At 47.6% G+C, this 72,089-nt stretch overlaps 2 long non-coding RNA genes across 2 annotated transcripts in view; both read right to left on the minus strand.

Moving 5' to 3' along the window:
• Nucleotides 1-17,028: 17,028 nt before the first annotated feature.
• Nucleotides 17,029-23,122, minus strand: LOC112397619 (uncharacterized). Its single transcript, XR_003002831.1, has 3 exons — nucleotides 22,985-23,122; nucleotides 20,517-20,624; nucleotides 17,029-17,250 (listed from the first exon to the last, which is right to left on the minus strand). It is a non-coding gene; the product is annotated as an uncharacterized LOC112397619 (long non-coding RNA).
• Nucleotides 23,123-66,684: 43,562 nt separating this feature from the next.
• LOC112397609 (uncharacterized) overlaps nucleotides 66,685-72,089 on the minus strand; it is a 121,928-nt gene continuing 116,523 nt past the window's right edge. The window contains exons 5-6 of the long non-coding RNA XR_003002830.1: nucleotides 72,044-72,089; nucleotides 66,685-67,712 (exon numbers count right to left, since the gene is read on the minus strand). The exon at nucleotides 72,044-72,089 is cut by the window's right edge and continues 51 nt beyond it. This is a non-coding gene — a long non-coding RNA (uncharacterized LOC112397609). The remainder of the gene's footprint in view (nucleotides 67,713-72,043) is intronic.

Here is a 72,089-nt window from a genome sequence, read left to right on the forward strand (position 1 = left end):
CACTACACAGCGATTTGCTTCGTGTTACAGCCCTAACTCGTGGCCCAGAGCTCAGCATCCAATAGGTACCCAAATATTTATTGAATAAATCAATGAATAAAAGAACTCCCCACCCAACGATCTTTCCACGGTGTGGCAACACCCCCGTGGATCTGAACACAGAACAGCTTAAAAGTGGGAGAGGGGAGAACAGAACCAATGGCTCTCATTGGATAAAAAAGCAGAGGAACAGAGCTTTAAAATGTTTTTTAAAAGTATGCAAGAGAGCTGGGAATGCGTCAAAACCAAATTTCTGTCCTCTTTACAATTTGTGCCAGTAGCAAGCCCTGAACCTGGCAGGTACAGCCCGTGTAGTTCAAGGTGTCAGCATCTGACCATTGCATCTGGACACACACATATGCTTCCGTTTGGGGTAAGGCTACACTCCTATCTGAGGCTTATTTTGTAATGTTTGATCCACCGCAATATAATTGAAATAGAAAAGCATCTCGTTTTAGAACCGCAAGCCCATACTGAAGCACATCCTTTACACAGAAGGCCTGTGTGAGCAAGGGCCCCAGCTGTTTGCAACTGCATTCCCAGCACCGCTCGAAGCCCCAGACACATGTCCACCCCCGGAGGTCCGGGCAAGGACTCTGGGAGGCGTAACCCCATGCACATGACCATTCACTGACAGCCGTGATTAATTAGCGTTGAAGTGGGAGCAGTAAACTCTCTCTGTTTGAGGCTCGTTTCTTCATTCATTTTCCATGTCCCCCAGTTAGGCAATGCTCATGGGTGGGAAGTGCTTTTGCTTTAAGGAATCAGTTAAAAATCAAATGGCTCATTTTGCACGCTGTGAGGAAAAGCGGTCCTCCCCACCCTAAAAGTTGCCTCATCCATCCCATCACCGCCTGCCTGCTGGAATCACAAGACATGGTGCCAACTGGCAAGCATGGGGGTGCGTTTTTAACTCACGGGGGAGTGGAGCGAGGAAAACATTTCTGTAAGGCTATTTAAAAGGTATTTGCAAGGGAAACAATTAAAAAAATGTGTGGCCGTTCTCTTGCTGTTGAAGAAATGCTATATCCAGCATCCAACTCCAGTGGGCCGATTCTCTCCTGCAGGATTTATGGGACCAATACTGTCCAGCAGACAGAAATCTACATGGAAACATGTTTCACGATAACAGAACTATAATAGGAAAAATACCCCAAATGCCCAGACAGTTTTATAGCGCTCTGGTCATGGGATTCCACTTCCTCTTTGGAGCCCTCGGGATGATAAATACGTCTGTGTACATCACCGCCAGGAGCTGCCTGCTGACCAGCTGTCAGGATGGCCCAGGCTGGGCCTTCAATCTCCTAAAATTAGCTGGGAATACCACGTCTCCACAGGCACACGTGTGTCACATCTCTAGATGGATACTTAGGTTTCTACTCAGAAATGCCTACTTCTTGTTCAGTGAATCTGCAGTTCACGAGAAGCCCCCCCATCTATACCCGCTGACAGGCCACAGGGTGAGTTCGGTCTTAAAGCACTGTCGTGGGAAGGCTTCATTCTGATTGTTCTTTGGGGTGGAGACCCTTTATAAACTCAGAGGCGGGGGGGGGTCTAGATGGACATCAATATTCTGACGTGTTGCCGTCTCTGACTTCTCCTCTTCATGTTCTTATGTTTCAGGAACCAGCATGGGGCTTGCTATGCACACAAATCAGTGCCAGACGGCTGCTTGTCACAAAGAGGTTCTCTGCGGTTCACAGCGGGGGCTGGGGAAGTACACGTCAAGCTATGTCTTCACTCTGAGCTGATTCACACGTGGGCCGTACCCGCTTCAGGACTGGTGTATCTGTATCACTCCCCACACAAGGCCTCCAGGACAACCAGCCAGTCGCAGCACCATTCCTCTTGAGGCTAAATACAACCTCAGAATCTTTCTCAACCCAGTGCCCCAGACAGCAACCACCAATCCATTAAATGAGCTCAGCATTGAAAACTACTTGCCACTCCGTGGTCTATATATTTAGACTCTTAAACAAAACAGAACAAATTACTTCCTAAGACAACTGGCTTTTGGGGGGAAGAACTTTGTGTGATCCATTATTTAAAAAGAACCCATTAGTCACTTCTGATGCATTCCCGCCACGTCTGTTTGTTCCCGCTGTACTTAACTGGAGCTGTTAGTGTTACTTATGCCGTCGTATGAAAGAGTGTCTGCATTTCCTGCCAGGCGAGTCCCTTGAATTCGAGGGTACCAGGCTCCCTCCGTTACTCCCGACGTATGATGGGAATATTACTGATGCTGAATAGATGCTCAGTGACTTGAAATGAAAGCATTTAGATGATTTACCCAACCATAGCCCTGTGTTTCTGGAAGGGAAGGAAGCTAAACGCTTTTGGGATTCCAGGAAGCACTCATGTCAGGGGACGAAACCAGGGATGGCAAAGTGCAAGGGTAGGGGCTAGGGCTTGCAAGCGCTCTAACTGCAATCAGAACCGAGAACCAGTGCCTCAAAGTGCAGCTGCTAATTCAAGGTTTATCCAAACCCAGGGGATGCTTTGGTCAGCAAAACTGGACCCAAAAACATCTCCTGAGAACAAGCCGTCTCATAAGATTTCCGTTACCTGCTGCTTCCAGGCGGACTGAAAATACCTCCGGGCCGCCTTTCCAGCGGTGGTTTTGGCACTTCTTCTTCCAGACGGAGCCCACAAGGGCAGGAGTGCACAGAACTCAAATGTCCTGGGAGGAGAGTTGATTAAATGTTTTCAAACCTCAAAAAAGGAAAAAAAGAGAAAAAATCAGTTCAGGTAGAGTTCAAGTTTCGGGGTCAAGCTTCAGGGACCCCTGGGACTCTTTTGTAGGGAGGCCATTAACTTACTTCTTGAAATGGTACCCTGGAGGGCTTACCGGGGCAGCAGTCAGCGCGCAGCACCGCCCTCCTTTGTTTTGTGTGGTCCGCCCGTCACAGAGTGACCCAGAATCACGCTGCCCTCCTTCTGCTGCAGGAAGACGCGAGCCAAGTCACAGAGAGGGTCGCCTTCATCCCGAGGCAGAGGCCGACTTTCTCTTCCACTCCCCTCTGCTTTCCTCTTGAAATCAGAGCTTCAGATGGCTGACCCTGGCACGGATCTGCTTTTCCTGTGGAGATAGGATCGTTTCAAGCTGCTTTTCCACATGAAAACCTTTAGAGGCCCTTGATGACACTACCACCGCCCGCCCAACGCTGACAGATGAAGCTGGAAGAAACAATCCAGTGTGTGTTTGAAAACCAAGACGTTCCAAGGTTTCTACCTCTTTTTGAGCCCTTTCCAGCTGCTGTCCAGTGCGGCCGGCTCCTGCCATGGATGCGATTTTCCTGAATAGGAAATCAGGCTTCATTGCCCCTTGAGTGCCAGAATAATGCATGCAGAGGCGGCTGGGGACATGCGAAGTGCCATCCCACCAGGGCCCCTCCCTTTGGCCCCCGCCCCTTCTCTTTGCTTTTCGCTTCTCTTCTGCAAAGGGGCTACGGATTTTGATTACTTCTTCCAAAAGGCTAACAACTGTAGCGCCTAAGATGATGACATGATAGCAACTGAAAAAGACCAGGAGGGCGACACCCAAGCCAGTGCCCGGGTCCTGATGGGGAGGACGTCTTCCAGGCAGAGCTGGGGGAGAGGGGGCCCGACAGAGATGCTCCGAGGCCTCTTCACACCCCGGCGTCTTGCTCACTCACGATCCATTCACCAGAGGCTCCTGGAATTACGTGCACTTTGTGAGAAATAGAGAGAGGAGTGTAGGTTTCTCCCCTGCCCCGCCCAGTAGAACCCCTGTCCTGAATAAAGGAAAATAATAATAGTAAAGAGCTTGTGTCCCCGTCAGAAAATATATCTGCATCTTGCTTTACAAGGACTAACTTAACCAAACAGGAAAGCAGATGTCAAATCTTACAAACAGAGGTCTGGTTTCTTGTCCCAGGAGCTCTGCGTGAGCTCAGAAAGGGAGAGAGGGCTCTGTCCTTAAGCTGGGGTGAACAGATGGATAGCTTAGGAAGGCACATCTCATTCAGTTCTACATTTTGAATATATGTGTGTATATATATATATATATATATATACACACACACACATACATAAAACATATATACACGAAACACACACACATATGCATGTGTATGTGTGTATCATTTTTTTCTACCTGAATTCCTTAAAATAGAATTCTTGAAAGAAGGAGAAAGGGCTGTATAGCAGATGACTTTAAAAATGTTCTATTTGAGTAAACTCCTTGCTGTAACACCGTGTGGTGAGGCAGTGGCGGAACGGAACTCAGGCGTCCACGAATTCCCACCCCCTCTCTCACATTCCGGCCACGGTAGAGCTTTGCTTGCCGTGTCAGGTTAATTTAGCCTTTGCGGCTGCAAACTAAAGCTTCATTCTGAAAAGAGGGAGCCAGTGGATGAGGTGGCGAGAAGGAATAGGAGTTTTAGCGACATCGGCATTGACTTGGCCACGTCCACGGCTGCCACGCCAGACCACGCCGGGAAGGCGCCCACGTCCATGGCTCTTTCCGTGGCTGGTGCATGCAGTGCAGCTGCCGTGCTCCAGGCAGGACCTGTCGTGTTGTCACATGAAGGCGACAGGATTGTACTCGGAGCAGCCCAGGACCTGTTGAACAGGAGCCCCACAGAGACAGAAGACGAAGCTCCAGAACACCCAAGAAGTTGCCAAGGAGATTATCCGTGATGTGAGGCCTCTTTTATCGTTGACGTCCTAGAGCACCTAGGAATCGCTGAGGTTAAAGGGGGGCATTTTTCACAGAGAGGAGCCAATGGAGGTGTAAGTATATCCCCAAACTCCCCACAGAGCCCATTAAATGGCTGTGTGGCCACCGGGCCCTCCGGTGGCCTCCTATCTCCTGGGTCAGTTCGGAGAGCCGCATCTTTTAAAGGAAAACTACCACCTTTTAGAACAGGGTTGGCAAGCTTTTCTGTATAGAATGAGACTGTAAATATTTTCAGCTTCGCAGTCAGTGTCACGGCTACTTGACTCTGTGCTTGAGAAAGTAGCCGTGGACAACACGTGGCTAGTGGTGCGTGTGTGCGTGTATGTGCACGTGTGTGTGTGCGTGGGGGGGGGGACCAGTAAAACGTTCTAGTTGGAAACAGGCTGTGGGCTGGCTTTGGCCCACCAGCCGGGGTTTGTCGGCCCCTGTGTTAGAGGATCCAACTTCTCTTCGTTCCTTTCACTTGTGGTGTTTAATCAGAAGTCGCTGTGATGACAAAGAGCAGCTCCCGAGGATGCCTCGGCAGCCCCTGGACGGAGGGACGTCCCTCCGTGTAGGAACATTCTCGGCAGGTGTGCCCGTTCCACCAGGCAGCCCACCAAGACGCTCCGACGCCTCCCACCCAGCTTGACGGCTGAGGGCTGCCTGACCTCTGAGATGGGGGCAAAGTCTAAATGTTTCTCCTCTGAAGCCCTGCTACCTGATGCAGCAGCCTCCAGGGACAGTTTAATTTTACCGGCTCAGAGTCAGATATGTCCCCCCTTTAGATACAAAGCCGCCTTCTCCCCTGTTCAGCTGGGCTAGAGGACCCCGTTATGTATCCAGAACTACCCAGCCCGCGACGGCTCCAGGGACCCAGTCCTGCCCTACCAGGACCCAGAGCCATGGTCCCCGCCAGGCGCAGAGGTGCTGGGAGGTCAGCGAGAGGTCACCACGCTGCTCTCTCTGGTTCAAGCGCGCACACACTGTCTGATTGTGCTGGTCCGACTGGTTAGACTCACACGGGCTCATTCAGCCAAACAGGTGAAACTGATTTATGCCAGGCTCCCAGGGCTGGGGGCTGCGCGGCAGAACGGGCTTTGTGTGGGAAGACTGGGATCCTTCTGGTTTGAAATTTGTGAGAAATTCAATTTAAGCGCGCACCCTTTTCACCTCTGAGGCAAGCCTGAGGCCACCTGAATCAAAACCAGATGGACTGTCAGGCCAAAAGACAACAAAGAGGGGTGGGATATCCTGCCTGCAGAGGACCCCGGAGCAAGGCTGCAACACAGCCGGCTTGTTTCTAGACCTCGGGCGGGATGCTCCCCAGATCTGCAGCGCGGCCCTGGCCCTTTGTCTGCCCACAACGCCCAGGGCATCGCCTCGTCGTAGCCCGGTTACTTGAGCTGGTTTAAGTGCGACCCTGAGCTCCCCGGGCCTCAGCCCCTTCCTTTGCACTGCACCCCTAGCAGGGCTGATTTGTTTTGGCCAGGCTGGCAGGTGCCCTCCCAGCGCTGAGATCTGAGCTCCCACAGGGGTGTCAGTGGTGACCTGAAGTCTTGGGTGGCCGCCTTCATGCTCTCGCTTTCCCCGTCAGCTGATACATGTACCACCCACATGCTGGAAGTTTCCGGCGAGCTCCAAGATTCCTGTAGGAGGGGGCGCTGACCTCCTCTGCCCCCGGCTCCCACCAGCCGGCGGGCCCTGCAGAGGAGCCAGGGCCCTCTCGGAAAGCTCGGGCCCTGCCTCTTCATAAACAGTGAGGGAGTGAGCATTTACACATGTGGCCTGTGAAACACGAGCCTCCAACTGACAACTGAAATCGGCCGTAAACTAACGCTGCCTGAGTCCAGAAGCTTCTTCTAAATCGCCTTTGAAAAGAGGCGAGGGATCAGCGGGTTATTTTCCAGAGACTGGGTCTGTCTGGGGACTCCAATCACGCGGCCGTCACCAGAGTGGACCTTTCCCTCGTCCCCGCCTTCTGAATTCCCGTGCATCGTACCGGAGGCCAGCAGATCCCTGAGTGGCCTCGGCAGCCGTCAGGCAGCGTCTCCACTGCCACCAGGGTGCCCAGGGCTGTGCTGGCCTTGGTGTCCATCTCTCTCTCCAGGCACGAGACATCCAATCAGATTGTGGAAGAAGGCCCCCCTGCCCCCAGGGGACTTACGTCTATTCCCATCATGCTGCCCAAGCCGGACGCTGGTCCCAGCTGTGAAGACAGCACAAAGCCCTGCGGGCTGCAAGGGAGTCCAGGCCTCCCTTGGCCCAGACATCCTACCGTGGGCCTGCCCACCTGCCATCCGGGGGGGCGTCCAGAACACTTGATCAGCCCCCCAGGCCAGGTTTTGGGGTGGTGCTTCACCCGAGCGGGAGTTGGACGACGCTGGAGTCTTGTGGAATCTTTCCCTTGCACACATTTAAAACCATTTCAGGAATTAGGCTACAGCATCCTCACTACATCCCCGACCGGCGGGAGGGGGACACAGGGGACTGGGGGGGGCACGTGGTAAATCCTGTTGAGTTGCTTACGCAAGAGAAATCCAGGCACAGCTAGTATCGCAGACGGCAGAGCTCCCCGGCGCTGAGAGCGTGGACGCCGGGGGCAGACACACGTGCACACGCACGCACGCACGCTGGCCGCCTTGACAGCCTGCGGCATCGGTCAGGAAGGGAGGAGGTGCCCGCTGCTCAGACCGAGGGCTTCTCCCTCTTCCTCCCTCCTTCTCCCATTACACCTCGAACCCGGGGCTGTGGGGGCCCGTTGAGGGTGGAGCAAGTGCCCTGAGAGGCCACCTTTGTGCAAGAGCGGCTGGATTTAAAATCAAAGCAAAGGGGGGAGGGGGGCAGTGCTGGCAGGGCGGCCGGGCTGGTCCCCGAGGGAGTGTGGCTGATGTCCGCAGCTTCCGACGGGCCCAGAGGCTGCCTCACCAGCCTGCGGGGTCCCCGAGGCCTCTGCGGGCTCTGGGGAGAAAACGGACGAGAGGCAACAGCGCTGGTGCCACCAGGCCCGACGGTGCAGCGGGAGCCGGTGTGGCCTGGTCAGCACAGAAGTCCATGACCTGGGAAGTGGGGAGGCTGGTCAACCCGAAGGGCCCCCGAGCTCAAAGGTGAGCGTCTCACCACTGGAGTCGGCCCGCCTGGGTTCTTGTGACTTGTCCTCTTCGGTCTTGGGGTACAGAAAGGGTGAAAATGTGGGGGAAGGGAATCGCAGGTAAGACATAGCCAGTGGTTCTTAACCTCAGCCGCTCTTCTCAACACTTGGGGAAAACACTGAAGAATGCGGGATCCAGACCGCATCGGAATCCCTCCTCCTGGGCCAGGCATCAGGCGATTTTTAAGGCGTCCAGCCCACAATGATCCCATTGTGTCACCGGGTGGAGGCCCGCTGGATGGACGGCTCAGGGGTTGGTGGGTCCTGATGGCCGTTTGCAGGCAGGAAGGGACCAGGTCAAATCTCAGCACTGGGATGAAGGAGAGACTTGATTCCAGTGAGTCTCAGAGCTTATTCAGAAAATCCGACAGGGGAACCAGAGCAGACCTACTGAGAGTGTGTGTGTGTGTGTAAATGTTCTCCAAACACTGTGTAACACATATGCACACATGCATACGCACATGTGTGTGTACACGGTGTTTGGGGATATTTAGTTCTTTCATTGTATACATACGTATGTGCACGTGGGAGTGTACAGTTTACTTTTATTGTGTATAGACACAGTATAGTGAGCACACACACACACACACACACACACACACGTTTGTTTGGGGGACATTTAGTTCTCTTTATTGACTAAAATTCGAATGTTCCTGTTTAAAATTGGGGAGCCGTCCCCCCCGAGCTACCAGCGATCCTGCAGCAAGCAGCAAGGACAAAATGGTCACTCAGAGATGCTATTTTTTCCTTTCGAAAGAAGGAAAAGAAAGGGAGGGAGAGAGGAAGAATCCCCTTCTGGAAATTTAAACCAAGACATATCTGGAAAGCTACAATGTGAAAACGCAGCTCCAGCGTTGGGGGTGCGCCTTTGAAGTCACCTGTCCAGAAAGCCTTTAGGAAACCAGCTTGGGGTCACACTCTCAGCCAGCAGGATCTGGGGCCATCAGGATCCACCAGGACCGAGCAGGGACGGGCCCCTGGCTGCCCCTCGAGGCTGAAGTGATGGGGGGTGGGGAGGCGGGCCTGTCCCCGACTTGACGGCTGAGGAACCAGCTGTGTCCTGCCATTATTTGAGGCTTACACATCAGGTGTTGCTGGGAGGGGTAACATCTGTCAGAAAGGTCCTCTGTTCATTTTTTTTTTAATCTATACTTTGCAAGATCACAGTTGCCAAAACTCGGTCTGCGGTGGCTGAGTCAGAGGAAGAGCCGGCAGTTTGCAGACCTCACCTGTGTTCTCATCACGAAGCGTTTACATCGCACTTGATACTTGCAGCGTATTTCACGTTGTATTAATTTTCTCCAAGGATGACTATTTTAAAAGATTTCACTGGGTAAAACTGCAGAGGTGACTTAACAAAACAGCCTCATGTAAACTGTCCACATTCTGGACGACAACCCATAAATACGTTTGCTTCTTTGTCACAGATGATGAAACTGAGGTGCAGGAAAATTAAAGCTTTCAGGGGTGCCCTGCAGGTGACTTTCTGAGGTGGACCTTGGGAACTTGGGCCCCTGGGTTTGTATTCTGTGGCTTCTGTTTTATCCATAGGACCACTCCTCCTCAATTTCCCAGGTCCAGCCAGGGTCTTTTTTCTTTTGCAACCTCTTATTTCACACTCTTATCAATGCAGAGCACAGCTGCATTTTCTGAACTACATTGGTTTTTGAAATTTCATTGATGAGAAGGAAAATTCTCATTTTGATAGCACTCCAGGCTCTGAACATGCAGTGTGTAATAAATCGTACAGATTCTGTAATTTTTAAACGTTTTTTGCTGTTGTCTTTTTCAGTGAAATTATTATTGCCCCTAATGTGGGTATCAACCACCTCAAATCCTTTCTGAAAATAGGAAGGGCGTGTGTGTGTGTGTGTGTGTTCAGTGTTCAGACTAATTCACTTGTGTTCCTAATTTCTCTACAAGCGGTGGGGAGAGAGTCACCTTCGTGTTCTGCAAGATGAAACTGAAACCAAGATTGATTAATCGGTTACCACGTCCACAAAGGGTCTTAGGGAATCTGAGTAGCCGTTAGCGGTCGGGGTGCTGGGGAAGGTGGCATCTAGTCGCTAGTGAACCAGGCAGGTGACCGTGGACGACTTAGTGAACCTAAAGCTGCATTATTCTCACCAGCAAAAGTGAAGCAGCATGTAGCATGCCCAGGGTTCTGTTATTATGAATCTCATAAGGGATCCTGGCTGAAAAATGTTCTGTAAACTGCAAATAACTACATACTTCTGTATGTAATTATACATTACTGTACATGGACACCTGTGTGTGTATTATATCATATACATACATCCATGCATAAGTAACGCATTAATACTAAAATCGATTGAAGTAATTTCATTTCAAAAGGGCGATGCGTTTTCTAAACCGGGTAGAAGCCAGCTTTTGCTCTATATCCCTTGACACAGGATAACTGACTTTTACAATAATTTTATAACGAGATTCTCATTTAATTAAGAACTATTTATAAAAACAAACCTAAAATACCTCCAGCAAAAGGTCATTGTAAGGGAAAGGCTTACTTTATTAACTTGAATGGACTTCGGATTAACACTAGTCCTTCGAAGATGTGAGGGATGAGATCACATTGCTGGAAAATATATTACTTTCTCTTTCAAGGAATAATATACTTTTCTCCCCCTTTTCCCTTAGCTAAAGGAGTAAATATTGGAGAACTTCTCTCTCCTTTAGAAGCCAGGATATTTAAGAAACTCTTCAAGAGAAACTCAGCAATCTGAGGGGCCTGAGTGCAGGTCCCCAGGTCCCCGTAAGGCCCGGCCTGGCGGGCGTGTGCCCCTCAAATGTGGCCTGAAATGGTCCCAACCACTGCTTTTCTCCAGCCTCACTCGAAGTCATGAGTGAGCTGCTGTCCTTTTGAAAGCCGTTTCTACTCTCTAGGAAACTACCCCAAGAAAATAATCAGAAATGCAGACGAGACTTGCAGGGACAGTTACTCCGGTGTTGTTTAGAACAGCAACACTAGGGAGCTTTTAAATATATTTTGTTTATGCTCATGTGCCATCATCGACGTGATATTTGCCAAGAATGTTTATTCGTATTGGAAAATATTTCACGCTATGATGTTAGATCAAAGGGGTACAACATAAAATCAGTAATGCAATGATTCTGATTTTATAAATGTGTTTTGCATGGAAAAAAGATGAAAAGAAATTATATCCAAATAATTACCATGGCTATCTCCCAGTGATGGGTATGAGGAAATTCAATCTCCTCTTAGACTTTGCTGTATTTTATACATTTTCTACAATAATCATATATTACAATTTTTTAAGTTTATTTATTTTTATCAAGAAAGTCTTTTCCAAGGATGCGGGTTCTGTTCTGAGTAATAAATTTGTGTAGAATAACCATTTACTTTTTCAGCTTCTGGTTACCTCTGTATTACCCTTCTTTTGAGAAGATGATCTGGTCCCGGTTGTAACTTCGGCCAGACTTCACCTGCGTCTGCGAGCACCCAGCGGCCTGATGTCCAGCTATAGCCAGTGGACTCCACTTCTCAAGGCGGGCAAGTGAAGGGATTTAAAAAGATAAATTCACTTGCTCACTGGTTCAACAGATACTCACGAACTTGCTGCTCTGCCAGGCAGATTTTTAGGCATTTTATCTTCAGGGGGTCAGTGTGAGGGGCCTGGAAGGAGACATCTAGGGCCACAGTTTGAAGCTCCTTTGCTTTTGGAGGCTGTGTCCAGCTAAATGTTTCTAAGATGTGTCAGGTCTTCTCTGGACAGATTAGCAAAACTCTCTGAAAGATGACTTTGAGTTATTAAAATTTAAAAGTATTTAATAAGCACGTTCTGTGTGTCAAACACTAGGCTAAGAGCCTTGGATAAGGAAGAGAAGTGGATGAGAGCCCCACCTTCCCGCAAGAGGCCTGGACTGCCCGACAGGACCGACGTGCACCCATTTTTTAAATTTATTTTTTAATTGAAGTACAGCTGATTTACAATGTTGTGTTAATTTCTGCTGTACAGCAAAGTGACTCAGTTATACACATATATACATTTTTTTAATCTTTTTTTTCCATTATGTTTTATCCCAGGGTATTGAATATAGTTCCCTGTGCTATACAGTAGGACCTTGTTGTTTATCCGTCCTATATGTAACAGTTGGCATCTACTAACCCCAAACTCCCCGTCCATCCCCCCCTCCCCGCACCTGGCGACCGTATGATCCAGCAATCCCGCTCCTGGGTATATATAACCGTGCATCTTTACTGTGCGTTGTGTACACGTGCTGAGGCAAAGTCATTTGCTTCCCTCCCTGGATGCTTCACATTTTGCGATTATGAATTTCCACTCTATCAGTTACTTGATATTCACGTACCCACTATCCAATTCCTTTGGTAAATTTTAAATGCACCATGACAAATAAAAACAATGGCTCCCCCTCCTAGCTGTAAGTCTCGCGAGGTCTACATGGACAGCAGGCCTTCCTAATCTAGTCTTCCTGCTGCTGTAAATAAAGCTGCGTTCGTTCAGTGCATGTTATTATTGTGAATGTAGATTAGTAATTCCTAGATTACGTAGGAATTAAGGTATTTGTCTCAAATATGCAAAAATACCCACAAGTTTCCCTAACACTCCCTCTTCTTGATACTCCCTGAGGCCCTGTCACTGTTTCTGGGCTCTAGAATCCGTGCCCTTTATAAGATTAGGGGTGGTGACCATCAGTAACAAAACCTTCTCCCCAACTTACTGCAAGGGACAAAAGCCTCTAGAATATTAGTATTCAGTAAGCTGGCAAGCTAACAACAAAATCTATGGGCTGAATATTTACAAATACTGCATTTATCCACAAAATCTAAAAATTAAGAATTTCTATGTATACTAAACACTTATCATAACAGAGCTTCTCAAGCTGTAACGTGCACACAAGTCCCCTGGGATGTGGTCAAAATGCAGATCCTGAATCAGCAGGTCTGGGCCGGGACCTGGGAGTCTGCATTTTAACAAGACCCCAGGTGATGGTGGCGCTGCCGGTCCATGGACCGCACTTTGAGTAGCAAGGATCTTTACATGGGTCTCATGGAGAGGAATATGAGAATTGGAGGGAAATTCTGAGCTATCAGAAAGAAAGAACCTTCTTTTACCACAAGATAATAGGCTTCGGGAAATGCCCTGAGGTTGAGGGCCTTGGGACATTGTCCCTGGAAGGCCCTGTGTGGTAGGGTCACTGCACATCCAGGGCCTCGGGTGGAGCTTCAGGGAAGGGAGGGCTCCGCCGCCCCCCCACCCCCGCCACCCGCAGGTGGGCACGGAAGCAGCCTGTCTTCAGATACAGGCCGAGTAAGACCGCAAGTGTGGGAATGCTTCGCAAAGTATAATATGTGTCAGGAGATATTATCACACAGCTCACGGGGTCGTGAGGCACAGTCTTAGTGGGTGTGGAAAATAAAGAAACTCAACTCCTGTTCCAGAAAGCACTGGGTGGCACTGAAGATCTTTCCTGAAAGTTTCTCGAGGGGAAGGCTTGGACCTCGGGCTGGGGACGTGTGCTCGCGCTGACTCTCCCTCTTTGTGTCACCTCATTTCGCCCTTTGCTCAGCCTCTGCCTGCATCGTCCACCCCACCCACGCCCCCCAATCTTGTCCCAGCAGGAGGGGAGTTTGCCAAAGGGGCTGGAATGACCTGTTTAACTCCCACTCACTCACGCTCTCTCTACTGCGTCCCCCCAACCTCACCCAGAGGCTCTCACTTGCTACCATCTTGAAGCACATGGAGTTGCAAATTTGCTCATCTCATCTTGAGCCTCAAAAGGTTAAAACAGGCTGCCTTCCCCCAATCTGTTTTACATTTTCCATCCGTCTCTCTATCCAACTGTCCTTCTATCCACCCATCATCCATCTATGTATCTATGTACACACGTGTATGTATGTGTGTATCATCTCCATTTACATCTTTCATGAAGTTGTAATTTCTCAGTCCTGTTGCTGCATGAGGTTCGTGATGTTATTCTATTTTATATGTACATGTGCTTTTGTTTGTATGGTGGTCTGATCTTGGACGGTTGGCAGTAATTTGCTGCTTCACTTGTCGGCGTTTGCTGACCCGGCCATGCTCTTGTTGACCTACTATCAGATCCAACAGTGTTTGCTCAGGAGTGGGAACTGTTTGGTTTTCTTATTTGTTTAAGTCTCTGATGGGAACTAATCGAAGGATGGACTGACTTTGCTCTTGACAGCTCCCTGGTCATATACGTTCCAGTGCGATCTGATGTGGCGTATTTGGGGGAACTGGGGAGAAGTAACTGGCCTTCCAAGTCCAGCTTGCAATCAGCACACTCTCAATTAGAATCAGAAACGACAGGAAACTCCTGAGCGAACGCTCTCAGCAGCTGACCCCGAGGCGCACACTTCCGGGCGCTGCTCCTCGTTTAGCATTTATTCAACAGCTAGTATTGACCACCCGCTCTGAGCAAGGATCTTGGTTACAGTGGAGACCTAGACACGGTATTGACCCTGAAGGTGCTCACGGCCTGTGTGTACGCATGTGCTGGCCACGTGTGCATCTAAGTGGACACATCTGTCCCAGTGTATGCATGTGTCTGGGTGTAAATCATCTAAGAGTGTGTGCGTGTGTGTGTGTGTGAACAGGGAGAGTAGGCACGGGGAGGACAGATAAAAAGACTTCTTCAAAATCAGTCTGGGTGTATCATCTAAGAGTGTGTGTGTGTGTGTGTGTGTGTGTGTGTGTGTGAGTGTGTGTGTGTGAGAGTGTGTGTGAGTGTGTGTGAGTGTGTGGGTGAGTGTGTGTATGAACAGGGAGAGTAGGCACGGGGAGGACAGATAAAAAGACTTCTTCAAAATCAGTCTGTCAAGGAATAGTAGAGGTAAGTAGAGGTAAGCACAGTAGAGGTAAGTCTCAGACAACTGAGGGCTGAGACTATTTTGGCCCGAATGTAGCTTGGAGTGCGGGGCATGGGGCTCCTAAGAATCCAGGTTGGGGAGGTGAGCAGAGACCAAATCACACCCCCGTGTCCAAGTGTGAGACAGAAACAACACACCGTATTTCCCCCACTCACCCTCTGCTAGAATCAGAATCCCTGGAATATTCCTCTGTACTTTGTCCACTGGTAAAACCTGAAAATCCTTGACCCTGGTCTCCACCCTATTTCTTCATGCCCCAGAGAGTCATCGTGCAATACATAAACAGACCTGACTGCAGCTGGTGTAGGAGAGAAGGGGGAAGCTTGGCCTCTCTCTCTCCTGAAGCCACAGCTCTCTGTGAAGATGGAGCGTTCCTACCTCTTACTTAGAAAACATTCACGCACAGGGAGGTGCATTGACAAGCATTTTAATAAACACCCCGCCTGGACTTCCCTGGTGGCGCAGTGGTTAGGAATCTGCCTGCCAGTGCAGGGGACACGGGTTCGAACCCTGGTCCAGGAAGATCCCACATGCTGCGGAGCTAAGCCCATGCACCACAGCTACTGAGCCTGCGCTCTAGAACCCACCTGCCACAACTACTAAGCCCGTGTGCCACAACTACAGAAGCCCGCGCACCTAGAGCCCATGCTCCGCAACAAGAGAAACCACTGCAATGAGAAGCCCGCGCCCCGCAACGAAGAGTAGCCCCCACTCGCCGCAACTAGAGAAAGCCCGCGCGCAGCAACGCAGACCCAAAGCAGCCAAAAAAAAAAAAAAAAAAAAAAGATGACTCTTTAAAAATGAAAAAAAAAGAACACCCCACCCCTCTCTCCTGTGTTAAGGCAGGAGCATGAAGGCCTGCTTCCTGCAGCCAATGGTTTAGATTCCAGACTCAGGCGAGTTGATGTGAAAGGTCTGATGGGCCTGCCTGGATGGATATCCAAATAAGCAATTTCTTACAAACATGGAACCCAGTGATGGCGAGACCCACAAGGTGATGAAAGAAGCCCAAGATAGCATCAGAAATGACCTAATAGAGGGGGAGCTGGGGCAGAGGTGATTGGCATCCCAGCTTTTGCTAAATTTAACGTGACTAGCCAAGTAAGAGAAGTCATTATTGAGAAAACGTGGAAGTCCAGCCAAGAGTTTGGGTGATGGAAAATTAACTATAGTTGAGACATAAAATTTTACAATGTATGGATTGTAGAATGATTGGATGTCTTTCGTATTTTAAGAATGCAGCTCAATGGACCATCTCTTAGCATTATCCTGAAAGCTTACACTTTTGATTAAAACCTTCAAATCTATCTTAGAGATCCAGGAAAGAGTGTGCATACCTTAAACCCAAACATTCTACCACCTGCACAACAGGCATTCCCACGTTTCCTTCTATCTTTAATTTCATTAAAGGGGTTGTGGCCAAGCTAGAATTCTTGTATGCGAATTTTGTGTAGAAAATTCAAAGAAGTTAGAGATTTTAAAAGATTCTTTAAGAGTTTACACATAGGGTTATTTTCAGGGAATACAATTTCAGACCCAAACTTAGCTACTGTGTTTGGGAAAACGACTGATGCAATGCCTTGGGTACTGCCTACCTGGAGGGGCTGGAGGCTGGCTTGGGACAGACCCCAGCACAGCCCAGGGGGACAGTCCTGTGACCCATCACGTGCTCACTGGGAGGAGCACGGAGACCAAGGAGGGGGGAGGTGAGCTGCAGGCAGGCAGACGTGAGTCCTGGCCATTCTCCTCTCCAGATGTCGCTCTGTTCCTTTCCACCTTGTCTGTTTCACTTACATCCACTTTCCAAACTCAGCCAGAATCTCAAGTGCTCATGTAATTGCACTGGGCTGGATGATGAGAGAGCCCTGAGGTTTGGAATTACTCACGCCAAGACCTGTCACACCAGAGAGCATTGTGTACCATGAACAAGAAGCCCAGAGGAATACAAAAGTAATAAAATAAGTGTGCTTATGCGGTGTGTAGCAAATACAAATTTCCACGATATGCTAAATAATAAAAATGTTTCTCAAGAAATATCTACCCTAATGGAAAGGAATCACATGGCCTTAAATCGGCTGAGTTCAATTCATTCAGCATTTATTGAGATCCACTTATATCTGAGGCACTGTGAAAACCAATGGGAATGAAAAGTTGAACCACATATGATCACACTGGCGACGATTCTGTCCAGCTGCCCCCTTGCCCCACAACTTGTTCAATAAATCTAAGGAAAGAGCAAACATCAACTGACTACCTGCTCTGAGCCAGGCACTGTGCTAGACTCTGAGGCTATCAAGTTGGTTAAACACACAGTTCTTATCCTTAGGAACTCATAGGCCGGTGGCCATTGCCTTTTTTCTGCTGCTTTTGTAAAGAACAGAAAGTCTTACCATCTGAAGTCATCATCAGTATAGCAATAAAACTCTGAAAGATGCTAAAACTTGGCCCGGATCGAGAGGAGAAAACCATGCAGAAAAGATGGAGTTTCTAGCAAAGAGACACAAAGAGACAAGAAAAAGGAAAAACTCTCAGTCACTTCCTTAGCATTGAACTCTTAAGTCACGACATATATATTCTGGTTCAGCACACTTTCACCTTCTGTGGCTGTTTTATTCCCATGTATTTGAAATAGGGCTGTAAGACGTAGCAAGTAAAAATACAGGAAATGCAGTTAATTTTCAGATAAGATTGAATTTCTTTATGTGAAGTTCAAAATTAACTGAGTGTTCTGGATTGTATGGGTAAACTCATTAGAAATTAGCTCTGTATTTACAGAGATTTGTGTACCCAGCTCTGGCGGGGAGCGCCCCTTGTGAAGCACATGCAAGCTCTCTGCTTGAAGTGCTCTCTGGATACGCGAACTGACTTAGCTTCTCTGTTCAAAGCTCGTTTTGTTTTTATCAATCTTTGATTTAAGCCAACATCTTTGCCTGTTTCTTTGAAGAATTTTATTAGCTTTTTAGAGTTTTTGCCTGCTTAGGTGTCTCTCACTCCTTATAAGTTTTTTTTTTTAGATGTTGTGGGTAGGAGTTTGTTAATTTATTCATTTAGGTTTGCCGTGTTGGGTCTTCGTTTCTGTGCGAGGGCTTTCTCCAGTTGCGGCGAGCGGGGGCCGCTCTTCATCGCAGTGCACGGGCTTCTCACTATTGCGGCCTTTCTTGTTGCGGAGCACAGGCTCCAGACGCGCAGGCTCAGTAGTTGTGGCTCACGGGCCTAGTTGCTCCGCGGCATGTGGGATCCTCCCAGACCAGGGCTTGAACCCTTGTCCCCTGCATTAGCAGGCAGATTCTCAACCACTGCGCCACCAGGGAAGCCCTCCTTATAAGTTTTTATCCGGTCTCTATCAGAGTAATAATTCCATTCTTGGTCTTACTTCCTAGAAACTACTGGACCATGCATTCCATATCAAGGTGCCAGTTGGGCGATTAGTGAATTTTAATCAGGCAATGCAGTGCATAGTAAACCCTGGAAAGTTCTCATCATTGACCCAACAAGGAGAAGAATAGCAGAGTTTGTCCTGCTGTGTATGTGAAACCAGTCAGAGCAATATTCTTGGTATAGGACATTTGGTTTGAAATACACAAGCTCCTTGGTCAAATTCAATTAGTCCAATTCATGTATTCATTCACAGATACCTGAAAGGGAAGGTGACAGAAAGACTTGGGGAGCCGGTCATCCATAGCTGTGCATCCAACACAGTGGTGGCTCACCTTATGTGGTTACTTGAATTTAAATTTAAATGAATACAAGCCCCACATGGCACTAGCCACATCGCAGAACTCAGTAGCCACAAGTAGCTAGTGGAGCCTGTACGAAGCAGTGCAGGTTACAGAACATTTCCGACAGTGTCAAGTTCTATTAGACAGAGCAGATCTAGGGGAAAACAGATATGGAACAGTTAACTTCACAACTTGTTGTTTATAGTAATTGTAATTATGTTGTGACATGAAGTAGAAGTTCAAGGAGGTATATGGTCACGTAACCTTCTGAGGAAGGGACATTTGGGTGGAAGCTAGCACACACGGGGTCGAGGGGCAAAGGGGACTGTCTGGGTGAGGGGCCAGGTGTGCAACACTCCTGAGGAGGAGGGGCAAGCAGCACTTAAGAGAAAGACACACGGCACGAAGGAGGCGGGAGGCCAAGGGGAAGCTGGAGGTGCAGGCAGGAGCCTGGAGGCCAGGCGAGGACTCAGGCCCTACTCCGAGTCCCCAGCAGGGAGGCTGGTCCTCCTTTGAAAAACCACTGAACCGCCTGTTCACCCGTAAGTCTAGCCCACAGAGTGGCCGGTTCACAGACGTAGGGGCAGAGGCCACACCGGCAGCAACACTGACATGTCTCCATGTAAGTCAGAAAATTCCAGTAACATTGTCTGAAGTCGACACCTTATCGCAATAAAGTGTCAACGAGTTAACTCCATGAAGAATGCCGAAGGAAAAAAGTGATCTGAAAGTCATGAAAACTTTTTCAAACTGAAAATGTGAAGAGCTCAGAAAAGTCATCCAAGTCTAAAATTTAAAAGAAAAAGAATTAAGGAGTGTGCTTGTGTGTGTGTGCGTGTGCGTGTGTGTGTAAAACAATTCAGAGAATGAATTAAATCTGAGAATGGCTAACACTCCCTGAAAACGTTCTCCGAGGCGGCGGCCCAGCACATCACCTGCATCCTGTCGCCCCACCCGTACCGCAGCCCTAGAAGGGAGTCCTTGTCTCCGTGACAACGAGGAAGCTGAGTAATAACTTAGCCATTTAAAAACTCCATTAAAGGGGCTTCCCTGGTGGCGCAGTGGTTGAGAGTCCGCCTGCCGATGCAGGGGACATGGGTTCGTGCCCCGGTCCGGGAGGATCCCACATGCCGCGGAGCGGCTGGGCCCGTGAGCCGTGGCCGCTGAGCCTGCACGTCCGGAGCCTGTGCTCCGCGACGGGAGAGGCCACAACAGTGAGAGGCCCGCGTACTGCAAAAAAAAAAAAAATTCATTAAAAAATTAACAGAAACTATACCCAAGGACGACTGCCCTAAGTCTTCCGTTGCTGTGGAAACCAGCAGTGTTCCCTCCCAGGCATCCGAGGCCGCGGTTTCTCCCTGTGTGTCCTGGGTGTTCAAAGGGCAAGACTCAGGAGTCCAGAGAATTTGAAATCAAGAGCTAAGCCGCACCAACACACAACAGCCATCGTCACAGCACGGGGCGTGGGGGTCAGGACCAGCCTCCCCAAGCTCAGGGGACACAGGCCCCAGAGGGCCTCGTCTTTGCCTCAGCCCCAGCTGGGCTGCTCTCCTCAGGGGCCAGCAGCCACTGCCCTCAGGGCGCCTCCTAAAGGGCTGGGGATCCTTGCACAGGAAATGACCATCCTCCCCACACCCTGAGTTAGCAATAGAGGAATCAGGAGTGCAGAAAGGTGGGCAATTCAGTTGGTTTCTAGCCTAATTCCTTCTCCAGGAGAGTACTTTAAACACCATCCCAAGAATTCCTTGGCGGTCCAGTGGTTAGGACTCCGTGTTCTCACTCCTGAGGGCCCAGGTTCAATCCCTGGTCGGGGAGCTAAGATCCTATAAGCCACAGCACGGCCAAAAACAAAACAAAAACACCACCATCCACAACCTCTAATATTAGTTTTTACAAGCCTCAGACATGGTAAGCTAGTTTGGGGAGAAAAAAACATAGAGCAGGAAAAGCATAAGAATAATACACATTTAATTCCGATATTTAGAATGCATTTGGGGGACCTAAGTTTTGAAGTGAAATAATGAACAGACTAACCTGAAATGTTTTCCTACATTTCAGAAGAGACTGGTGAGTCTGACCGCTGCCTGCAGACCTTGTGCTGTAGCCGAACCAGAGGACACATCAGGAACCTCGGGGTCCAAACTGGAAGAGACAGGAAAAATCTCAGTTCATGTCAACTATTGTGGTAATCACTACTTTTTCTTCTAAAAACCCTAAATTTTAAAAAATATTTGATGATTTTTCAGTCAGGCCAGAATATAAGACATTTAATGTCATCTGTCTCCACAAGTATTTCTATAACAAGGGAAGCAATCAATAATAGCTTAAATTAATGATCCTACAATCCCACTTCTTGGGCTTATATCCAGAGGAAACCATAATTCGAAAAGATACATGCACCTCGCAATGTTCACTGCATCACTATTTACAACAGCCAAGATGGAAACAACCTAAATGTCCATTGACAGATGAACGGATAAAGAAGACGTGGCACATATATATACTACTACTAGTCAGCCGTAGCAAATAATGAAATAGTGCCATTTGCAGCGACACGGATGGACCGGGAGATGATCGTACTGAGTGAAGTGAGTCAGACAGAAAAAGACAAATATCACATGACATTGCTTATATGCGGAATCGAAAAAAATGATACAAATGAACTAACTTACAAGACAGAAATAGACCCACAGACATACAGAACAAACTTACGGTTACCGAAGGGGAAAGGTGGGGGAGGGATAAATTAGGAGGTTAGGATTAGCAGGTACAAACTACTGTATATAAAACAGATACACAGGGCTTCCCTGGTGGCGCAGTGGTCGAGAGTCCGCCTGCCGATGCGGGGGACGCGGGTTCGTGCCCCGGTCTGGGAGGACCCCACGTGCCGCGGAGCGGCTGGGCCCGTGAGCCATGGCCGCTGGGCCTGCGCGTCCAGAGCCTGTGCTCCACAAGCGGGAGAGGCCACAGCAGTGAGAGGCCCACGTACCACAAAAAAAAAAAAAAAACAGATACACAACAAGGACCTACTGTACAGCACAGGGAACTCTATTCAATATTCTGTAATAACCTATAAGGGAAAAGAAATCTAAAAGAGAATAGACATATATGTAATGTATAACTGAACCACTTTGCTGTGCACCTGAAACTAACACAACATTGTAAATCAACTATATTTCAGTGACATTAGCACATTATATATATGCATATATATGTACAGTAAGTTATATATATGTGTGTATATATATTTTATATGTGCTCCAAAATGCTAGCAGTGATGGGGATTATGGTGTTGATATTGGCTATTGTGAATGATCTCGCATTTCATCTATGTGCTACTGCTATACTTAGAAAAAACAGTTTTAAAATGAGGTCTCTTTATAAAGACAAAAAAATAGCGTAATTTATTAAGCACTAACTCTGTCAGGCACTGTCCTGAGAATTTTACGTGTATGAATGCATGTCCTCTCCATACCAACTCTACGGAATAAGCATTACTGTTATCCACTGTGCCAGTTACTAAGTGATTGTAAATATCAACTATGCAACGATCAGGGACCTTGGAGACATCACGCTAAATGAAAGACCTTAGTCAAAACAGACCACCCATTGTATGATTTCACTTATATGAAATATAAACTTTCAGAATAGGCAAGTCTGTAGGGACAGAAAGTAGATTAGTGGTGGCCAGGGACTGTGGTTGCCAGTCGTTGGCTGCGTGTAGCCTGGGGAACACAGCCGTGGCATGACAGCCATGGTGGCTCCACAGGGACCGTGGCTTGAGGCTGTCAGTCAGCCGTACTCCGCACAGCAGCTTTGCTGGAAGGAGCCCTAAGGGATCCACCACCGTGGCTGCCACACGGAGGCCTGCCCGGCGGGGAACCGGTCCTTCTATGGTACCTGTGGGCGGTACCTGAGAGGAGATTTACAAAAGGGAGGTAGTGGGGTGAATGACACCCCACCATGGCAGGCACTTATTGGGCCAAGATTGAAACTTGTCATCCTTTCTCCTGGACCCGTCCTAAGTTCCTCTCGCTCTCGGCTGTCCCGTTGGCTGTGGGCCGTGGTGCCCTGCAGATGGAATTAGCATGGCCTGCCTCCAGGACCCCAGAGAAGACATCCGGACTCCTCTATGGGGGTTTAACACAAATCCACACAGCATCCAGCCCCACGGGCACCGCTGACACTGCAGGGTCTGCCATATTGTATGGCTCCAGGGGCAGGGCTGAGGCAGCAGGACCCACCGCAGAGCTTTGCCCTGCTCTATCCTCCGTGTCATCCAACACACAGGCCTGAGCACCTCCCAGGCATGTAAAGTGGCCTGCAGAGGTCAAAGAGGCAGTCTGGGCAACGTGTGCTAGGGATACGAGACACAGCACTTTATGTGTTACTCTGGAGGGGACATCTGGTCACCCCCTGGACCCCTAAAAACTTAACTCAATGGCAGCACCCTGAATTTTTGTATGGCTTGTCCCCCACCTTCTGACGCATACGTATCTTACCAAAGCCTCCAACAGGCTCACCGCTGCTCGCCTGACTTGTCCAGTCAGCAGGATGCCATCAATTTAATGAATTCATATGATGCTTTGCTGGATGGCCAGTGGTCCGTATTTCCTTGGACTGACACAGAGGGCAGGAAAGCTAACAGAGTCCTGGGACAGAATTATAAACAAATGTTATTGTCTGTTCTACACGAATACAAACTGGTTTTGTTCCTTTTTTCTGATGGGAATGCAAAAGAGCGCATCCACCAAACAATAACCACGTCTGGCCTCCAGCTCCAAATGCGCAAATGGAGCTCCTACTTGGTTGACCTTGGGTCGTCTACACGGATGCAGAAAAGGTAGGAAACTTGTGCAAGTTCACACAGAAAATTGTGCGGCCAGAAAGGGACACGGAATCCTACACTAAAACATTCTTCTCACCAGTATGTGAAATGTTGCAAGATTAGCAATGCTTTGGTAGGAGACGCAGGCATAGATAGAGGCCTGTAGGTGGAAATGCTTTCACCGTCCCTCTTCCATCCTTGGTCTGGGACCTTTCTTTGCATCCTATGGAGGGGATCTCTCCATCAGGACTTCCTACTCGACAGCTACTGACCCGTTTCCTCTTTGCCTTTTTAATGGGAACACCCACCATGTGTATGTCCGGTCACAAAGTCGCCTTGACAAGTACCATATGAAAATACCAGGAAGTCAAGGGGCAGTATGGTTGCATAGAACATGCTTTGTTTAAAAGTATGTTTTTAACATTTAAAAAAATCTATTCCTAAAGGTTACTCTTAACACGGGCTACTTGATCCAACTCCATTCTTTGTGATAGTGCTAAGCCAATAAAGCCAGGATCCTGAGCTGTCATTTGGTATCAATCACAACTTTCAAAAGAAGAAAGGGGACAAGCTTAGACCAGGTGACTTCTGGGGTCAGGACCCTGAAGCGGTTTGGAGTCAGGGAGCCTCAATATTTGCAGAAAGGGGCCGTAGCCTCTATCTCCTGACAGCCTTGACTAAACAGAGGCCACGAGAGATGCCAGAACCACCTTAAATTCTCACCCTCCTTTTTCTATCGCGTGTCACAGACAACTTCCTGTCACCCAAACGCCTCCTTCTTTCCTTCTGCCAAGAGGAAAATTGTTAGGTGCCATCATATTCAATAGATGGTTATTCAGTCGCACTTGAAAATGTTCATTTACTGTAACAGGCTCATTATTCTAGGAATGTAGTTGGAACCCAGACTGTTATGACCTCAGGAAATAGAATATAACAAAACTATGCAGAATATTAACATTGCCCCCCAAACGGGGCAGCCCTTTCCTCAGGGAAAGTGGAGAATCCATCACCCCACCTTTCTCTCCTCTCACAAACTCAGCGATGGTTGGATCTCTGGGAACCTTAGGAGACTTCGAATCAAAAATCCTTAATGGACCCATGGAGAAACTGAAGCCTATCAGCTTAAGAAAATAGAACTTTTACTGTCCTAGAGCGTTTCCTCTAGTGACCCTTCAAATCTGGAATAGCCAAGAACTAAGCAAGAAAGATCTTTTGTGTGCTGAGGTGTGTATGGCATCAGGCAGCACGGAAGTTGGGTGGACTTATCTACAACCAGGTGTTCTGATAAGAACTGAAAGCATATCGAAAGGTGAAGGAAAATTAAGAGGGGGCATGAAAATCAAAGCCCCTATTAATAGCCTATGTAAAATGAGGGCGTTTGACAAGATGACAAGCTCTGACATTGTATTTCATGTCTATTATGCTTTTAAAAATTATTAATAAAATGGAGCTCAGTATAAATATAATGCCCTGTACACCATGCAAATAGCCGATGCAGGAATCTGGTTTGCTATTAATGATTTAGACTGGAATCTGTTCAACAAATGAGATTAAAATAATTAGAAGTGTAATTAGAAATGTTATCCCCTTGGGTGGGAGCAATGCTTAGGCTAATCTGAGACCTTATTTCTAAGCCTCGGCATAGCTGTGTTCCAGAGACCTCACTTGAGTTTGGTCTCCCTTTTTGGAGTAAAGTTTTATGGCCTCATGTGACTTTATAAAAAGGCCATCATTATATGCGCGCACGCACACACACACACACACACACACGAGCCATGTTTGAAATTTCTAATTTCAGCCTCTGAACAAAGAAACTATTTTGTAGTATAATAAGACATATTTACTAGTATTAAAGTAGCAGGCTTATTGTAAGTTTTACAACATTAAAAATGTGATGGGATTTTTAACCCCAAAATAATTTATAGCGCTTAACATTTCTCAGTTGACTTAAAAACACAGAGCCCAGACCAACAATCCAACAGATAAATGGGCAAAGGATAGGAACAGAGAATAATTATATCTTAAAAATATGAAAAATAGGAAAAGATACTCACTGCGCTTAGTATAAGAAAAATGCAAATTAAAACTATACCAAGATGTCATTTTTCATCAATCACCTTGGCAAAACTCCAAAAGTTGTTAGTACTTTTCACTGGTGAGGCTTCGGGAAAACAGGCCCCCTCATACCTTGCGGTGGTAGTGTAGATTCCTTCTGGTCCAGCGATGCTCTAGTTGGCAATAGCCATCAGAATCATCATGCATATTACCCTTTAACCCACTATTTCCCTTCTGTAACTTTATCCTACATGTAGACTTGCACACGTGCAAAGTGACATATAAAGAAGGCTTTCCATTGCAGCATTGTTTATAATAACAAAAGACTGGAAACACCCCAAATTTCCATTATTTTAAAACTATTTAAATTATGGAACATGCAGTTATTTGAAAAAATGAGGAGTCTTTCTATATATTGATATGGAAAAAACCTCCAGATCTATAATTTTGTGGAAAAAGCAAAGGTGAAAAACCTGAGAGTATCGTATATTCCTTTTGAGGAACAATGAAAGGAGAGATAAAAAAATATATAGTTGTGTTTGCTAGTATTTATATTTAAAAACTCTGGAAAGATGCACAAGAAACAAACAAAAGTTTTATGGGAATGAGATGGATAGCAGATAGAGGTAGAAGGAGGGCTTTCTACTACATACTTTTCATTTATTTTTCTTCCAGCTTTATTGAGATATAATTGATATATAACATTATGTAAATGTAAGGTGTGCAACGTGATGATATAAAGTATGTAGATATTGTGAAATGATTGCCACAATAAGGTCAGTAAACACATCCATCACCTCACACAGTTACAAGTTTTTTGTTGTATGTGTGGTGAAAGCTTTTAAAATGTACGCTCTTAGCAACTCTCAAATATGCAGTACAGTGCTGTTAACCAGAGCCACCATGCTGTACACTTCACTCCTGGGACTTATCCAGTTTACTACCTCTGGAAGCCACCAAACTGTTTTCTGTTTACAGGAGTTTTTGTTTTTTTAAGATTCCACATGTAAATGAGATCAGACAGTATTCGCCTTTCTCTGAGTGGGAATAACACAAAGTGCCCTCAGGCTTCCTCCACGTGGTCACAAATGTGGTGCACATATACACCACATTTCCTTATCCTTTCAGCCATCAGTGGGCACTTAGATGGTTTCCATGCCTTGACTACTATGAATAATGCTTCATTGAACACGGCTCAGCGGCCACGGCCCACGGGCCCAGCCGCTCCGCGGCATGTGGGATCTTCCCAGACCGGGGCACGAACCCGTGTCTCCTGCATCGGCAGGCGGACTCTCAACCACTGCGCCACCAGGGAAGCCTGATGGTTTCTTTTTTAAAAAAATTTTATTGGAATATAGTTGATTTACAAATGCTGTGTTAGTTTCAGATGTACAGCAAAATGATTCGGTTATACATGTTTCTTTTTTGTATGAAGTTTTTTGGTTTGATGTAGTCCACTTGTTTATTTTTGCTTTTGCTGCTGTATCTTTTCACCTACTAGAAAAATCAGCATGTATTTCATGGCGACTGATTTTTAAAATGTTCCTTAAAAAATACTTTGCTTCTTATTTAGACCTAGAGTTAACCATGATAAAGTTAGCCAAGATATCGTGAGAGTCCCAGTTAGATACCTTTATTACATAAAGGTTTAGTGACATGTTTAAATTATTATTTTACTATTATTGCCACAGCCTCCTAGTGGGCTTCCCCCGCACCTGCCATCAGTACATCTTCAAGCCAGCAACCAGAACCATCCTGCTGAGAGCATGGCTGAGATCGTGTCAGTTCTGCTCAAAACTCTCTAAAGGCATCCTGTCTTGCTCTTCATAAAATCCCTTTAATGGTGTATGAGCACCAGTGAAAGCAGCCCCCAGCACCTCATGTGCCAGGTGTCACTGTGGCTTCTTAGCTACAAATGCATCCTTCTTTGCCTGCCTTCTGATGCTGGAGCAGGTCCTGGGATATTCTCCTGGTGCAAGGCCCAGCTTTGTCAGCAGAGGGCACTGCAGGGGAAGGTGATGGTGTTTGATTTTTCTCTTATAGCTCAGCTGCCGGAGATCCAAAGATGCCCACTCCCAGATTACCCAGGGGATCATGTCATACCGTCTCCAATGAGTCTGAATATGTTGGGATGGGAGAGGACCATCCAGCTTCACCTTCCTCAGGTGCTCTGACTCAGCCCTCAGTAGCTCTCCCTACATCTGCTATTTCCATTTCCTTTAGGGTTCTCGCCATCTCTTAATAGGTAATCCTTCTTTTACTAGTTAATAATTTTTGTATTAAATTTCCCTATTCAAAAAATGAGTATGACAAAAATGGGTTACCTGTCTACATACTAACAGAGAACATTTTGAAAAGGAAATCAAGGAAACAATCCCTTTCACAGCATCGTCAAAAAGAATAAAATACTCAGTAATAAACTTAACCAAGGAGGTGAAAGATTTGTACACTGAAAGCTGAAAATGTTGCCAAAAGAAATTAGAGAAAAATAAATGGAAAGCATTCCATGTTCATGGATTGGAAGATTTAAAATACTAAAACTAGACTTCAGACTTAAATTGGTAAAATGCCCCCATTACAGTGTCCCCAAAGCAATCTACAGAGTCAGTGCAATCCCTATCAGAATGCCAATGGCATTTTTTGCAGAAACAGAAAAAAAAATCCTAAAATTCATGTGGAATGTTAAGGGACCCCAAATAGCCAACACAATCTTAAAAAAGAACAAAGTTGGAAGCATCATAGTTCCTGATTTCATAACATATTACAAAGCTACAGTGATCAAAAGAGTATGGTACTGGCATAAAGACAGACAAATACTGTATGATTCCTCTATGAAGGATCTAACTAACCAAATTCATAGAGATGGGAAGTAGAAGGGTGGTTGCCAGAGGCTGGGGGGAGGGGGACTGGGGAGTTGTTCAAGGGGTATTGAGTCAGTTTTACAAGATGAAAAAGCTGTAGAGATCTGTTACACAGCAACGTGAATACGCTAAACAGTACTGAGTAGTACACTTTTAAAAATGTTAAATGTAAGAATGGTTAAAAAAAAGGTAAAAAATAATATGATTAAACTTTGATGTCAAGGTATGATTAGGACATCTGATTTTCTGGGAAATGGAATGAGATTCTAAACAAAATACTACAAAATTTCTCAATCATAAACATCTTGCAGCATTAAAAAAAACACAAAACTATACTTTTGTCCTTGACTAGACCCAGACTAACCCTGATCTCACCTGTCATTTATTCTGACTTCCGTTCTGCTCCTCAAATCAGCAGACATATTCCGACCTCAGAATGCTTCCAATTGCTGTTCCCTCGGCCTGCATTGCTCCTTCAAGTCTTTGCTAAGATATCACTTTCCCAGTGAGGACTTTCCGTGACGCTCTAATATAAAAACCCTGTTCCTTGAAATTACCCTCTTTCCCAGCTTCATTCTTAGTCTAGTGCCAATTACAGTCTGACAGCCATATATTTTATGTCGTTTTTTACTGCCAATGATATAAGCTTCATGATGTAAGTTTCAAGAGGACAGGAATTCATTCCTTCATTCATTTATAGAATCCTGTTTACTGTTGGTTCCCCCAAACCTACAAATGTATCAAGCACATATTAGGAGCTCAATAATACTTGTTGAAATGGTAAATTAATTCATGAATGAAACAATAACCTTTCGACGCCACGACAGAGCACGAGTGGTTCGGAATCCAGGTCATCTGATTCCGGAACCTGCACTTTTATTTTCTCTGCCCTGATGCTTCCCTATCACAGGAGGCCGTTAGTGGGTTAGGCTGTCTCTTCTAGTTGACAAGAACATTACCAATAGTATTTAGGCGAAATATTTAACAAGATTTGGAATGATCTCTCCTTTCCCACTCAGCTTGGGCCTCGGCAGCCGCAGAAGAGAGATTTCGATGTTTTGTGGCCATTCACTCTATGTTCCCATCTGTCCCCAACGAAAGGAAGCGGTGGGCTTTGCCCTTTCCATGGGTGATCTCTGCTGGCAGATGTTAACTCAGTGATCTGATCTGGGATGTTGCTGGGGATTGATTTCAAGCTTACAGGTTCATAATCTCCGAAGCTCGGCCGTTACACTTAAACAAGGAAACTAACAGGACCTTGACCCGCTCCCTTCCTCTGGCACCACTGCAGTGATTCTCCCTGAGTTAACATAACAAAATGACTCTGAAATTACTACACTTCCAAGTTTGTTTGTCGTTTTTTAAATAATCTGTACGTTCATCCATTCTAATTAAAAACTTGCTAAAATATCTGAAATAACAATTCCAATATGTAATATCTCATAATAGAATATTAAAACATCTATAATCTTCAATTACTTATGGTTTAAAAAATTCTATTTTCCTTATAGGTGCATTTGTAACCAAGTAATCATAAACTCCAAGACACTAATTTTGCTCAGAATCTATGGCAACCTGGCCTGATCTAGGGCAACCCATTCGTGTTCTGGCTCTAATATTTACGTGCCTTGATGAGTGCTCACATCTTTCAGAAAACGGGAAGGCGAAAATAAGAGTACAAGCAGACAGTGGCACCTGGCCCTTCCTGGCCACTGTGCAGGTAAGTATTCTGAGGCCCCGTGTTGATACATACCTGCCATATAAGAAAATTCAACCACTGGGTCCCAAGCCAAAGATGTGCTAATCTAAGTTATACCGACTGTTATGACAAATCACTCTTTCTTTCCAAATTTCCCCCGTTTGTGCTTTTAAAGGCTGGCCTTGTGCCTCTGCATAACATGTAGGGCCAAGATGCTGCTCTGAGCTCATCTGATCTGGAGAGATAGGACGACCTGTCAGACGTGGATTTTGTTGCCTTTGCAAAACTCATGTATGGGAAAGAGTGGAACATGGTGAAAGCAAAAACAAAAAATTAAATAAGTGAAAAACTCTTAAGGGTGAAAAGTTGAATGTGTGTAGTCACACACACACACACACACACACACAGAAACCTAAACAACATATGAGGTAATTGCTATATATCACACTCTATATCCTAAAATCAGAGAATAACTCTTTTTTCCAAATGACCTATTAATAGTCACAAAAATTGACTCTAGTCAGCCAGAAAGAAGACCTCCATACATATTTTAAATTAAAAAAGTAAAACTAACATTTTCTGATCATAATGCAATAAAAGGAGAAATTAATAATAAAAGTAGAAACTAGAAGACAAACCTACCATCTAGAAATATTTTTAAAACTTTAAATTCTTCTGTCACCGAAAAATCAAGATCAAAATAGCAGAATATTTAGAAAACAACATATATAAAAACCCATGAGGCGCAATTAAAGGAATGTTCGGAGGGAAAGAGTCGCTTTAGATACTGACGTTGCTAAAAAGGAAATACGGAAGATGAGCGAAGTAAGCATACAGTTTAAGAACTTGGAAAGAAAACAACAGAATGAACTTAAGGAAAACAGAAAGAAGGAATTTCTACAACTAAAAGCAGAAATGAAAAAAATAAAAAATAGGAAAACAGTAATACCAGTCCATAGATACAAGCACTGATTTTAGTAAAACTCACATCAAAAACCACTGGAAGATCCTACTGTATAGCACAGGGAAATACAGTCAATGTTCTGGGATAAACCATAATGGAAAAGAATATAAAAAAGAATAAATATATGTGTAGAAATGAGTCACTTTGCTGTACAGCAGTAATTAACACAACCTTGTAAATCAACTATACTAACCCTAAATCAACTATATTTCAATTTTTAAAAAGCTATTGGAATGATGAGGGGAGAAATGCCAATATGAAAAACACCAGAGGGCTCTTACGTGGTGGTGAAAACGTGAAAAAGTAGACACAAATTATCATTAGTATCCCCAACTCCAGTCTCTGAGCTCCCGCAGGGTCCAGTTTCTCCCCTCCTTCCCGCCATGGGTGCCTCAGGCCCTCATCCTGGCCCTTGAAGGCTCTGTCCCGGAAGCAGGGTCCCAGCTTTCCTTTCTCCCTACAGCCCCACTCCCACTGCTCAGATGAGCCAAGCTCCCGCCAGGGCCTGAGGCCAGCACGTCACAGCAGAGCGCGACACAGCAAACCCAGCTCCTCATGCCCCCTCTAAGGAGAGGTGATTGAGGCTCCGTCACTGTGATGTGGGGGCAAAGTCAAAGAAACTGTCTACGGTTGTGACCCAAAGAGGAAGTTTTTAGCAGGAGAATTTCTGAAGTTATGGCTCTGACTTGGGGCCCCCAACTACCAGTTCCCAGGGTCCTGCAGTCAGACCTCATAGAGGGCTTGGTCAGCCAGGTCCACATAGGAGGCAGACGGTTCGCCTGGAAAACTCTTAGTGAAAAGATCATTACAGAGGTTTGTGCAGGTTTGGGGGTCAGTCAGGTACTCCAGTAGCAACAGGGAAAATGATTACCCCACACCAAAAGGTAAGGCAAGCCATGCTCCCCACGGGGGACATGGGCACTGCCGACCCAGGACAGGTGGGTGAGCTTCCAACCTCTTTCTGCCCCACCCTCTGATATCCCACAGGTGTTGTCCACTGGTCAAACCCAACTGGATGCCAGCGTCCCTGGGCACAGAGCAGGCTGAGAAGGACCGAGAATAAATCTGGGCTCTGTGATCAATACAGAACAGCCGGCTCGGCCACAATCTGCACTGAGGCTCACCTGACCCCCATGGATGGCACCTTTTTCCTTCAGAGACGACCCCACTGACAGTGGACGGTCCAGACTGCACGCCGACGTCTTGTTCATGAAGACTGATGGAACTTTCTCTCTTCCCAGATGTGAACTAAAGTCCCCAAGAAGCTAAAATGTGTTCTGGAGAACTGACACATTATCGTGTCAAAAAATCACCTGAAACATCTCCAGAAGTAATTAAAGTTTAAAAAACGAAAACAAAAACCAGGAAGGCATTTCCTATAGGGGTAATTATTTGGACACCACTGGAAATCAGTGTTTGTATGATGTGCTCACAAAAGCCGAAATGCACTCTGGGATAAACCCCACCATCTGTAACACAGGCTCATTGCATTCCCTTCCGACGTCACAGGCACACAGACAAAAGGAGCGGTGTTTGTGAAGGTGTCTGTCCAGCTGTAAAGAGCTAGGCAAATATAAGTTTATAGTATTATATTTATATAATACAATCTGTTATTATTATATTATAATGTTATATAATATTATAATACGAATTAATAAACATGCATTATATCTATGATATACATTCAGAAGAAATTCTTTAGTTTACTCTTTTATTAAACAAGTATTTATTAAGTATTATGGGCCAAGCTTCTAGAATATACAAACAAACATGAAAAGTCCAGCCCTCAGAATTTACACTCTAGAAAGTGCAGGGTTCAACAAACTGCGGTGGGTGGGTCCAATCGCCTGCTATCTATTTACAGCCTGTGAGCTAAAAGTTGTTTTTACAGTTTTAAATGGTTTTTAAAAATAAGAAAAATAATATTTCATGTCAAAATTAGATGAAATACAAATTTTAATGTCCATGAATAAAGTTTTATTGGAACATGGCCACACCACTTGTTTACATATGGTTACGGCCGCTTGACGCCATCACCGCAGAGTTGAGCAGCTGAGACAGAGACCGTGTAGCCCACAAGGTCTAAAGTAGTTATTCTCTGGCCTTTACAGAACAATGTCGCTGAGCCCTGATCTAGCAGAAGACAGATCTGTAAACAAATAACTGTAGCAAGTTCAGCGTAAGGGTGCAGTCAGGGCAGAGCACAGGACAAGATCACATCCGCCGCAGGAGGCATGGGTGGCGCTGGGGAGCCAGAGGCTTTAGGAGGAGGCGGGCTTGGCCATTCCGAGGCAAACTGTACCACCCATGCGACATTGATAAATGTACCCATCAGCAGGACTTCCTCCAGGGACCGTTTTCGTAATGCTGACGGTGAGTTTATCCAGACCCCACCAAGCGTCTGTCCTTTTCCCCAGGTGACTGATGCCACACCCATGCTAGATTAATAGATGGCTGAGTGTTTTGGAGACAATCTCTCTGGCCAAGGCATAATTTACTCGCTCAGGAATTGAAGCTGTGCCAACCTATAGCCTGACTGCCACTGGGTTTCCATCAGCTACCAACTAGCCACAGAGAGAAATGGGAAATTTGTGGTTGGACAGGATTCAAAAATGAAAAATAACAGAAAGAGTTGGGTTGAAAGCAAGGGCCCACGAGCGGAGGGACACTCCATGCGAAACCACAGCACCAGGAGAAGGATGGAGACAAGAAAAGAAAAGAAACTATCAAAGGCACCGAGAACAAGAGGCCCAGGGAGCATGCTGCAAAGGACCTGGGGAGTGCGGAAATCAACACAGCAGAGCGCTGGGCCTCGTGAGGCGGGGGGGTGGGAAACCCATCTCCTCTCCCCAGTTCCGATAAGGAAATGAGACGCTGCTCTCTGAAAGGAGCAAGAATGCCATGCCCCGGGCTTATCTGAAAGGGACTGATAGCTCCGACAAGCAAGTAATTTGACGTGAGTGTAAGACACTGGTTGAGCATCCCTCCTCCTTCCCTCCCCCACGCACTGGCCGTGGTCCCTGGCTCTCTCCGCACCATGGTCACTGGTGCTGTGTAGAGGGGCACATCCCCTGCTGGCATGTGGGGAGGATTCCCAGTGGAGAACCAAAGGAAAGGGAAGACGTGCGCGGGGAGGATTTGCAGTCCTGGGCGGGGTGGATGGCAGCGCCGGGTCTCCCGAAGATTCTAGGAAGACTCCCTTCTCCCCTTGAGCTCTGCACGGCCAGCCTTTGCTGTCTGCTTCCCCGCAGTGCGCTAAGCCCCCGGCATCAAGCCCACCAGCAGTAAAGCAGCCCAGCCACGGTCCCCACACCAGCCCCTGTAATAGCAAAGAGCTAAAGAGACCTCTGCACAGATCTCACTTCACCTCTGTTTCCTGGAAGGTGTGTTCACGCTCACCCGAGCACTTTCCTCGGGATCCTAGAGCCGCCTTGCTCGGGTGTGATCCTCGCCGAGAAGGAGACGGCTGCCTGGTAGCGGAGATAACTCTTCTGTATTTTACAGATTTAACGTGCTTGCGTCTTACAGAGCCTCACAATAATGCCGTGGGCGGATCATTTTACTCCCACTTTGCAGGTGGGATCACTGAGCCACAGAGAGGTTGCAAACTACCTTGTCCAAGATGCTTTCGCTGAAACGTGCCGGAGCCAGGGCAGGACCTGGGTCTTCAGGGGCCAGCTCCTCCACGTTCCATTGGCTGAAGCTGCCTGGATATACACTATGTTTACATCACTGACGGACCCAACGCCTTCCAAAGGAGTTAGCATTCGTATTTGCTTTAGCCCACCACAAAAGAACAAGATTCGTCCTAAGGAGTGAGGACCAGAGAGAACGTAAATAAATTAAGTATAATGCTGCTCATTTTGAAAGTGTGTGTGCATGTGTGTCTGCATATAGGAGTTGGATGTGGGATGTATGTGGATTTCTCTGTGGGGCGTATATGTGTGTTTTAGGTGCCTGTGTGTGTGTAAGTACACAAGTGCAGAAGGCATCTTGCCAGGAAAATGGGGGAGGTGGGAGGAAAACACAGGTTACACCCACCACAGGACTCAATGCTGCTGCCCTGGCCTTCAGAGCAGGCGGGTCGGGGGAACTTTCCAGAGAAGGAGAATCTTGAGTCTTGAGGCTGGGGGCCCTCAGAGTGGTGCCCGGCTCCACTTCTCCATCCGTGGCAGGAAGGTCAATCCCTCGCCTCATGCCAGTTTTCCGCGTGTGTTCACTTCAATCACGAGGACTCTTTTAGAAGAAGCTGACGAAGCGGGTGTTTATAAATGTAGGCCTGAGATGAGGGCAGTGTGGGTTAGGGCGGCGAGTTATTTACAACCTCCCTGTGACAGTCCTAATCCTGTGGGCTTCCTTGCATTACTCTTCAGAGAATTTTCATTCGTGAAGAACAGCAAATTGTTCATCTCTGAAACACTAGATAGTTCTGTGACTCTGAGAGTATTTTGAAAATTATAAATGATAAGGAAACTCTGGGCCAGATTTTTTATATGACTCTCCAAGAATTATGTAGGATGGGAATCTGACCCTTTGAGAATTAACGATGTTTCTGGAGACGGGGAAGACTTCACGCACCAGAACGAAAGTGCCTTAAATCATGTCGGTGATGCAATTATCTCTCAGCAAAGATCCTCAGAGTTGAAGTTCAAGCTGTGGACCAGAAGGATGGTTGGGGGAAACAGGGTCCCCCTTGTTAAAATAAAGCAATTAGCTTAATATAGACTATCAGGCAGGGAGAGCAGGGGAGGGGAATTCCCCTTGTCAAACGCTGAACATTCAGAGAATCACTTAGAGCAAAAGTAATAAGGAGCTCTTCGTGAAAAAGTTGGCCCTATACCATGTCTAAATGCAAACATGTGTGTTCTTTCTTTTTTTAATTCATTTAAACTTCTGTTAACTGGGAATATTTTTATGTTCATTCTGTCGTTCCCTTTCTCACTTGAACAAAAATGTGTCAGGGGACAAGAATGGCGCCCAGGGTTGCAAGCGTGTTTAGACACCATAAAATACTTAACAGCTCTTTCCGGTATGGTTAAACCCCACCGAACGGCTAAACAAACTTTAACTTACAATTCACGGGCTGAAGCACTCAAAGGGCCATAAGACTTTGCTGCTGCTAATTTATATCTCTTAGAGGCATGAAATAAAAAATGAGTCATTTAGAAGTTCCCAAACCCACACTCCTTCTTGTGAAATAAAGATTTTTATTTCCAGGAGTTTACATTCTCTTTGCCACAGAGAAGAGCAGCATTGCTCTGATAGCTTTAAAGTTCTTTGCTCCCTATAGAGATTTTAAAAAATAAGCCTTGAAAATAGGTGATTTGGACCCAATCGGGATCCAGAGTTTGCTTGGTTCTTATAAAATGAGTGAAATAAATTAGCTTTTGCAATGATACACCTGGGTGATTGTCAAAAATATTATCCTGAGTTTCTTACTCAAAGAATATCTGCTGTGGGACTCCATTAATCCGAAGTCCCCGAACAGACTAAGTCATCTATGTTGATAAAGCCCAAACAGCAGCTGTCTGATTGTGAAGGGGGAATAAGAGAACTTTTCTGTTTTATATCTTGATGGGGGTTTTGGTGGATGGAGAGCTATATGATAAGACACCCGTAGGAAATTGTTAACAGTAGGATCTAGGTCATGGATATGCAGGTATTCCCATAAAACCCTTCCAGCTTTTTCAGAGTAACAACTTGGAGAAAGGTGAAAGGAGGTACTACCCGCATCAGGCCAGGGACACTGGCTAAGCTGCAGCTTCTCAGACCAGCTCACACAAAGGTCATCTGCACATAGGCAATCCCGACTCTTTAATTTAAACCCTTCTCAGGTCTGCTTACATGTCGGAACCGAGATGTTTATTTGCTATGGATTTGCTATGGATTATCTTAAACAGTATTAAAGTCCTCACAAAGCTGCTCAAGAGTCATACAGTCCCTTCCTCTAATACGGAAGCTACAGAATCTGTGCAGCAAAGGGTAGATACGACAGCCACTTCTGGGCTATGAGATGTAAGCAGACGTCTTAGGACAGTGTCCCAGAAAGCTTTTTAAAAAGGAAAAACACAGTAGGTCTGTCCACTTCAGTCTTTTGCTCCTTTTCCTTCATTCATCTCCTTTCTTCCTGCCTGGAACACAGTGCCTGGAGGTGCAGCAGCCATCTTGCCACCATGAGGATGAAGACACACACACACACACACACACACACACACACACTGAGGATGGCAGAGCAGGAAGGTAGATGGAGCCTGGGCATTAGCCCCGTTTTGGCCACACTAAGATTTCTTGTTACAGGACACGAATAAATTCCTTATTTTGTAAACATCTTCAGGTTTTCTACTACATTCAGTCAAACACATGCCAAACTAATATTTAGGTATCTTAGATCAGCTCTCAAAATGATTTTAACTTACATTGACTTCAGCAAGGAATGTAGCATGTTGAACACTTTGACTAGGAAGGAGGAAGGGTGAAACGCCATGCAACCAGCATGGACAGAGACATGGATGGAGAAGGTCATGAGGACCTGGGGAGCAGGGGCGGGGGGCGTTAAAGCCTATCAGTATGTCTTCCTTTTCCTCCTCCACCCTTGTTAACATTTTTGTACTGAATCCGGTAAAAAAAAAAAATGTACAAAGTGCAGGCTTGAAATGAAGAGGGGCTACCCCAGAGAGCACGATGCAGCAGCCTGGGAGACGTCATGAAAGGAACAGGGGAAACAGTTGCCAAACAGACAGCCCTGGAGTTGCACAGATTGATTGCGTGTCTTATTACATCTGAGGACCCCAGGAAACACCTTATCCCACTTCTGCCACCCTCTCTGCATTCCCATCAGAGGCTCCACCTCACAGCCAAAGCCACAGGGTCTTCCAAATGCCAGGGGTCTGGGGGCAACGTCCATGAAGGGCCAGCCCAGGACATCTTGGCGATGGTGGCTGGGAGCCAGGTTGAGGGCTGGGAGCCACCAGGATACAGTCAACCGGGATGACTGAGTCATTCTACAGATGCTGCAGCTACTTGCCAACCCAGGTTCCCAGACCAGGCTCAAATAGAATAATTTGAGCAGAGTGAATTCGCACTACATGAAAACACAAAGAAGATACAGATCTGTACCTTTCTTACGTTTCCAGAAATGGCTGGCTTCCTGCCCACAGCAAATGTAAAACTTCAATCTGCTAAACTTTGAGAAAGGATGATTTGACTTAGCGTTGGTATGTAGAACGCTGTAGATAATGTCTCTCAACATCTTCTAGTTTGGCATCACCACGTCATTTTGATATTATTTAAGCCTCTATCTTCGACTGAGGCAGCAACCCTGGGCTGGAAATGCAGGCAGCTGACTCTGGAAACACAAGCAGAAAACTGTCAGGCCACCCCGTTCCTGCTCTCCACATGTTGAATTTCACTGGACACTCGCTTATTACAAAACTTGAAAAATATTGTAAACATCTTTCAAAGCCAAACCTCGCCCCAGTTCAACAACTAACGCGACGTGAGTGGCCTGTGAGTTTATAAACCTGGAAGTCACATTCAATCACTAGCAGAGAAGGGAGTTTACTTTCGTGGCCAAATGTGTTTTCTGCTTATGACAGGATTTTTTAAATTGCTAGTGAAAGTCGCTATGGCACAGATGGAAAATTACCAGGCAAACGCTGACCATTCACTTTGTGGTGATGGCTTTGCTCTCTTTTGTTTTTGAAAATAGCGGCGCTTTTCAAAAAACAGGAAAGTGTGTTTTCTAGTGTTAAAGTCCTTGCCCTGCCTTGGTTACACAAAAGGTTGAAAACAAGCCATTTTACTTCAAAGAGTGTACTGATTCAGAGCAGGCACAAGCGTGTGTGATGATATTTACGTCCCTGGTTTACTCCAGCTATTACTGGAGGCCCTGACTCTTGTGGTCTGAGGGCATCGCAGTGGGACACTGGGATGTCTCCACATCCAACACACCAGACTTGTGTGGAGAAACTCAGCGCGGCAGGGAGCAAACATCTGGGCATTTGGGTCTCTGATGCAGGTCCCTTTTAGCGCTAACGCCCAGCAGCCTGCAGACAGGGCTTTGGTTACATATGTCCCCCACATAAACTGGACATTCCTGGCAAGGTGTTGAATGCAAAGAAATACTGTCTGACATCCAAGGTTCTAATTAGAAAAGCAATTAATATATTTTACCAGGGTCTCTATAAAATTCCAAAGGGAATTCTATGAATTATAAACAAACAAAAGCACATAAAGGACCCCAGAAAGTCTTCTTTCCAAATGTTCTTTTTCTTTTCATTTCTCCGTTACATGTCGACTTCTCCTGAAACCTGTCTCCTTCTCCTCTCCACTCTTGTCAAAAAGACCCCTTCAAGTCAGCGTCAGCTGAAGCTCACCTTTCTCCCTGCCCACGTACCCCTTTCCCTCGAGGAACTTTCTGGAAATCCATCAACTCTTCCTGGATCCTCTGCCTTTGCCACGCTCTCACTGCTGTAACCCAACAGAGGCTCGGGAGTGGAGGAGGTGAAGACGAACTCCCCTCGTTGGCTAGGAGTTGGGGGCAGGGTATTGATAGAGATAGCGATTCCACAGTTTAGGAGAATACAGAAACACTCAAAATGCCTCTTTAGCCAAACTCCAACTTCTTTTCTAGGTAATCAGAACCAACAGTAAGTCCCAAGATTGAGAGATTCGAGTCCATTCCTTCATCCAGCCTCTTCTGGTGACTCGGCACAACAGGGGCTATGGCTGCGGAAAAGTCAATGGGAAAAGTCCCCACCGCCTCTAGATCTAACATGGAGCTTTGCACAACTGCCCTCAACAGCCAAGGGAAGCAAGAGCCACCATCACCAAGGCCTGGGCACAATGGTCTTCAGGACCGTTCACACATGTCTTAAGTCTGCCTCTTTGTTAAACTGTCTCAGCTGAACTCAAATAGCATATTTATAGCTCTATAGATAACTCAGAAAAGCAAGGAATTTCCCTGGAGGTTTTCTACAGCCTGCAGAAAACCCGCAATGGGCTGTATAGGGTCTACTCTGCGTGTGTGAGTGTGTGTGTGTGTGTGTGTGTGTCTGCACACGTTTTTGCCAGTGGAGTACAGGGGACCCACCCGATAGGGTGCCCCCAGCAAATACCCTGGGCAGTCACTTGTTTCCTCTATGCGTCCATTTACTCCGAAGCCTGGAACAGTGCAGACGCACAATGGGGAAAAAGACACTGAATTAGAAATATACTCAGATCATCACATTTTCAGTTTCTTACAGCAGAGACAAGTCACTGCCCCGCGGGTGGGAAGCAAGGGTACGCAGAGGTGGGTGCCAGGTACCAGGCCACTCCTCGTGGGGATCCGCGTGGGCTAACTGCCCTTAGCCGACCCCCGAGCTCTGCCTCATTACGTGCTTTTGGGCAGCCAGCAGATCTCTGCTCTCCTAATCTTTCTGTCATTAGTGATTGGCCTTCCTTCTGGCAGCTTTTTGGCTTGAAACCGAACACTTTTGACAAGTTCTACAGAGACGAGAATTTAGCCAAGGGGCTCTTTTGTCAATTAAGACCTTTCATCCCACAATTGCCATCAGGGGCTCATGGGGTTCCCAGTGCTGTCTGGGTTTCAAGAATGAAGAGGAAAAATGTTAGACCTTCTGAAGTCATTCCCTCCACTCAGGAAAGGCAAATTCTTACGCGTTTAAACACCTGCCCAGAAAGGAGACGTGCATGCTTGGAGGGCCTCTCCCCATTTTCTCCACCAGTGGTCGTCCGCTGACTTGGAATCACCCAGACAGCCAAAACAAATACATCAGACCCGAGACATCACTGTGGCGTCCAAATTGTCCAAATTGACCGTCTCACCAAGCTGCTAATTCGGAATGATTCTAATTCACATGAAGATTGTCAAAACTTCTGCTTCAGCTGTTGAAAGCTGGCCTCAAGTTTCGTGATATTGCATTATGTGGAAAATGCACAGACATGTTTCTTATTATTCATAAGCATAATATACTTATGAATACATGGTGATGAGAATGTGACTTAAGTCCAACAGAAGCTGAAATAGTCCTCTGGGCTTCTTGCAGCCAAATTCACAACTAATTGTTCAGTTTAAGACACCAGGCTTGGGGCTTCCCTGGTGGCGCAGTGGTGGAGAATCTGCCTGCCAACGCAGGGGACACAGGTTTTGAGCCCTGGTGCGGGAAGATCCCACATGCCGAGGAGCAACTAAGCCCGTGCCCCACAGCTACTGAGCCTGCGCTCTAGAGCCCACGAGCCACAACTACTGAAGCCCGCGCGCCTAGAGCCCGTGCTCCGCAGCAAGAGAAGCCACCGCAGTGAGAAGCCTGGGCACCGCAATGAAGAGTAGCCCCCGCTCGCCGCAACTAGAGAAAGCCCGCGTGCAGCAATGAAGACCCGACGCAGCCAAAAATAAATAAATAACTAAATAAATTTATTTAAAAAAAAAAAAGACAGCAGGCTTTGTTCTGATGGCCGTTAAAAAAAAATTACTTGTTTTACTCGGGTCATTATTTCCCTTTTTGAGATGATTTAAGAACGTTAATAAACTGTAATCTGAAAATTCCAGGACGTTCTTCCTGCTCTTCTGGGAAGAAGACACAGAGATGAACCCAAGACTGAGACTGAATTATGTTCCAAAAATCCAAATGCCAAGAGGTCCGGTCGTCCCTCAGAGCAAAGAGCGGCTGATTTACAATATCACCGAAACCCCCACAGAGGTGCGATCACTTCTTGTTTCCTCTGCCTTTGTAAATTTTGTGTAACTTAAGAATGTTCATGCAGATAGGGTACGGAGCGCCAGCAAATGCTCACATATCAAGGAGCTTTACACCATATACTCAAGCTTCCACTTGCTCAACGCCTCTGGATGGAGATTAACTTTCACCTATAGCAAGTTGGGAAAACTAAAGGCTTGCTGACCTATTGGTTCAACTTACTAAATTTCTTCACAAATCTTCGGTTGTGTAATGTGAAACGCTTTGGTGGAAATCAACAGAAATCATGAAGGACCATGAGATAGATGGACGTGATGCTGAGCTGAATCACGTTGGATCCCAAGATATTCCAAAGTTCTCCTCAGACCTGGTATCCTCCAAACCTGTGGGAGTGTTTCATCTCAGAGAGGTCCCAAGTAAGACCTACTTGTGCAGAGATAGCCACCCAAAAATAGGATCATAGAAGAAGTAAGAAAGGAGACAAATCACTAGAAAATTAGGAAGTTAACATACACAGAATGCACTCTGTCTTTTCCTTAAAATGAAGAAAAGGGGCAAAGTAAGAGGTCCGGTGAAATGTTTTCAAAGTTAATCTCTGCAGAATCAAGTCTTATTAATGATGTTCCAGATTCACTTGCCGGAGGCTTTTTAGCATAACCTTTAAGGTTTGCGCTTCCCGGGATATTCTCGGCACAGCCATTTCCCTACCCCTTATCTGTTTTAAGTTAGAGCAAACAACACAGAGGGAGCAGCAGTGATGGGGTTCTGCCCGGGCCGGAGCCACCAGGCCTCTCGGACATGTGGCGGCCACACAAAGCTATTAGCCATCTCCTGCTTGGTTGGGATTCACTTATTTATTCTCTCCATCCCCAAATCAAAAGGCTGAAACCAGAAACTGTCCCTGCCTGTGCTGGGGGCGGAGACACTCATTCAATGATCATGTGAGTACCTGTTACTTTACAGCGTGTAACAAAAGCTTCGAAAGGGAGCTCTGAGGTCTTCCTACAGGGGGCTTGACCCACTGGGGACGTGGGGAAGGGACTCCTGGAAGAAGCAGGGCCGGGCTGCACTACCGGGGAGCCACTGGGCGTTCCTTAGGCAAAGCTAGAAGGAAATGACGCCCAGGCAGAGAGAGCAATACAGAACAGGGCCGTGCCAGTGGGCGGGGCCGGGCCGGGCTTGCCGGGGTGGGTGTGAGGGGCTGCTGTGGGGCTGGGGCACAGGGTGCAAGGGAAAGGGGCCTGGGTGAGGCAAGCTGGCCCAGCCACGCCAGGATCCTGGGCGCCACACGGGGAGCGCCCTCCCCTAAGGCAGAGGAAGCAGGTGATGTGGTTTTCGTCTCATCTGGAACTAGACTGTTCTATCTGCAGGGCGGGGACTCAACCCAAATGGGCAACAGAGGACGGAGGCAGAATGGGCTATCGCGGTGGCCCAAGGGAAGGACTCCGGGGCCCGGACCGGGAGGTGGGGCTGGGGATGGAGATGCAGTGGGTGTTGGGGGAAGAGAGGGAAGAGCTGGGGCTGTCTCGGAGGTGCTCACGTGCACCCTGGGTGGCTGGTTCACCAACCGCCATTTGTTGGGATAGGGAGCTAAGCAAGCACTAGGCTTTCAAGGGAGAAACCTGCCTTTGGTTTGGACACGTCAGAATTGAGCTGCTCTGGGATATCTCAGAGGAAATGTCAAGCGGGCAGTGGGATGCACGGACCTGGGTCTCAGAGGGAGGTCCAGGCCAGAGGCAGACATGATGAGTTATACAACAGGTTAAAGGTTAAGCGTGGGCATAGCTGGCATTACTAATCTATTTGCAAACACAATCCTGGGACCGGAATTTAAAGTAATAAAGACATCTGGACGCTTCTAACTGTTATCCATCACTCCTAACACGCTCTCCCCTGCTCCCCCGCCCCTCCAGCCTTGACACTTCATTACAGCCCCTCCAGGCCCTTCATCTGACACGGGGACTCTTCTAGGAAATCTATTTGACTCTGGGTTTCACATACTAGAATCACTGTCTTGGTTCCCAGCTGGGACAGTTGGAGATCTTGTTCAGCAGAAGTTCCAGGATGGTGACCCCTTCCACAGCCTATCGCTAAGTTCCCCCAAGAACTTGAGCTGCACTCCATCCAGAGAATTCCTCCTATACCCCTTAGAGGACTGGACACCCACTGAACAAAGAAATACAGCATCCATTGGATAGCACGAAACCGAGTCATGTTCTTTTTCCAATAAAATGACAGTTTTCTAAGCTCTTGCCTAATTCTTCCAACTTTCTTAACCATTCTCCCCATCCCTGGTGGTCAGTAGCTTAAATCTGTGTTATGTGTTATATATTTAAGATCGAAAAAATTATTCAGACCATCTGAGACTCACACAGACTTTATTCTGGAAAGTCTGGCATTTAAAAATCTGAGTACACCAAGTAATAACTTAGATATTTTTTAATTTAAAAAACTTTTAAAGATTTCTAGACAAACAAAACTATAATTTACCTACTGATGGTTACGTTTTTTTAGCCATCTGAATTTAAAATACATCACCCAGATCTACTCAAAAGCAGTGGTTGTTACAGAAAGAAAACTGTCAAAAGACATGGTGGCTCTAGTGCAAATTCTTCCTCTTTCTTCATTTATGACCGTACAGAAGCCACTCAGTTTCTCTGGGCCTCAGTGTCTCCCTCTGTTAAATAGGAATATTAGTACCTGACTTCAAAGATGGTTTTAAAAAAATACGTATCTATGTAAAACTCTTAGATTTACATATTAAATCTACCATTTTATTATTGTATGAATGTAAAATATTATTGCTAAAACTTTCCAGAAAACTTTTCCTGTAAACTTCCCTAATGCCTATTTCTTCTTGAAATGATCTATCTAAAATCCTTTTACAATCAGTACTCTGTGATTTATGCATTAACTTGGCTGGGCCACGGAGTGCCTAAATATTTGGTCAAACATTTTTCTGGGTGTGCCTGTGAGGGTGTTTTGGGATGAGATTCACATTTGAATCAGCAGACGGACACAGCAGATGGCTCTCCCCGTGCGGGTGGGCCTCATGCAATTAGTTGAAGGCCCAAACAACAAAAAGTCTGAATAAGAGATAATCCACTCTCTCTGCCTGGAGCATTGGCCTTTTCCTGTCTTCAGCCTTGAACCAGAATTTACTACGTCAGCTCTCCTTGTTCTCAGACCTTCTGACTTGGACCCTGGGTCCACCATCAGCTCCCCTGGGTCTCCCCTCCACCCCTGTCAACTCAGATCTTGGCTGGTCAGCCTCCATAACTGTGTGAGCCAATTCCTTACAGTAAATCCCTCTCTCACAGATATAGATAGATGATAGATGGATATAGATAGATAGACAGATAGATGAAAAATAGAGATGACAGATAGGCAATAGATGATAGATAAATAGATAGATGATAGGTAGCTATTGGGTTGGCGAAAAAGTTCGTTCGGAGTTTTCGGTAACCACAAACGATCTTTTTGGCTAACCTGATAGATTGACAGACAGATAGATGATAGATAGATACATAGATAGATAGATGACAGATAGGTAATAGATATATGATGGATAGCTAGCTAGCTAGCTAGCTAGATATCCATCCTCTTGGCTCCGATGCCCCGGAGAGCCCTGACTAGTATACACCCCTTCTCCTAGATGGGCGCAGTCAGAGGGCCTGAACTGTCTTGGCAACAGCGCGAGGTTTGAAGGCCGTGATCTGTGGAGTCAAGGAGGTGGGACTGGACACTCAAGCCGCGCATCTGTGAACGAGCTACCTCAGCTCTCGGAACCTGACCTCTCCAAGCCTTACCGAGAGGCCGAGGTGGCCGGCACACAGCAGACCTGCCACGAATGCGGCGCCCGTTCCTCTCTGCTTCTTTCTTCCCAGACTCGCTTCCCACCAGGCCAGCGTCCACCCCGTGGGGACAGCTGTTTCCCAACGCTGGTGGCCGTGGGCACGCTGTGTGTCAGCATTCTGACCGCAAGCCGCAATGTCTGCACGTGGCCCTCGCGCCTCCCCGGGGGAGTTCACTGACCCTGCAGGCTCCCGAGGCAATTCTAGATTGTAAAAACAGGAAACGTTAGAGTTATGTTTCAGAAAATAATTTCTAAATGTTTTTAAGTCCCCAGAAATAATCTACCCTCTCTGCACGCCCCCCTCCTCCCTCGAGAAGCCAGGGGACCCGCGGAAGCTGGGTTGTCGTCGGAGCCCCCGGTACCAGGCCCAGGCAGCTCAGCCACGGAGCCAAGGCCGCTGGCACGGTCCTCCCCGCCGTGTCCCGGCCACGGCCCCATCACTTGTCCCCTCTCTCCTCTCTGGGAGGCTCCATCCTCTCTCCTGCAGGCCTTTCCCAGACAGCGGAACAAGACGCCTCAGCCATGAAGGGCCCTCTCGACGGCGCTGCTCGGTAAATCCCAGCTCATCGTGGCTCTGGCCGAAAGTGAATACCTATGACCCAGTGGGAAGATGGATTATTTTTGGAAAGGCGCTGCTGTTTACTCTGGAGAAAACTCACCACACTAGGAGTGACAAATACTTTTCCCTTTGCTCACAGATAATTTTGGGGGGGGCACTTTGGCAACAGCCGCATCCGTAGATGATTCTTTTAAGCACCAGCCTTGGGCCGTAAGTGAGAACGTGTTAGCATATTCCTGCTCTCCTGAGGGGGTGGAGAAGGGGGTCAGCTTGGAGGAAAGGAAAGGAAGCTGTCGGCGACACTGGGGACAGCGAGTGGTCCACCACGTCGTTACTGCAGGAAGTGCCGAATCCCAGCGAACAAGATGGCGCGGGCCCTCCCGATGTGGGTGCGTGGCCTGAGCGCCTGCCCTCTGCTGCCCGGGCCCCACCCAGCTGCCTGGAGGGCTGACCTTCCCATGAGACACAGCTCCAAATGTTTCCCCCGGGGGACTGTCCATGGGTTTCCATGTGTCGCTATGATGTCATCTCAACCTTGTACCAGCCTTTCAGTAACAGTGAAAGATACTTCAAGGAGACAGAGTTTCAGTTTGGGAAAAGACGAAAAGTCCTGGAGGCGGTTGGTGGTGATGGTTGCACAACAGAGTAAAGTCATTTAACGCCCCTGCGTCGTACGCAGAAAAATGGTGAAAGCAGTAAATTTTTGTTATATGTATTTCACCATGGAAGGAAGGAAAGAAAGAGAGAGAGAGAGAGAGAGAGAGAGAGAGAGAGAGAGAGAAAGAAAGAAAGAAAGAAAGAAAGGAAAGAGAGAGAGTGAGAGAGGGAGGAAGGAAGAAGAAAGGAAGAAAGCAAGAAAGAAGGAAAAAGAAAGAAGAAACATACATTTTCAGGGCTGTCAGATTATGGTTCGACTCTATGTCTTTACTGTTGAACTCAGAACATTTTAGTGTCAGAAAACAATTCTAATTAACAGCCTCTCAGACCCCGCTGACAAATCTCTACCACATCTCACTGGGCTCTGTTCTGACGTGATGGAAAGTGCTTTCTCCACCACGTCTGCATCCATAAAGTCAATCTGTCTGTGGATTTGTGGAACCTTATCTTGTCCCTGCATGTGAAAACACCCACACAACTACAGCGGACACTGGAAATAAGAACAAGACCCGGCCACGCAGATGAGAGAAGTAAGGGGCTGCCTGCTCACACGAAGGCCTGGGCCAGCGTGTTTTCCCAGAGAGCTAAGTAACTCGGCTGAGCATAAACGCTCCGCTCGGCTGACGGGCGCCCAGTGCTCTCAGGTGCTTCGGGGCTTGTGCGTCATCCAGACTTCTCAGGAGGCTGCTGAAACCTGCTTGCTGATTTATATTAAATGTAAGGCCACTGAATTCTCTCCTAATGACAGAGTCATTCCAAGTAGCTAGTTTGAAAGCCATACAGCTAACTTTCCACCAGAGAGGTTTTATAGAGAAACTAGACCTGGGCGGTGCCTTCTTGAAGGGCCCCCTCAATCACCCCAACAGAAGTTGTGTTGGGGCCACTGGGAAAGAAAATGACACCCGTGAGAGTCTACACTTCTCACCTTCCCTCAGCTCCAGGGCCCTTAACAGCTGCCCGGCACTGGCTGTCTCGCTTTTGAATTGTGGCAGCTTAAGACTGTCAATCACCACAGACGACAGTGGTCATATATTATATTATAACTACCTTCATCTCCCAACGCTGGGCAGTCACAGGGGAATTACGTCAACCACTTTTCCTGCATGTGGCTTGAGACATCCCTGAAGAAATCATTGTTTCTAACGGAATAGGACCAGGCAGGAGATGAGTGCAGGGATCATTTTTACCTACGGCCTGGGCCACACTTCTACAGGGGATTCTGTTTAGACACTCCCGTCTGAACTGCACAAATAATAAGAGCAGAGCAAATTATCCCTATTTGTGAGATGAAGCAACTGAGGATCCCCCGAAGGACAAGGATGACAACCCAAATCGCCCCCTCTTAACTCGATGTTTGCCCGGATACAGGCATTGACAGGTGCCCTGGAGACTTTATTGGCCTCAAATTTCTCAGGGACGTTTGGAGTCTTCCTGGGCACCCGGTATTCATCCTCTTACACAAGAATCACCTGACATCTGGCTGCTACCAATGCATCCAGTGATGGGGGAGCAGCAGAAGGAAGAGGCTTCGCTCCTGGATCCAGGCACAGAACCCAGTGCCACTCATCCCTCTGAGTGGGAAACTAAAGGGAACATTGACACACGCTAGCAACCCGTCCCCAGTGAGCGCCTGGCACGCGCCCAGCACTGTCGCGAGGCGCCCCACCTGCGCTCACTCTTTCCAGCTCGAGACCACCCTCTGATGGATGTTATCAGATGGACACTCGTGGAAACAGAAACCAGGAGCCCCGGGGAGGCCAGGGGCTCACACAGCTCCAGCGTGCAGAGCCCGACTTTGGACAGAGACGGCCTGTCTGAAGAACGCATCTTAACCGCGTCTGCGCCCAGGGCACCATCCAGCCAGCTGCTCCCCGCGCCGCCAGGATGCCCCTCGTGTAGCTGTCAGAGCGCCCCCTACTCATCCTGCCCACCCTGTCCTCGTTCTTTGTTCCTCAAGGAGACGGGATAAGCGTCGCACACGCACGCATACACACACGCATACACGCACACACACACACACACACCCCAGAGCTTCCTGCACCCAGGAGGATGAGAAGAGAGTGCTTTGTGTTCCAATGTGTGTGTGTCCGCATGCGTGTGGGTCTCTCTGAGAGCTAAAAGTGCAAAGACCCGTATCTGCACCATTTTGCGGGTTATTCCACTTCCAGGGACGTCTGGGCTCTGACTGGTCACAGCAGAGCTGGAGACAAGCAGAGCTGAGGGGACCCTTGGGCGCTCTTGACTCATCAACCTGGCGTCCACGCCTGTTCCCTCCTGGCCTGGCGAACTCCAACTCACCCTCTGGGTCCCAAGCCACCCGCCCCTCCGTCTAAGTGAGTGTCCAGACTCCTGAGGGCAGCAGGATGGCAGACTGTTCACAATAATGGGGGGTGGGGGATGGGCCTCAGAAAGCCCCGTTAAGCAGGTAGTTGGTCTAATGTGAGCAGTCCCTCCACAGAGGAGGCCAGAGCGCTCCGTCCTCACGCCTCTGGGGTCCGGCAGCCTCCAGCACCACCAACACGAGGTGGGACGAATGCATGGGGGGATGTGCTGGGGCTGCCAGGCGCTGCCACAGTCTGCAGTGGCTGCATCTACAGGGACATGGAGACCCTGGGTTTCTTCGTCCTTTGTGTCAACTTCTGCCCAGAAGAGTGAAGGGTGGAGATTGTGTAATTGAGGGGTCAGCTGGGCCCACCGCGTCCTCTAGGAGCTGGACAGAACTGGCTTTGCCTCCGGCCCACATCCTGTGGGAAGGCCCGGCCTCCGCAGCATTCCTGTAAATGCCCCGGGGCTAACATTCCCTTGGTCACCTCAGGTTCCAACTTCCTGTCCCGCCGGCCTTGAGATGTCACTCCCCGCTCACCTCCGGTGACCGCCCTCTGTCACCACACCTGGCAGCAGCCCCTTCCCCTGACTCACCAGTCCCCACTCCCACACGCGGGGGCCTTTAGGAGGATGGGGCCAGGGGGCCCACAGCCTAGCAGGTTATTCCAGGCGAGAGGCTGGGCCCCCCTCTGTACCTGCCCCGGACGACTCAGCGCCCGTCCCCCTCTCATCTCCCCGCGGTCCCTCATCCAGCCTCTTGCTCTTGTCCTTGTTGTTATTTCCACCCTCACGTCCCCGATCTTTTCCAAGACCGTGAAGCGTCTCTGGGTCCTTGTCGGCCAGGCCCTCAGCTCCAGAAACAAACTCGCGCCTTTAGCTACACTCTTGAAGAGGAATTCTGCAGACCGTTCTTAACGTTACCATTTCCCCCAGATTTCCCAGCAGGAGTGATAATGACGCTGGTACCCAGAGGGCGGAGGATGAGTAAGCAGGGGACGTGGGGTGACGTGTGCTGGCACCTCAGGCCGAGCCCCGACAAGCAGCCCAGACGGTAGATGGTGAGGCCACCGTCCCACTGGTTCACGGAGCACCATCAAGCACGTAGCGTGTGATGATCACGGGCAAGCCCGGGGCCTGATCCCTCAGGGATTCAGCCAGCCCACACTGCTCCTGCCGTGCAGGGAGCGTGGTCTGCAGCCCTGAGATCTGCGAGGCACCAGCGAGCCCAGCATCCTCACCTGATCCTCGGGGAGGAAGGGCTGGGAAGATGCAGGGCCCTCGGAGCCAAGGTCTCTTCGCTGTGCGCTGGCCTCCTCCGTGCCGTCCAGGGCGATCTCAGGATTCCAGCCTCGACGTGCTCACTCGTGTCTCCTTCCTATCCCCACCCCACGTGCAATCAGTCCACGTTCGACCGGCCTCTCAACAGACTGGACACTGCTGGTGGCCAAATCCGCATCCCAGGCCCCCCTTTAACGCCTGCATTTGTTCAGGCATCTCCTCTGGCAGTGACTTTCCCTCCTGCCCAGGCAGACCCTGAATCATCTTACCCAATCACGATTGGCCCATTTTTCCAGCGAGGGAAGCCAACAGAGGGGGCACCTCTGAGTTGTCCCCTTCTCCTCAGTGGTACCTGTGTGTGGACAGGGGCCTGGACCGTGCAGCCATCCTGCAGTGGCCGGAGGGCGTCAGGACGGGCAGGGGGAAGAGCCGGGGTCCCCACGTCCCTGGCGCTCTGAGCTGAAGTCCTCTCGGGCTGCTCAGTGTGAGCTGGGCCTTAGGTTCTTCCGGACTGAGAGCAACCCCACTACTTCACCCAGAGCACGAAACAAAACGTGTACCTGACGACATCAGAGCTCTCCCGGGAGCAGCGCGTACCTGGGGACTGTGACGGTGATTGCGGGGAGTACTCTGAGCGTTTGCAGGGTGGGGCTGGGGTGTTCGACGCCCTGTGATGCGTGGGGCTCTCCGAGACGATCTCACATCCCCAGAGGCTGTCCAGTGTTCTGTTGCACAGCTGTGATACATCCTCAGTCCGTCTGCCTACGAACTCCAGGTATTTTGCACAGGCTAAGTATGCAGCTATCACGAAAATCTGGGGACCTTTCGTTGTTTGCAACTGTAATAAGACTCTTGCAGTATTTTTGAAAAGCATCTCACAGGTCACAAAGCTGTTCGCTGTGTTTGACACTCCTGTTTGTTCGCCTTTACACAGCGTCGTTCCTGACAATCCACTACATAAACCGCATGGTCAGATCTGCTCACTAGGCGTCCTGATGCAGAACTGTATTAGCAACTGACCTTTGTACTGATTTTAAAAACACATTTGTAGGTGGGTTACGTTATCTATGAATTTTCTTCCAGTAAAGAATAATTTACCTTTAAAAGGAGAGGATGGGGGGCTTCCCTGATGGCGCAGTGGTTGAGAGTCTGCCTGCCAATGCAGGGGACACGGGTTCGAGCCCTGGTCTGGGAGGATCCCACATGCCGCGGAGCAACTAAGCCCGTGAGCCACAACTACTGAGCCCACGCGCTGCAACTACTGAAGCCCGCACGCCTAGAGCCCGTGCTTCGCAATAAGAGAAGCCACTGCAATGAGAAGCCCGTGCACCACAATGAAGAGTAGCCCCCGCTCACCGCAACTAGAGAAAGCCCGCACGCAGCAACGAAGACCCAACGCAGCCAAAAATAAATAAATAAAATAATTTTTTTTTAAAAAAAGGAGATGATGGGGGTGGTGGCTTCATGGGTAGATGAAACTGATACACAAAACTGGTCGAATTGCGCACCCAAAACATGGACCGTCTGTGCACTTCTATCCTGCCCCAGATAGGGCTGGAGAATGGAGGAAGCAACTTGATTGGATAATCTGTGAGGTCTTTTCCAGTCCTAAAATCTCACAGAATCGCTTTACTCTTGTGTGGAGACCGCTGGGGCACAAACCAGAAGCCGGCAAGCCCCTTCCCAGGGTTTGCAACCCCTCAGTGTGCTCCTTGCTGACGAACCCTCGTGAGGAGACACGGCGGCTTCGTCTCATCAGAATGTATCTGATGCCACCAGACCGGCCTCTTACTTTGCCAAAGGGGATTTTGGGGAAATCCGAACGTGCAAATCACTTTCAGGTCCTCCCCCCACCCCCAAATCTGATCCCAAATACTCCATAAATCCCGCCACTCTTCTGTCTGACTGGCGCTCAGAGCCGTTGCTGACCCGGAACCAGGAAAGTGCTGAGCTGGGGAGACACTTAATATGTACTTTTCTTCCCAACCCTGCAGCCGGCGCCCGGACATCAGCAGCTTGGAATCAGCCGTGGAGGGGGCATTGACGCCACTGCTCCAGACACGGGCTCTGCACTCCTGGACGGCAGGTCCTAGACATTCACCAGCCCAGCCCTGCCCAGAGTGAGAGCAGACACCCTCTTCACAAGATGTGCCCAGACTTGGCGTGTTGAGGCATCCAGGGGAGCAGATTCTTCTTAAAACCACACCTACTGTAGCTTTGTTGGGAATATTAGAATCTGCTCCTCTGTTATCAGAAAACAGAACATATACTAGGATCTTGACCTTTGCTAGGAGTAGGTGAAAGGTCTCTGGATGGTTGGTGAAAAGGTGGGTGGCAGGGAAGTAAAGATGCTACTGTGTGTGTGTGCGTGTGTGCGTGTGTGCGTGTACATGTGCATTGTGTGCATACGTGAGAGCACTGCGTGTGCACGTGCATGCGTGTGTACATGTACACTGTGTGCGTGCGCACGTGTGGATACGTGTGCGTGTGCGAGTGCGTGCGTGCACGCGTGTGTGCCTGTGTGCGCGCGTGCATCGTGCGTGTGTGCCTGCGTGCGCATGAGAACTGGCTTGGAGTCAAAGCTAACAAGCCTTGGCTCCCGCTAGCAAACCTGACATGAACGGCGCGTCTGCTGGAGTTGATTAGCGTCCTTGCTGAGCTGGGCTGGGGGCTGCCTCTCCGCTGGCACTGGGGAGAGAAGGGAGAAACAGCCAAGGAGCCCTGAGCCAAGCAGACTGTCATCAGCGCGCGGCACCGGAACTTCGTGCCCGCAGGCCCGTTCAGTTGACACTTGGGAGTGTCCAGTGCTCGGTGGGAAGCAGATGAAAAGAGTCAGAGCCGAGCGGAGCTCACACACAGCCTCAGAATGCAGCCCTGGAGATGAAGCCCACCCTCTGTAATGAGACGGGGGCCTCTTCCCCACCGGGGGCACACATCACACTCACACAGACACTACGCACGCTTTACCTCCTCCAGTCCCAGGAGATGGCATGAGGACCTGGCAGACATCTGGGCTGTGGCCCAGGCCCGGGGACATCTGCCCTGGCGGCCCCCCAGGCGCCCCGCACTCTTCTCTCCCCTCACTGCCCCCAGGTACAGGTGTCTCCTGCCAAGCCCAAGATGACTCCTGCTCTCTCCAAACTCCCCATCAAAGCCGCTCCCAGAAAAGGATCTACTGTCTTCCTCTCACCTCGGCCCGGTCATGTCCACTCAGAGGAGATGTCCCTCTCATTTCCACGGTGCCACGGGGACCCTGACTCTGGTGCGCCTCACCTCCTGGGAGCGTCCAAGGTACTGGACCTCAGCCTGGCTGAGCTTTGCTTCTTCTGCCTAGCAGTGGAGTTGACACACAGTGAGGAACTTTCTGGTTACTTTGTGGATGCAATCATTTGGCTCCAGACAAAACCAAGCACTCATCTGAGTCCGATTTCAGTAAATTATGAGTTTGTTGTCTTTTTTCTGAGTGGTCAGGGTTAGCAGCAAGGGGGGCAGGGATGGCTATTGGGGGGTGTTTGACTAGAAAGATATCGGGGGTATAAAAAGAGAAAACCAGAGAGGATTTGGACCATCTCTGCTCAGAAAAATTCACGGCTGATTGGAAATCAGAAAGAGCCGTTACTTTACATGTCATGCCTGAGGGAGGCATTGCACAGAGACTCAGAGAGACAGTGAATGGACCTGTGTTTGCCGTTTGCCCAAAACAGTGACGGAGGGTGACAACCAGATGGTTCTGAGCGGCAGGATCTCTTTGCCAGGTGACAAGGCTGGGGCATCTCCACAAGCCCCACTCCCATACCTGTCCGCTCAGGCACCCTGTAGGGACACCTCTTCACCCACACAGCCCTTGAGATGGAAGTTGTTTTATCCTGATTGTAAGAAAAAATTTGCAAGAGCACATAATCTTATTTGCCCTGGATCTTAGAGGTTAATACCATGTCATGACAGAAAAATCATAACCCCCGAACGGCCATTTATTAGGCAAAAATAAAATCTCAATAAATTCCAAAAGTAGAAATCACACAGGTAAGGTTTTCTCTCATATAATTGTACAATTAAATTTTTTAAAGGTAAAATCTTCATGACCAGTGGGTAAATATAAAATGAGCACATCAGGGTTTCCCTGGTGGCGCAGTGGTTAAGAATCCGCCTGCCAATGCAGGGAACACGGGTTCGAGCCCTGGTCCGGGAAGATCCCACATGCTGGGGAGCAACTAAGCCCGGGCACCACAACTACTGAGCCTGCACTCTAGAGCCCACGAGCCACAGCTACTGAGCCTGAAAGCCACAACTACTGAGCCCACGAGACACAACTACTGAGCCCCATGAGCCACAACTACTGAGCCTGCATGCCTAGAGCCCGTGCTCTGCAACAAGAGAAGCCATCGCAATGAGAAGCCTGCGCACTGCAATGAAGAGCAGCCCCCGATTGCCACAACTAGAGAGAGCCCGCACACAGCAACGAAGACACAATGCAGCCCAAAAAAATGAATAAGTAAAATAAATTTTTTTAAATATTAAAAAAAAATAAAATGAGCACATCAGAGATTTTACTTATATTATTAACCAATGAGGAAACCAGTAAGATGTTCATTACTACACGTTCAAAATACGGTCTCACACATACACACACACACACGTAATTAGAAATGTTGAAATGAACTTATAGATAGATCAAAATTGGTCAGTATCCACAGGGCAATAATTAAGTGAATCTTCACCAGACACGATATATTTACATTTCTATGGTCAAGAATCATTTGCATTACGATGTGACTTCTTCAATTTACAGGTTCTAAAACAGCTCAAAAACAATGAAACTCAGGGCTTCCCTGGTGGTGCAGTGGTTGAGAATCTGCCTGCCAATGCAGGGGACAAGGGTTCAAGCCCTGGTCTGGGAAGATCCCACATGCTGCGGAGCAACTAGGCCCGTGAGCCACAACTACTGAGCCTGCGCGTCTGGAGCCTGTGCTCCACAACAAGAGAGGCTGCAATAGTGAGAGGCCCACACACCGCGATGAAGAGTGGCCCCTGCTTGCCACAACTAGAGAAAGCCCTCACACAGAAACGAAGATCCAAGACAGCCAAAATAAATTAATTAATTAATAAACTCCTACCCCCAACATCTTCTTTAAAAAAAAACAAAAAACAATGAAACTCAGAGATGACCCAGAACGGTATGCTACAAAGGACACCCAGTAATCGCTTCCCATTTCAAACCTCCCCCAAATTTTCATGTGTGTGTGTGTGTGTGTGCGTGTGTGTAATTTTTAATTGGATTTATGGGCTACTTATTGTTGGAATAAGAAGCAAGTCAGCAATAATTATTTTTACTAATTTTTGTTTTATACATGTAAACATAAAGATGCCCTGTTGACGTAAATAAGTAAGTAAAGGATTTGTCGAGGCAATGTCACTCAATTCTTTGAACTTCTGAGCTATATGCCAAAAATCACATAATGCTCGATCATCACAATTATTTTTAATGCTCCACCAGCTGATAAAGTTCTCCTTTAACTGCACTGAAAGCAAAGAATTAGAATTAACCTGACTTGTTACCATCATTACAGCCATGACTCTCTCAACACAGATATTTTGAACTCTTCCTTTTTTGCCCCAAGGACGTGTACATCCTGGAGCAACGCACCAGGACATCTGAGTTAGAGTTTGCCCTTGTAGAGTGGGCAAGGGCGGTGGGGAGGCTGCAGGTGACAGAGGACTGCATCACTCACGGTGCTACCTTCCTCTTGACACTTCTTTTTTTTTTTTTAATTTATTTTTGGCTGCATTGGGTCTTCGTTACCGTGCGTGGGCTTTCTCTAGTTGCAGGGAGCGGGGGCTACTCTTCGTTGCGGTGCGCGGGCTTCTCATTGTGGTGGCTTCTCTTGTTGCGGAGCATGGGCTCTAGGCACGCAGGCTTCAGTAGTTGTGGAGCGAGGGCTCAGTAGTTGTGGCTCGCGGGCTCTAGAGCACAGGCTCAGTAGTTGTGGCGCACTGGCTTAGTTGCTCCGCGGCATGTGGGATCTTCCCGGACCAGGGCTCGAACCCGTGTCCCCTGCACTGGCAGGCGGATTCTTAACCACTGCGCCACCAGGGAAGCCCCATCTCTTGACACTTCTTGAAGTCTGGCACAGAGTATAATTTTTTTTTAAGCAACAACAACAAAATCATGAATGAATGAATAGACGTTGAAGGCAGATTTACTGTAAAACTAACAAAGCTGGAGCTTCAGGGCCCTTCACTGTATGAGCTCCTTCTGGGGGCCTGAGTGGATGCCTCAGGAGACTGTCCACACGAGCATGAGAGGCCCTCACAATGTGCTTGTGTGCTCAAACACAATAAAATTTGCAAAACTAAGATACTTAGACAGTAATGAGCCGACGCCTTCTTCCATTTGTATTTCCTGTCAACCACACTTTCCCTCTAGAGGGTGAGCTGGAGTGGCTGCGGGGCACCTGGGCTCCGGTGAAGGGTTAGTGGGGTTGGGGAGATAATGGGATAGATTTCTGTGACTTCCAGGCACTCTCCTGTACCGAGTTACTGTCAATCATCCTGATGGAGGATGGCTTCCGGGAACATCTCTACTGCACACTGTGTCTACCGGTCCAGCACCAAGACTTGAAGATGCAGGGCCAGAGATAAGAGTAAGTCCTACGGCACCAGCTGTGGGTGTCGGAGGAGAGACAAATCTCTACATCCATGGATTCAGAAGCTAGTCTGCAGGAAATTCCTCCAGTCATCACTGTGAAAATTGTACGCGCAGGGTCTTCAATACCTATCAAAACAAAAATTCATTCTTCTTTCTTTTTGGACGGGAGTGGACAAAAAGGAAACACATGTTTTACTGCATTTAGAAGATGAAGCATTTTAATAAAACAAATGAGAACGTACAGAGCCTTGATTTGGATGTATATGAATGTATCTCTATGAATGTGCTCGGCTGTATATCTTCCTTTGGCAAGTTTAAACTTATTGAAGAATTAAGAGAAAAATTCATATTAAATTCAATAGAATACAAACGAAAGTGAAAAGATGTGCGATGGAATCCATAAGAAACATTCTGATAGAGAGTACTAAATTTTAACCCAAAGAATGTTCAGATCACTTCAGAAACAGTAATTCATCAATAGGAAGAGAGAAATTCTGAGTAGAAATCATGAGTAGGGTTGAATTACAGGAAAATCTGATCAATGAAGATGCCAGAATCATCGGAACACATTGGGAAAAGATTTCAACGCCTTCTTGATCTGAGACAAATAATTGCATCAGTGAAGACAGCATAAAACTCACAAGTTGTCCTACCTAGCCTTTGATGAAACTTGTCAACGCATATGATCAATTCAAAGAGTATTGATGATTGGTCACTGTGAAAGAGAATCTGAAATCTACACTTCATAAAAAGCTTTCCCAAATTTTGACAACAATCCTAAACTTCAGGTATTATGACCAAAAATGAGTTGAAAAGTAAAATTTTGTAAACCCCCAATAATAAAAATTAAAGTTTAATCAGCTACGCTAGAAGAAAGTGTGAGTTATCCTTCTCTTCTCTCTACAGAAAACAGTTCAGGGTATTGCAACACTGCTATTTGGGGAGAGGTGATCAGAGAGGGTGCAGCCAAAACAGGTAGGAAAAAAGTGTTTCAGAGGTGTGTTGGGAAGTTTACAAATAATATTCTTTTCCTAAATTTTGTGAAGTTTAAGGTATGTTTCAGATTTTTTACATTTATGATTTATTTGGAAAGTTCTTTATCATATCCCTTCCAAAATTTTGCTAGTATGTTTTCTCTCTCTCTCTCCCGCTCTCTCTCTCTCTCTCTCTCTCCCTCTCTCTCTCTCTCTCTCTCCTGCTGATGTTAAACTTTAATACTGTATCTTCTGTCCCTTGTCAGCTCTTTTGTATTTTTCCATCCTTTGTCTACTGTGCTTTATTCTGAGCACCTTCTTTGGACCTAACTTCCAGCTTCCTGAATGTCTCCTCATTTGTGACTAATTTGCTGTTAAATCCACCCATAAGTTCTGGATTATGGTCACTGAACTTTTCAGCTTTGGAATTTGCTTTTCTTTTTTGTTGGCATAGTCCTTTTTCTGCCCAAATTCTTAGGTTGTCTTTTATCCCCTTGAACGTAACAAGAATAGTTATATTCAGACGTGTATTTCGACTACATTTTCTAACTAATTTCTACTAGTTAGAGGCTGGCTTTGCAGCTCTCAGCCCAACACCATCCAAGAGTAGGAAATGGTTCCCCTGAAGGAAACAGGGGAGAGAGGAATTTGGACAGAGCTTTCTTGTGCTGTGCACTTTCTTTCCCCAAACCCAGAAGTTTGCAGTTGTTATTTTTGCATTGAAGTCGATCTTTTAATTATGAAATTTAAACTGTTTGAGGACTGGAAGTGACCAGAGGAGGGTTTTTTCCCTAATGTAGTGTGATTAGAAAAATCACAGGATTTATCCCAGATTTTATCCAGAGAAAAAAGAAGCCAGCACAGCTGGTTTCCAGGGACTGTCATGAAAAAGAATAAAATGATTGTATGGTTGCCATTAAGTTCCAGTCTTTTAACTTGGTGCTTTAATGATACTAGATACAGAAATATTATGTAAACTATACAGTGCTTTATAAATTGTAACTGCAATTACATTTGAAGATATAAAGGTCGTCAGATCAATGGACTCCTTAGATTTCATAGATAATAAAATTTAGAAACATTTTGAGAAAGTGATACTGCCAAATCTGTATTTTGCCAAGTTAAAATCAATTTTTAAAATCCCATCGTCTAAAATCACTAACATTTCATAAGAGGAAGAAAAATTTTATACCAAAAAAGTATGAAAATATAATAATGATGTATTATCAGAATAAAACAGCAGACCTGAAATTTAATGAATTTAACTTTGTGAATATTTACATCATAATTGTTTTTCCCACAGGTAGGTAAGTCCTGAGTTTAGGAGCTGTGAACCGATGCTTACGAAGGCATTGCTCTGGTTGTGGTGTTTCAGAAACCAGAAAAAAACGTGACACTCATTTCAGGATTTCAAACCTACTTCAATTGATGTGACCCACAAACTGAGGCACAGATCTAGTCAAACTCTGATTTTCTCACGTAATAAATCAAAACGTGATACTCCAACATTGCTCTCCTAAGGGCCCCCTTCCCAGAATCGTCCACGAACCCAAGGATTGAGGGTCCAAGGTGGAGACAAACGCAGCTAGAGAGAAACCGGCCGATCACCCGGGACAGGGCGATGCTGCCCCTGGGCCGGCACGACCTGGGTGGGGGCGGGGCAGGGGTGGGGCCGCCAGTCCATGGGGTCTTCAAGGGAGGACAGGTCCCTTCCTATACTGCTTGCCACCAAAACGCCTAATTACTTGAGCCCCAAAGGTGCAGCTTTTAAGGATACGCTCTTTCAGTAGAGAGGTGTATATGTGTGTGTGTGTGTGTGTGTGTGTGTGTGTGTGTGTGTGTGTATGCATATAAAACTGAATCACTGTGCTGTATGCCTGAAACTAACACATCGTAAATCAACTATACTTCAACTTTTTTAAAAAAGGTATGCACTTTCATGTCACACAAAGGGGCACTTTCCAGAACACCAGCCCACCTGGCCCAGTTCTCGGCCCAGCAGCTCACGGGTGCAGATCTGTCTCCCCTCCTCCATGGGGGCCACAGCAGAAGGGCGAGCAGATTTTCCTTTAAAACCCTCCGAACAGACGTGCACTGCGTTCCCTCCCCAGACCTCGGCTCGCTGTGTTGAAGACCCTCTGAGGGCTCTGGGTCCCCTCACCCGCCGTCGCACAGAGGGCCACCTCCATCCTCTGCCGAGGCTTCTGCTGTCGTCGGGTGGCATCTCTCTGGCTACGGAGAGAACACAGAGTCAGTCTACATGAGCCTCCACAGACGCAGAGGGGCAGGGATGCCAGACCACCTGCATGCACCTCCGAGGCGGGGATGCAGCAAAGCAGTGATGCTGATGCAGTGACGGAGCTCACCACCCTGCCTCTCGTCTGCTCGGGACCAACTGGAAGAATCCCTGGCCTCATGGTCCCGAGGGGCAGGCTGCCGCCTCGGATTCGCCAACAGCCTGTACCAACTCTGCGCCCGTGAGCAACAGCTGCGAAGTGATGTGAAGGAGGGAAAACGAGGAGAGGTGCCCCAGGTAGAGGAAAGCCCCCAAACGCGGCCAGCCAGGACCACACGTGGGTCGCTTCTGTGTGACCTTCCTTTTACAAAATTAATTTTTCCTTGTTAGGACAAGCTCACTCAATGCTCACTCGGGAAGATGACTGGAGGTGTTTCCTCCCGCGGAGATAACTGCTTGGGTGAAATCTCTTAACTGTCGCTGTCCACCGGGCCTGAGCAGGCCTTCCTACCGCGTCCTCAGCGACAGACTCTCGGCTGGCCTGCTCCCGCCTCCTATACCAGCCCTGTCCCCGTGGTCACTCTCGGTCGTCCTGACTCCCACCTGGACCAAGGTCAAGCTGAGCTCCAGACACAGCAGAGATGAGGGTGGTCTCCACAGGCAGTGTCCGTGGAATGTCATCTCGGTTAGATTCTTTTAAAATTGCCCAAAGACTCCCTTACCCTGGAGGATTTTTAAATGAACATGTGGTCCAATATGGGAACCTCCAGGAACAGCTGATGAGGAAACCAAGCTGGGACCCTTGGCAAACATCTCCTTAAGTCCAGCATCAGACACAGAAACAGGACTTGATGGTCGACCTCGGGTGACGCAGGCTCACGACCCCTGATCCCCTCGCCGAGGCCAGTAGCAGGGACCCTGTCTGACACTGGACCAGTTGGATGTCACCCAGCGCGTGACCATCCTCTCCACGCTCTATTCTGTCTCTCGAACTCGACAATCTGCTGTTCGATTTACCTCCGGCTCGGGGAGGCGTCTGCGTTCAGGCTGTGCTTCCCCCGCTCGTGCCTCTCCCGTTGGGCACGACAGACTTGCCGATTTTGAGGGGCCCCAAGGTCTCAAATGATGGAAACTGCTGCTTCTGACCCGGAGCGGGGGCCGTGGAGACATGCTGCCCCCACGTGCACTGTCCTGCACTTCCTTGGAGGAGGGGCCGGCTCAGCCCTCGGCCCGGCCGCCCCCGACCCACCCCATGGCCACCGCCGACTCAACCCCAGCCGACCTGCTCCCAGATTTCCTTCGAAGTCTGTCCAGAAGGTTGTGAGAAAAATCTCCGCCTCAGCATTTTACTCCCGGCTCAGGAGGGAGAAGGAGACGGATGGAGGGTACTGGCCCCCGGCCGCACCGGCCCCGGCGGGCGCCCCGCTGGCCGGCAGACGATGATGGACGGCGCCCCTTCCCACGTGTGCGTGTGCGGGGGGCGCCTTGGCCTGACTCCGTCCAGTGAGCAAAGCAGGGGGCACTGCCAAGACAAACAGCCGAGGTATGAATGCTAACAGCCCGCGATCACCGTGGTGTGACATGGCCCGGGAAAGCAGACATCAAGGATGCTGCTCGGAATAGCTCGAATGTCGAACATTCTTTCCCAGAGGAGGGACGGACGGCGCACAGAGCCGTGGGGGGCAGGCACGCGCGTCCCGGGGACCCCGGAGGGGGACCCACTTCTGATGCGTCACATGTGGGTGTCGAGGGGGCAGCACCCGGCCCTCGCGGGGGCAACGTTCCCCTGCCTCCCCGCTCTGCCCAAAAACAGCCTAGTTATGAATAGGTCATATCAAAAGAGCCCTTGTAGTTTATAATCATTTTCATCTGGTTTAGGGAAAAGCAGCCATAAAATGTCTGTTGGGCGACGGCTCAGGCCAGCCGGGCGGGTTTACAGAGCTGGTACTCGGGCCATGGGAGCAGCTGACAGGCAGGCCGAGCGTGCTTTACGGCCTCTAATGCCGGTGCTGACACGGAGGATTGGGGCACGATTTATTCTCGGCTCAGGCCATCACCCAGCCCTGAAAACCGGTCATTACAAGCCAGATGACAACTGGAATGCAGTAATCACTTGAAAGAATATTTATTTGGTCTTTAAGGTTTTGGATGAATCTGGTTTTCAGAAAGCGAGGGCCCCCTAGGAAGTCAGACCATGCCATTATTACCTACGACCCATTATGCAGTTGCTGGCCAATTATGTAATCCTATATGGCAAACACAACCCGAAAGTGGGGCAGGCCCCAAGACGCAAGGGCTGGTTATTACAGGCCTCAGCCCCATAGCTCCACTGTGGTTACAACACACCTCAATGTCACTAATGGACCCAGAGAATCCAGCACTTGTAAAGTCTGGTTGGTCCCATCAAGTCCGCAGCCCACGGTGACAGTGAATTTGATGGAGTGGTGACGTACATTAAAGCACTTTCCTTCTGACTCATTCTACGGAATTCCAGGGATAAACAAAGTAGCACAAATAGAGCTGGACATTTTTATTAAGCCCAGTGTCAGCCTGAAGCTTTTGATTAAGCTTCTATAAACACGTCTTCTTTTTACACTAAAGTCATCCCAAATGTTAACATTTCTGCTCTCAAGCAAGTCAGGGCTTGGAATTAACGACGTTCACTCGTGACTCTCTTGGGTGGTGTGGTCTCACATCCCCCAGGTAAGTAAAAGGACCTTGGACACAAATGACTGATACACCACCGTTTCTGTAACATACAGCCCAACACTTCCTGTATCATCTTCAATTCATCCCGTCCCACTTAACTATCTTGTTTTTCTTTCCTTTCGAGAACTCCAAGCAAGCATTTTTCTCTGGTAATTCTTCTCCTCAGGAAAATCCATCACTTTCCAAGGAGACCAGAAACAAGAAGGCTGGTCTGATTCCCAGCCTGCTCGCCTTCGTGTAGGTGCCCTCCTACACCTCACCCGTCACGCAGCCTGACTCGCCCACCAAGGGTCCGCGAGCCTGACGCCCCGGTGGGCGGTGCCCACGGTGTGGAAATCCTCTGAGGTATTCGCTCCCGTGGGCACGTTTCTAAATGTCCATCACACTCCAACAGTGTAATGCACGGTTCACACAAACAGAAGCCGTGACCCGTCACGTGCTCTTCCCGCCTCTTCCACGTGATATGAGGGAAAAGCCCATAGGCGACAAGTCCTCCAACATGGCTGTGATGCTGGAGCTTCAGGGCGGACCGTGCTGTGACCGAGGGAAGGCAGAGAGCAGGGTTCGGGCAGGACACGGGCACTGGACCCCAGTCTCCTCGCTTGCGCGCTGTGTCCCGCGCTGCCCCGTCTCTGCCCGCAGCCGCAGATCACTCAGCTTCCACGTCGCAGATCTTGGACCATGTTACATTTGTGCAGGACAGACTTCAGGACAAGAGGTTTCGGAAAAACAAAGCAAAACAAAAAAGCACCTCATCACTGTGTTCCTCTTCCAGGATAATCTACAGGTGGAACTCATTCCATTTCTTAACTTACTGTAAGCCTCCTGTCCTGGCCATGTCAGTAATCAAAGCTTTTCTAAGATGACGTTTAAAGCTAATGAATTAGGCAACGGCAAGCCCACTTTGTTCTCCCGCCAGGCCGCTGGCTTCCAGAGCCGGCTCTCGGGTGATAGGCAGCCCTGGCCCCTGCCCGCCCAGGGTCCTCCGTGTGGCCCCCAGACGCTGTCTGCAGCCTTCTCCACGCTGTGCTGGGCTGGGGGGACTGGCCGGTACCGACGTGCAGTGGAGAGCGAGTGTTTTCTCCTGCAGCACCTCCTGAGCATCGCTGCGGACTGGCTGCCCCTGGAACCAAGGGCGCAGCTCTGCTTGAGGTGGCGGTCCCCGCAGGACGCTCTACCCTCCAGCCGCCTGGCCCTTGACACTGAGGGCAGTGTGACAGCCCTGCACCTGATGCTGCGTGTCCTTTCCACGTACACTGATCTCAACTTTGTAAACAGTCCCCTCGTTAAATCCTCCTGAAAACAGTGTAACTTGAAGCCACCACGTGTTTGCTGCAGGGACCCTGACTTCTGAAGGGAAGCTGTGGTCAAGCGAGAGTGGAGCTGCCCTGTGTAGGAGGTTGTCCGGAGCTGTTTGTGGTACAGAAAGGATCGACCGGAACAGTCCTGTCTCCGGGCAGCCCGTCAGGGTCTGCACACCTGAGCGGTCTCCCCGGGAAGCTCTGTCGGGGCCCTGGTGGTCAGCCTCACTGTTCCTGGCGGTCCACCATCTGCGGTTGATGGCCGTGGGCCCGGATGGAGGACGGGGACAGGGGGCTGGCCCGCGAGTCCCTAAGACTATTGTTGGACACGACCACTCACGTGTGAGCTGCCCGGTGGATTTTCACCAAGGGGCCACGCCTATAACCACAGCCCCCAGATCCAGAGGCAGACGTCACTGGCACCCTTGGGACTCCCTCCTGCTCCTGTCATCCCTCTGACGGTAGCTGGTACGCTTCCTTTTAGCACCGTCGTTCCGTTTCTCCTGTTTCTGAACTTCATGTAAATAGACTCGCACAGCAGGAACTCTGTGTACCTTTGTCTCTGCTTTGCCTTGTGTTTGCGAGACTCACCTGTGTGGTTGCCTACGTTCATCCTCGTTGCTGGACCGTTTCCCAGTTCATGAACACATCACGATGTGTGTACCCCTTCTTATTCTGGGAGGACATCTGGGTTGTTTCCACTTTGGGGCCTGTTAGAAATCGTGCCGCTGTGAACACAACACACGCGGCGCCTGGTGGACACGTTGCCTGCCTTTGTGTTCAGAGACTGGGGGCTTCCAACGCACGTCCCCTCCTAACTAGCACTGTTTGAGGCAGACAGAAAATGAGGTCTGGGACAAGAGAGGGAAACCAGCACACACGAAGGCTGTGCCCAAGATCCCACCCAGGGAACGCGAGCTCCATCGAGGACACGAGGCGGGGGTCACCCAGACCTTATGGCGTCCTGCTCCGCCGCCCCCGTGCAGAGCTTCGCGTGCTGGCTGGTGGGGCGGGGTGGGGGTGGGGGGTCCCGTATCACGTGACCGAGGAGAAAATGCCTCTTACTGTGCATCCTCTGGCACCAAGGACAGTAAAGGCCCAGGCATCTCACTGAGGTGGGTGGGGAGGGAGACCCTGACGGTCTCACCCAACGCGGAGCGACACGTGGGAAATACCTGCAACGTTCCCATCAGTACCGAGCCAGGATGTATTAAATGCCACTGACAGCCCCTCTAACGTGGGTTTTACCTGTTTTCTGTCTATAGTGCAAAGCTATTAACGCCATATTCATGGTGCTAACTAGCACGCTACATTCGTTCCCTAGGGCTGCCACGACAAGTTTCCTCAAAGCAAGTGGCTTAAACAACACGGATTTATTCTCTCCCAGTTCTGCAGGCTAGAAGCCTGAAGTCCAGGTGTCGGCAGACTTGGTTTCTCCTCAAGGCTCTGAGGGGGCTCTACTCCTGGCCCCGCGGTTGCTGGCGACCCTCGCGTCCCTCTAACCTCTGTCCTCCTCCGTGTGGCCTTCTGCCTGAGCATGTCTGTGCCCAATTTCCCCTTTTTCTAAGGACACCAGTCATATTGGATTTAGGGCCCGCCCTGCTCAGCATGACCTCATCTTAACTGCATCATATCCGCAAAGACCGTTTCCAAACGAGGTCACGTCCACAGGTTCCAAATGGACATGAATTGGCGGAACACTTTTCGGCCCAGTTCACCCGACATGGCTTTTCCCCGCGACCTTCTGGTGAAGTGTTCCTTCTCCTCCCTTAGGGGTTCCTGCTGCCGTGGCTGCAGGTATGCAGGCAGGGACGCAGGTGCATGTAACAAGCCTTGAGCTGGGGCAAGAATGGGAGGTGGGAGTGGGAGCGGGTCTTGACCCCTGGTGATGCCCACAGTGCTTGTCATAACTCAGGAGACGGGGGAAGCATCCAAACAAGGGGGGATGGACCTGCTCAGAACTGGGAGAAACGGGGGTTCCCTCCACTTTAGGGGCTACTCGATGCCCGCCAGTGGCCTAGACGCCCAGGGCTCCCGCTTCCGGGAGAGCAGGGCTTCCGTGAGGCGTCACAGACACGTGCATCAGAAGTTCTGTATAGCTTTTGGTTCTAATTGGTGATGCACAGTTTATGTCTGTCCCGCGTTTCCTCTGTAAACCACGGCCTCCCAGGTGATGGCAGGGCCGCCAGTGGGGGAAGTGGAGAGAGGCCGTCCTGTCCGTGGAGCAGTGTCCCTGCCCCGTGGTGCTGTGCAGGCACAGGCCGGGCCGGGCACAGCTGGAAACGCCTGGAGAGCTGGGGAGGGGGCCACCCAGCTCACCTGAGGACCCAGCACGGCACCGTCCACCCTCACCCGCCCCCAGCGTAACCTTGTGCAATGGAACCGGCAAGGCCTGGGGACACGAGTGTGACGTGAGGCAAAGGGACTTTCGATTTCAGGTGACCCAAAACAGAGAAAATCGGAGCGTCTCATACCATCATGTACATTTTTATTCCATAAAAAGACAACACAGACCATTCAGCCCCAAAGAAATGCATTATCGTGTGTGGTCAGAAATGCCCAAATTCTCTAATTCTGAATGATCTATTTTTAACATCTAGTGCATAACTAAATAAATTTCGAAAGCAATTAGCTCTACACGTAACTCCCACAGTTAATGATCAAATTCATGGCAAAGCTCAATTCAGAGCAGGGCACAGTTTCATAAAACAGTTCTTTTAAAGGCAGAAACCAAAACACGGCGGTCAGGTGAGGTCTAATGCTTGAGGAGGACGCGGCTACTCCTTGAAAACTCTTTAAAGGCAGAGGCTGAGGCAGAGGCTTCCGTGGGAGCCGCATGTGTAACAGAACTGAATTATTTTCTGTTTCAAGAGCAGCTTTTGCTCAGGTGCTGCCCTGTCCACACGAAGACTGATCAGCCCTGTGGATTTTGTTTTGAGTTTTTCACACTCTAACGTCTTCACCTTGGGATTCCTCGGCGGGAGACGGGCTCGGTGCAGGTGGAATTTCAGAAAAGGGTCTCAGAAACATCACAGAAGTAGATGTGATAAGGAAACTGACCAGGAAACTCAAACTGTGCTGAAAATACCCTCCGTGTGCCATCTGTTTCTGGTGGAGCTGCATCTTCCCTGCTGTCAGCGGCTGAAATCAGTGCAGAAGAGAAACAGGGGGATCGCCTTGAACAACCTCAGAAAGGCCCACGTTGTTGGAAATGTTGGCTGTTTTTTTGTTTGAACAGCATGAAATGTTCCTGTAAGTGTAGAGGCCAGTGCTCTTCAAGCCCTAGGATCAGGCTCAGCTGACGGGACGCTTACACTGTGAGAGGCGCAGGTGGTCTTACACAACTGGGGGCGCCAAGCACTGAGAACCAGACACCTCGGTGCCCTCCAAGGTCTAATATGTTCACAAGTGGGTGTGGCCGGCCAGTGTTTCATTATCTGTTTATTTTTGCTGAACTCACAGAGTCAAATTCATAGATGTGAAATGTAACCTTGATACAACTCTAGTCTATTTCAAACCGACACTCACTTCCAAGTGGTGACGCAGAAAGGCACGTGCTGCCTGCACGCACGTGTGCTGGGTCTGTGGATTTCATCGAAAATGGATGAACAGATCCATTTATGGTTATTGATTTAATAACCTACTTAGTACCAGAAACACATCTAGAATTAAAACTAATGAACTTAAGTAAATTATTGGCTTTGTGAGGCTTTAAATCCATACGCTGTAAACGATAAACTTTTAAAGATATGTTTTATGAAAGGTTATGTTACTGCAAGTTGGAGACAAGCAAAAACTAAATAAACATCACTGGGCTAAAATAATGAAACTAATCAAGTGTTGTAGAGACAGAGAGATAAATAGGTAAATAGGTAAATAGGTAAATAGGTAGGCAGATAGATGATGATGATGATAGACGGTGATAGACGATAGATAACAGATAGGTATAGATAGATGATAGATAATAGAGAGACAGAGAGATAAATAGGTAGGCAGATAGATGATGATGATGATAGCCGGTGATAGACGATAGATAACAGATAGGTATAGATAGATGATAGATAATAGAGAGACAGAGAGATAAATAGGTAGGCAGATAGATGATGATGATGATAGCCGGTGATAGACGATAGATAACAGATAGGTATAGATAGATGATAGATAATAGAGAGACAGAGAGATAAATAGGTAGGCAGATAGATGATGATGATGATAGCCGGTGATAGACGATAGATAACAGATAGGTATAGATAGATGATAGATAATAGAGAGACAGAGAGATAAATAGGTAGGCAGATAGATGATGATGATGATAGCCGGTGATAGACGATAGATAACAGATAGGTATAGATAGATGATAGATAATAGAGAGACAGAGAGATAAATAGGTAGGCAGATAGATGATGATGATGATAGCCGGTGATAGACGATAGATAACAGATAGGTATAGATAGATGATAGATAATAGAGAGACAGAGAGATAAATAGGTAGGCAGATAGATGATGATGATGATAGCCGGTGATAGACGATAGATAACAGATAGGTATAGATAGATGATAGATAATAGAGAGACAGAGAGATAAATAGGTAGGCAGATAGATGATGATGATGATAGCCGGTGATAGACGATAGATAACAGATAGGTATAGATAGATGATAGATAATAGAGAGACAGAGAGATAAATAGGTAGGCAGATAGATGATGATGATGATAGCCGGTGATAGACGATAGATAACAGATAGGTATAGATAGATGATAGATAATAGAGAGACAGAGAGATAAATAGGTAGGCAGATAGATGATGATGATGATAGCCGGTGATAGACGATAGATAACAGATAGGTATAGATAGATGATAGATAATAGAGAGACAGAGAGATAAATAGGTAGGCAGATAGATGATGATGATGATAGCCGGTGATAGACGATAGATAACAGATAGGTATAGATAGATGATAGATAATAGAGAGACAGAGAGATAAATAGGTAGGCAGATAGATGATGATGATGATAGCCGGTGATAGACGATAGATAACAGATAGGTATAGATAGATGATAGATAATAGAGAGACAGAGAGATAAATAGGTAGGCAGATAGATGATGATGATGATAGCCGGTGATAGACGATAGATAACAGATAGGTATAGATAGATGATAGATAATAGAGAGACAGAGAGATAAATAGGTAGGCAGATAGATGATGATGATGATAGCCGGTGATAGACGATAGATAACAGATAGGTATAGATAGATGATAGATAATAGAGAGACAGAGAGATAAATAGGTAGGCAGATAGATGATGATGATGATAGCCGGTGATAGACGATAGATAACAGATAGGTATAGATAGATGATAGATAATAGAGAGACAGAGAGATAAATAGGTAGGCAGATAGATGATGATGATGATAGCCGGTGATAGACGATAGATAACAGATAGGTATAGATAGATGATAGATAATAGAGAGACAGAGAGATAAATAGGTAGGCAGATAGATGATGATGATGATAGCCGGTGATAGACGATAGATAACAGATAGGTATAGATAGATGATAGATAATAGAGAGACAGAGAGATAAATAGGTAGGCAGATAGATGATGATGATGATAGACGGATAGATCGACGATAGATAATAGATACGTATAGATAGATGATAGATAATAGAGAGACAGAGAGATAAATAGGGAGGCAGATAGATGATGATGATAGACGGTGATAGACGGATAGATCAACGATAGATAACAGATAGATATAGATTGATGATAGATAATAGACAGATAAATAGGTAGGCAGATAGATGATGCTGATGATAGACGGATAGATCAACGATAGATAACAGATAGATATAGATTGATGATAGATAATAGACAGATAAATAGGTAGGCAGATAGATGATGCTGATGATAGACGGATAGATCAACGATAGATAACAGATAGATATAGATTGATGATAGATAATAGACAGATAAATAGGTAGGCAGATAGATGATGCTGATGATAGACGGATAGATCAACGATAGATAACAGATAGATATAGATTGATGATAGATAATAGACAGATAAATAGGTAGGCAGATAGATGATGCTGATGATAGACGGATAGATCAACGATAGATAACAGATAGATATAGATTGATGATAGATAATAGACAGATAAATAGGTAGGCAGATAGATGATGCTGATGATAGACGGATAGATCAACGATAGATAACAGATAGATATAGATAGATGATAGATAATAGACAGATAAATAGGTAGGCAGATAGATGATGATGATAGACGGATAGATCGACGATAGATAATAGATAGGTATAGATAGATGATAGATAATAGAGAGACAGAGAGATAAATAGGTAGGCAGATAGATGATGATGATGATAGACGGATAGATCGATGATAGATAACAGATAGATATAGATAGATAATAGAGAGACAGCGAGATAAGTAGGTAGGCAGATAGATGATGATGATGATAGACGGATAGATCGATGATAGATAATAGATAGGTATAGATAGATGATAGATAATAGAGAGACAGAGAGATAAATAGGTAGGCAGATAGATGATGATGATGATAGACGGATAGATCGACGATAGATAACAGATAGATATAGATAGATGATAGATAATAGAGAGACAGAGAGATAAATAGGTAGGCAGATAGATGATGATGATGATAGACGGATAGATCGACGATAGATAACAGATAGATATAGATAGATGATAGATAATAGACAGATAAATAGGTAGGCAGATAGATGATGATGATAGACGGATAGATCGACGATAGATAATAGATAGGTATAGATAGATGATAGATAATAGAGAGACAGAGAGATAAACAGGTAGGCAGATAGATGATGATGATGATAGACGGATAGATCGATGATAGATAACAGATAGATATAGATAGATAATAGAGAGACAGCGAGATAAGTAGGTAGGCAGATAGATGATGATGATGATAGACGGATAGATCGATGATAGATAATAGATAGGTATAGATAGATGATAGATAATAGAGAGACAGAGAGATAAATAGGTAGGCAGATAGATGATGATGATGATAGACGGATAGATCGATGATAGATAACAGATAGGTATAGATAGATGATAGATAATAGAGAGACAGAGAGATAAATAGGTAGGCAGATAGATGATGATGATGATAGACGGATAGATCGACGATAGATAACAGATAGATGATAGATAATAGAGAGACAGAGACATATAGATAGACGATGATAGATAGGTATATGATAGATGTAGATATTGGCTTTTGCTACTGGATACTGGGCTATAAAATAAACTCAAATATAATGTACTTTTAACAAAGATTGTTTTCAAACACCAAGTAGGTAATAATAAACTATGATCCACGGAGAAAGTTCAGCAAAGGTTTCTAGCAAATATAAATTAAAATTAGAAGAATAAAAGTGATAACTACAGAGTCATTTATTTTAAAATATTATATCTTAAAGCAAAACATTATTAAATTATGTATGATTTTTAAACAAATTCCTCGCGGAAACAGGTGGAAAGCTCTGGCGAGCCTCGTGACCTTTACAGAATCCCCTGCCCCGCAATGGCCACGGGAGAAGCAAACGCTCAAGTGGACGTTTCTGTGCCCAGTTCTAACAGACCTCATTTCCCTTCTCCAGCCAGACTCGCCCTCACCCCTGCCCTCCTGCAGTCGACAGCAATGTCATGTCATCGGAATCAACAGGGTTGTCCCCAAAGCCTGTCAGGAAAACCTGTGAGAGCCCGTGGATCCATATGGAGAGAAAAACCCAAATGATTGAAAACGCTTCCTTGAATCTATAATACCGGGGTTCTGTTCTGGAGAAAGAGAAGAATGAGCTTCACATTGTAGGGAAATAACAAGTAAACGGGGCTCCGTCCTCACCTGCCCAGGGCACCTCTCGCCCCGCCGCCCCCTCGGAACGAGCTGC

The sequence above is a fragment of the Neophocaena asiaeorientalis genome, unplaced genomic scaffold, assembly GCF_003031525.2.
Source record: "Neophocaena asiaeorientalis asiaeorientalis breed wild unplaced genomic scaffold, Neophocaena_asiaeorientalis_V1.1 scaffold1644, whole genome shotgun sequence".
Lineage (NCBI taxonomy): Eukaryota > Metazoa > Chordata > Mammalia > Artiodactyla > Phocoenidae > Neophocaena > Neophocaena asiaeorientalis.